This window comes from Symsagittifera roscoffensis, chromosome 3 (assembly GCF_963678635.1).
Source record: "Symsagittifera roscoffensis chromosome 3, txSymRosc1.1, whole genome shotgun sequence".
NCBI classification, from domain to species: domain Eukaryota; kingdom Metazoa; phylum Xenacoelomorpha; order Acoela; family Convolutidae; genus Symsagittifera; species Symsagittifera roscoffensis.
In genome coordinates, this window is record NC_087064.1 from 68103436 (window position 1) to 68175524 (window position 72089).

At 35.6% G+C, this 72089-nt stretch overlaps 4 protein-coding genes across 6 annotated transcripts; 1 reads left to right on the plus strand and 3 right to left on the minus strand.

Annotated features, from left to right (window-relative positions):
* Positions 1-1261: 1261 nt before the first annotated feature.
* On the plus strand, positions 1262-22628 carry LOC134842674 (uncharacterized). The gene is made up of 2 exons (XM_063859123.1): positions 1262-1575; positions 21451-22628. The coding sequence occupies exons 1-2, from the start codon at positions 1549-1551 to the stop codon at positions 22099-22101; spliced, it is 678 nt and encodes a 225-aa protein (XP_063715193.1). The 5' UTR covers positions 1262-1548; the 3' UTR covers positions 22102-22628.
* A 25-nt stretch (positions 22629-22653) lies between these two features.
* Positions 22654-35143, minus strand: LOC134842673 (cyclin-Q-like). Its single transcript, XM_063859122.1, has 4 exons — positions 34926-35143; positions 33889-34088; positions 32732-32882; positions 22654-22934 (listed from the first exon to the last, which is right to left on the minus strand). The coding sequence occupies exons 1-4, from the start codon at positions 35107-35109 to the stop codon at positions 22657-22659; spliced, it is 813 nt and encodes a 270-aa protein (XP_063715192.1). The 5' UTR covers positions 35110-35143; the 3' UTR covers positions 22654-22656.
* A 3725-nt stretch (positions 35144-38868) lies between these two features.
* On the minus strand, positions 38869-49831 carry LOC134842787 (uncharacterized). 3 transcript variants are annotated; one of them, XM_063859278.1, is made up of 4 exons: positions 42200-49831; positions 39921-40139; positions 39400-39678; positions 38869-39187 (listed from the first exon to the last, which is right to left on the minus strand). In XM_063859278.1, the coding sequence occupies exon 1, from the start codon at positions 49814-49816 to the stop codon at positions 43346-43348; it is 6471 nt and encodes a 2156-aa protein (XP_063715348.1). In that variant the 5' UTR covers positions 49817-49831; the 3' UTR covers positions 38869-39187; positions 39400-39678; positions 39921-40139; positions 42200-43345. The 3 variants fall into 3 exon arrangements, with proteins under 3 accessions (XP_063715348.1, XP_063715349.1, XP_063715347.1); XM_063859279.1 differs by having other exon boundaries at positions 39482-39678; positions 39917-40139; XM_063859277.1 differs by having other exon boundaries at positions 39917-40139.
* Positions 38919-39676, minus strand: LOC134841798 (cell cycle checkpoint protein RAD1-like). The gene is made up of 2 exons (XM_063857835.1): positions 39400-39676; positions 38919-39187 (listed from the first exon to the last, which is right to left on the minus strand). Exons 1-2 carry the CDS (start codon positions 39674-39676, stop codon positions 38919-38921), a joined length of 546 nt encoding a protein of 181 aa, XP_063713905.1.
* Positions 49832-72089: the final 22258 nt, after the last annotated feature.

The window sequence follows — 72089 nt, forward strand, 5'->3', positions numbered from 1 at the left end:
CCAAAATGCAAAAACGATTTTTTATTGAATTTTTGTCGCAATTTAATTTTGGGGTAGGGAAATTTTTGCCTCCCCTCCTATATTTACCTCTATAGCATATTTGTTCCCATTTTCTAATGTTTACCCCGTAGGTTAACGTGGATAGCGTGAGCAAACGTTATTGCCGGTTCGCAAAAGTTTTTTTCCAGCTGAATAGGTTTAGAATTATAGAATGCCGTACGACCAGAACCTTTTTGCAAAATTTCTGTTTACGCACGTAGTTTTTATGCTAAATTTTCCTTGGCTAGAAACAAAAATAAATTTTAGAAAAAATGTTTCTAATGGATTTTCGACGGGCCTTAAGTAATTCTAAGTTCGGGAAAATAATGAACCCTAATAATCAATTTCTATCCATTTTCGTTGTCTGAAAGCATCAATTATTTACAAACAAGCATACAAATTGATGCAACAAACAATAACACAGGTTGCGTTTAAAAGTTTTGCCGCTTGTAGTTGGAGTTTGGAGTTATGCCCGATAAATAAGAAGAGCTGAACATGTTTTGCATTTTATGGAGAGGTGATAAAAATCCAAAAAAAACAAATCGAAAATGCTATCAAAAGCTGGAAAGTTCGGATTTCTTTTCTCAGTTTCTTGACTATTTATATAATATACATCCGCTTTTTGATCAAATATCATCACTAAGTGATTTTGGAGAACGTGAGTTGTTTGATGATGCAATCAGACCCAATGGAGCTTGAACACAAAATTTTAAATTAAAAATTCCCGTTTTGTTGATAATTGAATACTATGAATAAAAGCTTTTCACTTTACTTTATTTAAAATGATGATGGATTTCAAATTAGCAGTAGTTCCCCGTTTTCAATGGACTACTTAACGTCATCGGATGTTTTTGGAGACCTGATTTTGTGAGAAAAAAAAACACCTGAATCTGGTTAATTGTGGTTAATTATCCTCCTCTCTCACTTTAATATTCCCTTTTTGAATAAAGAAACGGGGTTGGTCAATCGAATCAAATTTGGAACGAAGTTTGCTCAAGGCTACTCAGGGGTGGGAACAAACTGTTCATTGAAATTGGTTATGCGAGAGCAATTAACAGTTCAAAAAACGGAAAACTTTGGCCCCAAGGCTTATACAAATCGAATAAAAACGCAAGCGAAGCCATTTCCGGGCAAAATAATTTATCCCTTATCATGGCATTTGCTGATAATCAGAAAAATTTAGTCTTAAAATGAGATTTTTTGTTTTCATTTTAAGCCAATAGCAAAGCCCGGAAGTCATTTTTGTGCTTTGACGAATTATATTATTCGAAAAATCTCCATAAAAGCCTCGCGCAGTCTTTGCTCAGTTCAGTAATTTCTTTCTGTCCTGTTTTCTGAGTGATATCTATCAACACTATCAAATATCACTTTTTGCATCATCAATTTTGTCATTTTTTCATCGACCAATTAAAGCTCATCACTGCGTCATTAATTAAACGAGACCATCTACTCTAAACTATCTTCGCTGTATTTGTAACTGCTAAACAATCTACGACGAAACTGCCCAAAATGGAGATCGGACAAACCGCGTCATTGGTAAAGTTTATTTTTAGTCTTAAGTATTTTTTAACGACATGTATTATGTTGCGCTTGGGCTTAAGATAAACTTTAAAAGTTATTAGTCCTAGCTAGCCCAAAGCGATGAAATGACATAAGTGAGCATTTATTGACGGCCACGGTAAAACTGTGTCAGAAAATTTACATGATCCTTTTGGAGTTTTTGAGCTCTCTTGAATCCTAATAATTTTCAAAACTTTTTTCGGTCCTATTTAAGTTAATATGAAAGTTACAAAGCAATTAATTGTCGCTTACATCTCATCATTACTAGTACATTTGACAATTGATTCGCTTTTTGGCGTTGAAAAAACACTTCATTGAAACGTACACACCCCCACAGGCAGACTTTGGAGGCTTTTCTCGAAGAGGTGGGGGGGGGGGGGGGGGGGAGGGGGGGGGGTTTCATTTTTTTTCCAAAATATCATAGAACTTATTTTAGCTTAGCCAAATTTATTTTCCGAGGTGTGTTAAAAATTACAATAAAGAACATTTTTGCCAAAATTAGAAAAACTGGCATTTGCCGGAAAGTTTTAACAAAAATGTTTTCCCCCGTAAACTTAGTATAAATTAACGCGGACCTAATTTAATATTTTAGTTCAACCAAATTGATTTTTAAATTACTATAAACATAAACTTTGACCAAGTTTTCTGCGCCGCAAGCAATTTTTAGAAAATAGCGTTTTTAGATACTGATTTAGAAAATTTTGACCAAAAAACCGCGTTTTTCGACGCGCGCTCTCACCTCAAAATTAGAATATATTCGTGGCATAGGCGCCTTTAGAAAATTTTAGGGTTAGTCAGCCAAAAATGGAGAGCTCAAAATAGTACAAGGGGGAACCCTTTGGGTCGGCAGGTCGAATCCCTGAGGGGAAGGCCCCCCCCCCCCCCCCCTATATCCGCTACTGGTTTAAATGGACGTAAAAATATTATTCTCTACCTCTCCTAAATCAGCTACTGCAATCAGCTGCAATAATTTTTCTTAAAGAAATCTCAAGTTTTATTTTTTGCTCGCCTCTGAAATCTTTTGGAAACTATGGCATGGGGTATTTCGGTGATTCGTCACGAAAAAATATCTAAAGCTGGGCTTATCTAAAATATCTTCTTTCCGCTGCGCTTAGTTTTGACACCAGTGGTATAGTCCGCGTCAGCCAGTGTTTGGTATTTATCCTATCAAAATAAAGCCTAATTCTTGTTTAACCGGGAACTAATTTTGTCAGTTAACCGAGTATGCCGTCATGCGGATAATCACCCGTTGTTTCCAACCATGCAAAATCACATACCTACAAAAAACAAGTCGTACGAAGTTTAAAAAAACATTGGCAAGTCTTTTTAGACGCAATTTGGATTTCAATAATGTATCTGTCTGAGCTTCGATAAAAATAAGCCTGAAACAATAAATTTGCAATCTAAAATAGTGCTAATTTGATTAGATGACTGACAAAAATAGAGTGTGGCTGTTTGTTTTCTCAAACTAATTTTATTTTTTATATCAATGTTCGCTTTCTTTTGAAGTTAATTCTTTCCCATTTTGTATGAAAAAATCTAAAATTTTAAGTCAAAAATTTAGAAAAATGCTTCTATGTCGTTTTTGGTTGTGAAATTTTTAAGCATTTCTGATGCGATCACATAATTATATGCTACTCGTCCAGATACTAGTTTTTCCTGATTATTTGGATGTTCAGTGAAATCGTTACTCAGTGAAAAAAACTTTTTTAACACCATAACCTTATGAAGCTATTATCAAAAACAATTAATTTATAAATCTTACCAAGAATAGACGATTGCAGTCCGAGTAGCGCAGAAAGTTCCAACCACATTCACAGAAAAACTAGGACAAAATTATTTTCAAATTTATGTCGTTTTTGGTTATAAAATTTTGAGACAACTATACAAACGTATAGTTCAGTGGATTAGACTTAGTCGATAAATTTTGTCTTCGAAATAACAAAAAATGGACAAAAATTTAAAAAACTTAAAAACTACAAAAATTTAAAAAACTTAAAAAACTACCTTAATCTCTCGAAATTAGACTATAACCCAAAAACTTCAAACACATTTTTCTCGATTCATGGAAAACTTATTTAATTTCTCCAAATTGCGTTCAAATCACGACTAAAAAGGCTTTAAAACGATATATTATATCACTCAATCCATTTTGTTTTTATTTTTATTTGTGTTGTCTGATTTTGCGTGGAAAAATAATTAAAACTCACCCAAAGACAAAAATTCTTCCCCAATTTCAATTGTCGGAACAAAAAACAAAAAAAAACGAAAGGAAAACATGGACAGCCGGTTACTGTCACGCAGCACAGAATGTTCCGACCATAGTCTTAAAAAAATACAACAGTTTTTTCAAATTATTGTCGTTTTTTCTCGGCGTGGTGGATAATGTATATTAGGTACAAAAAAACTGGGGTAAAAAAACTAGGGATTAGGTATATTTGACAGCCATTTTGAAATAAGCAAATGAAAAACAATTTTTGAAAAAAAATTACAAGAAAAACGAAAAAAAAAGTATAAAAAAATTTCATTTTTTTTTTGCATTTTTTAAACTTTTGAAACTTATGATTCCAAAAAGGCGTTAAAGTACTCAAAGTAAAAAAACGTTGCCCATGTAAAATTAAACTTTTACGTTTTAAATTAAGCTATTATAAACTTTTAAGCCATAATAAGACTGCTCGCTTGCTTTTTTCGCTCGAAAAAAGACGAAAAATCAAAAAATTCAAACCGGGTTTTCTCGACACTGGGCATTTTTTTTGAAATTTTTAAGGGGTTTCGAATCACGACTGTGTGATCTTTAATTTGATTTGTCACTCAACCCAGTCCGATGATTATTTGTGCTATCTGATTTTGCTGCCAGCTTTTAATTACGTCAAGGAAAACTCGAAGGGCCTCAATTGTAGTATCATAATAATCATAATAACGCCAAGCCCTATTGTTCGCAATTTAGGTTTCGAAAAATTTCTTTTCAGTTTCAAAGAGAAAGTGGTCTGAGCGTTTCCGCTTTTCATCCTAATATACACTATGAAAATAATGAGAGAAATGAAACTCATAAACAACTCCATTGCCTTCTTTTCCTGTCATGTTAATATAATTGCCTCATTCTGGCCCATCGTCATAAAATTTAACACTCGTAGTCGCCGAGAAAAAAAAACATGGAAAAACATAAAAAATTGAAAATCATGGAAGAAGTTGAATATTTTTTATCATTTTTTCAGCTGTTTTGTTCAGATATTTGTCGTTGAAACATTCTCCTATGAAAAATTGAAACAACATTTTTTGGTGGCCGCAATTTAACTTCAAATTTTGGTTTTAGTTCTAATAAGAAAACGTTACACTTGATTCAATTAAATTAACGCATAGATCAGACAGTTTTTCAAAATTCACAGACAATCTGCTTTTTGGAGGTTTTGGCGAGATGTGTGTTATATCGATTCAGTTTGAATTGAATCCTAGGTAGTTAAAATTCTTCACGACAAACTGCCAAGTTTTGAAGCATTATGAATTGTCTTCTGCGTACATTCATGCAGTTATTTTGAGTGTCATTGCAGGAATTAAAAATTCCTAAGAAACGTTTGGGTGAATTTTAGTGTTACATACTCCAGCATTTGTATTTGCTTAGAGTCGTTTTTTCCGCCCATTTTGACTTCACCAATGAAAACCCGTTGGGGCCAATTCAGCTTGATATAAGGGCCCAATTGGTTGTAATTCGGATCAAAAGCACACATGCATTTTTAAAAAAATTGTTGCAACCAAATTGAGTTTTATGACATCCAATCTAATTTTACAGCAATTTTGGCTCTTTTACAGTCCCCCCTTTCAAATTTAATTTTAAAAAGCTTATTTAACGTTGTCATAATGCAATGAAATTTGTCGTGGTGAACAAATCGACAACTCTGAACAGATTTGTTCTTCATACTTTACAGCGTAACATCACGCATTTAGCCGTAATAACACGGAAAACAAACATAAAACTCGGAATTTTGAAACGGGGGAAACTAGAAAAGAGCCGCAATTTTTATTTCATTTTTTTTCAATTTTTAATTTATGCAAATGTTCGCAATTTGTGACAGTCAACTTAAATTGATAACCCCTAATTCAAAATTGCTGCTGTTTATATTTCTTTTTAGGAATTAAAAACAATCAAGTTAGCAGTTTTTCATCTAATTTTTATCCCTTTTTTATGTCAAAATCTTGGATTTTATATTCAATTTTTACTGCAACAGTCTTTGACTTTTTTGTTGTTATTATGATTTTCTAGGCTTTTTTCCAGTTTCCCACCCCCTTGTAAAATAACAAAATAAAAGTGTTCAAAAACTGTTCACACGGCACTTTGCATGAAAGAAGTGTTGTAAATATTTGTTCATCTGTTCACGCTGTCACGTTTTGATGCAGTTTATAACATGAAAAGTCAATTAAAATAGACTTTTATCAAATGAAAATTTCAGGGAAAGTCAAAGGGGGGACTGGAAAAGATTCTTTTTTGAATTCAGCTGGAGTATATTTTTCTTAATGGGGTTTGACTTCATATTAGCAATAAATAACTATCACTCCAGCCGTTTTTAAATTTTGTTGGTTTAAGGTTACCAAAAATTTGAGCGGAATATGGTCGTTTAAACAAAAGTTGTGATATATTATAATAGGTGGCAGACTCACATTTAATACCTGGATCGCTCTTTGTTATATTTCAAACAGTATTTATTTCAAAAGCCTCATTTTTGAATGACATTGCATCTGCCAGAGCAATGTATTTTCAAAAATTTTCTTATTAGCGCAATTGGTTGAAAATGAAAACTTTATTATGCATTAAAGTTTTCAAATTGAAAACATGCAATCCACTCAAAATTACCAGCTATTGTAAAATATCACCCTCAAATTTTCAATTACTTTTTTTCATAACCAGCTCAAGTAATGCTAGTTTTTTTGACAGAACTTCGCCGCAGAAAAATTGCAAAATTTCTAGCCTTAAAAACAAATTTTGGGTTGTTACGTATTTTAAGATTGTCCAAAGACAGACTTGGGATTACCACTGATTTGATCCATTCCTGGTTCCAGTTTTTGGATGTTTTTGTTGTTGGAATATCCCCAGGATGTCACAAATGTTCCACAAAATTATTGAAGTTAGCCTCAAAATCCAAAAGTTTTGTATAAAATCAGTAAACTTTTCCAATTATTCTCAAGAAGTAAATTCTTAATCAAAATCTTCTCGTAAACCGGACAAGGTCATGTTTGGTTGGCTAAAATATTTTGACTGAAAAAAATTCTAGCAATAAGTTCTTGCATTTTTTGCAGCTTTGGATTTACAGCTTAGAATCAATTCTTGAACTTTCTATAAACTCGTCAGCAAAAACAGAACTTGCATTCAAAATGTTTCGAAAAAAAACGGTTGATGTTTCAATACCGTAACCGGTTGTTATGGCTTCTGGCATTAATGGGTAACCACCGACGGTGGCGTCCCTCTTGATGGAGAGACCGAATGTTGGAAATTTAATTTCACTTAATTTCAGTCAATCAGAATTGAGTATTCAGAAATCTCAAAGAAATCGCGAAAACCCCGAGAGGAAGAACAAATCCAGGCCAAGAAAAATATTTTGAACGATAAGAAAATAAACAGATACATGAGTTATCAATTACTGCAAAATCGAAATCGGGGTTCGGGAAAACTTTAAACTGATTTTAAACAAAATGATGAATAAAACAAAAACTTAATATTTATTCGCACAAATTGTACAGCAAAACATTGCTGTGCCCCTAAAATTAATTCTCTATTAACAAAGTCTTCGGTTACGTGCAAAACTCGACTAGCCAATCGGAACGTATGACGATTCTGATTGGTTGAAAAGTTTCCATCACGCGGCCTCTCCTCCATGAGAATACTCCCCAGTGACTGTCTTCTAAAAAAATTAATTCATTTGGTTTTTCCCATCAAAACAGCCCAAACCACCCGAAATTTTCAAGTATCAGCCGAAAAGAATATGTCGTAGGGATCTACTTAACAAGCCTCGCCCCCTTTCATGAAGGGGGGATTGTTAAGTACATCAAAATGGTCGATTTTTCGATCAACCAGAATGCAGCAAAATTCGAATTCTCAATAGAAGTTCTAGTGCTATTTTACAGTTTTTATTTGTAGGGTTTGAGATTCTTCAGTAGATACCAAAGGGGAGGGGGAGATTGTTAAGCAGATCCCTGTGTAGTTTCAAAAATAAAGATGGCAGTCTAGGATGTTCCATTGCACAAAATGTTTTCAATTTTTTGAAAAGGAAGTTATCACAAACTAAACATATTTTCTTTTTCTTTTTTCGGTTTATCAAACCAAAAAACCCTTATTTAGTAATAGGGACCTTTCAAAATTTTAATTTTGTTTGACAATTATATCACGAAATTTTTCTTAAACTATTCTTAAAAATTGATCTAATTTAGGACTTTTTCTGCTCTTAGACCTTTCTTCTTATTGAGCGGCCTCCGACTAATGTATTTAACAGCGCTTGAGCATTCTTCCCTTCGTCCACCCATTCACGCAATGTTGAGTGAAAGTGATGGATTTGCGTCAGCTTACTTACCAATAAAATCAACTTGCTGGCCTAAATTCTTATTTGAATGAACTAGTTTGCCCCTTTTTGATTTTGTAGGACGAAATATATTGTATAATAATTATCCTAAATTGGTCAAATTGACATCTGTTAAACATCCATAACTTTAAAAATAATGCTTTCAGGTAAAAAAAAATATATTTTTTCACTTTTGAGCTTAGGGCATTACTAGCTTTCAGATATTACGAGTGAATCCCATCAAAATGGCCAGCTAAAAAGTCAAATTTTGACTGAAAAATAAACAACAGCAAGCACAATTTTTTCGTCACGTTTTTTTGAAAATTGATCCAGCTACAACATGGATGCAAAAAAGAATTAAAACCATCAGGCAACAAACTTCAGTTCGGCTAGGGAAATAAACTGCAAATTGATCAACTTTGAGCATTCATACTCATCTTTATATATATTTTTATAGCGTAATTAGAAAAAGGCATTCTATTTTCTTAAGGACTAGAAATGTGACTTTGATCTTGTGGAACAACAAGCGAAAAGATTAGCAAACTGATGAGTTTTTAATTCAATTTGTGATTTTATTCACTATTCTGCTCTTCAATCAACGTTTCTTGGAACCTACGATAACTTTTTGAATTAAAGAGACAAAACTTGTTTTTATTTGAGGGGCAATTTGAATTTATTTTCATGTTGAATAACAAAGAAAGTCTCAAAGGCGGATTTCAGCGGCAGTTATGTGTTCTCGAAACATGTTTGAAAATTGGCGTTCTCGCAAAAATATGGTTCGGAAATTGCAGAGGCTATTATTTTCCCTGCCGATTCAGTTGAATTGTTCTGTATAACAAATCTCAGGGAAAAAGTGCACAGCGACGTTCTTTTTTGCGTCCAGAATCCTTGTTGGCTGAGTGTTTCAACTATAATTTTCCGAGTTGGCTGAAATAACTCCAATCCACAAAGATGGTGATGTCTCAGAAGCGGGAAATTGTAGATTCATTTCAATACTTCTCTAGCTAAAGTTTTTGAGCGTTTGCTCTATAATCGCATAACTAGTCCTCTTGAAAAAAATCAGCTTACACCAAATCAATTTGGTTTCAGACAAAAATTGAGAACTATTGATGCACTAATCGAGCTATCTCAAAACGTTTGGGACATCTGGGAAACCCTTTTAAAAACGTTGAGGTGATTGTTTTGGATTAAAAAAAAAGCGTACAATACAGTTGAGCATTCTATTTCATTGAAAAAACTACACAGTTTTTGGAATTAGAGGGAGTGTGAATCGCCTAATTAAATCTATTTGAACAAAACGTTTGTTTTTATAGAGCTGTTTACTTCGGAAATTGAAAACATTGAGTTTGGAATTCCCCAAGGCTCCATCCCTGGTCCCCTACTCTTCATCATTTACATGAATGATATTGATATGTGTTGTAATCATCTTCATACAATTCTGTACGCGGACGATACAGCTCTGATAAACCAACTGGACATTGACACGCTGAACGCTGAACTGCATGTCATAAACAATTGGCTAATTGAAAACCAGCTACCCCTTAACACTGATAAAACTAAACTTCAAAAAATCTAAAAATCTAGAAAAACAAAAAACAAAAAAGTTTGAATGACCGGAAAATACTTAGGAATGAACTTAGATCACAAAGTAAACTCTGTTGAGCAGATAGAAGAACTCAAGAAAAAACTAAGACGTTTCTCCGGAATCTTTAACTAACTAAGGAAAACCTTATAAAAACACAAAAAATTAGTGAGAGCATACAAAAGTTTCATTCAGCCAATAATTCAAATTGGTGTGCTGCTTTACGGAACAGCAAGTAAGACTAAGTGAAGTGTGTTAGAAAAAACATGTCGTAGGTTAGTTCGGGTAGTGTTTCGTGGAAAACTTTTCAGTCAATAAAATTAATTTTATTCCACATTAACTATAATCAATACAGAACTTACATCGATATGAAACTCTTAGCTTTCAAGCAAAATATTACGTGACGATAAAATAGAAAATGCAAAAAAAAATCTTTTCTGAAAAAAAAAGATCTGGATAAGATCGCTAGTCGGTCTTGTTAACAAAAGTTAAACTCGAAGAAAAACGCATTGACAAATGGTCATTCGTTAAATTTGCGGATTAGGTCTATTTTCAAACAATTAATTTTCATTTTTGAAAACTAGCCGGATTTTATCAATATTGTTTCAAAGGGAGATTTGGACCATTTTCATCACAAATTTTTTGACAATTATATTCTGAGTTGTTCGGTTTTATTTTCCTGATTAAAAATTGTGGATTTAAACTAGCATTATTAGGCTTATTTTAGTGTTGTTTTCTCGAAGCGTGAGCCATTTTTTTCCAAAATTACCAAAAAATCTAATGTTTTAGTTATAAGAGTTGAGATTTACTTTGAGATTTACTTTGTAAGTTGTTCTGATTTATGAGGCATCGCTCCGCAGATTGCATTTGAAATCTTTAGGATGCCCTCTCAAACCTATATTAATCATAAATTACTGGAACTTAACTTTTTATAAATATTTGATTTGATAACAATTCATTATTATAGTTTTATTTATTCAAATTTAACTAGAATTGAGGTCAGATGTCAAATGAGAGCCAGAGGTCAAATGAGAGATAGCACTGAACAATCACTTGAACTGGCAGTATAAAGCTGAACGCTTGTCCAATCATAAGTTCTAAGTTTGCTTTCTGTTAAATAAAATCAGGAGGTAATGTTCTTCAATAATTTTATATATATCCATAAACTCTAGTCCTTAAACTTTCTATATTCGTACTTAATTTTTCATCAGTTCTGATCTTCTAACGAGTTTAATCTTTGCGAGTAATCTCAAATCAAATCATCAGGGGCGGATCTAGGATTTTCTCCAGGGGTTGGATTAATTTTTAGGTCGACCAAAAAGATTTCATACAATGTTTTTAGGGATAATTTACCCGATCACTTCGATAAGAAAGTATGCAGAACTAATCTAACAGACTTTTGATTTCAAACTTGGGAAAAATCTGACTAAGGGCTGATTATGAATACTTTTTGAACGTTTTAAATGATTACAAAAGCTTTAGGATGTCTCCAGTTGGATTTCGAAGTCAAGTCACAACTATCCATAACTTCTAAATCGTATCAAGGAAAAATTTTTGAATGGAAGCATCTAAACATCTTTTAAAAAATTTGAAAATGCGCTCGAATTGAATCAAACATAAAAAATGTGACCTTCAAAAACGTCAAAACTCCATTATCGAACCACCAGAAAACCTCTACTAAGAGCTTCTTGAAAATCTGACCATCACTGCTGAAAAACCAAATAGACACATTTACTGACGCGTGCCTTAGAACTACCATCTAATGTAAATCATGAGCTCAACTGAGGAAAAATATGAGAACAAAATACAAATTACGTTTTCAGAAGATTTTCAAGTATATTCTTTTTGAAGCCTCTTTTTAAAAACTCTTTGTCTTTGAAGACCTTAGTTTTCCTATCTGAGGATACAATTGTCATTGTTGAAAGCAAATTTGACCGGTTGATCGACCCGCGCCTTAAAATTTGGAGTTAGGAGTCCGAAAGTTTTTTTATTTCCAGCCTTTTTTTCATGTCACTGGTATGAAGGCATTCTTAATTTTTTGAACTATTAATTCGTCAAATTTATTTCACGTTTTGATTTTTAGTTTAATGGTTTTGAGCTTAGCTTAGACCTAAAACAGAGAGACGCCCGAAAAAAAAACAAAATGATCTTTATCAAAGTTTACTTAACTACGATGGTTTAGACTTAAAAATTTACGTGAATAAATTTGCTCGCAACCAACTTGATCTGGAACAGTGAAGACACCAGCAAATATTTACACGCGAAAAAGTTTCTTGAAAAAAAAGAAAGATTTTTAAAGATATTAGACGTTTTTCAATCCCTTTAAATTAATGACGTTGAGGCCAAAACTTTTCAAAGTATGGCCTCAAGAATCGAGCAAAAATCAAAAGAAACTATCTGGAAGAAAAATTTTCAAAAAAAAAAACTTTTTAGCACTGAAATTGATAATTTTTGTTCGAGTTAAATTTATTTTCTTGATAACATTTTTTCGCTCCCTAACACTAATTCTATCAAAAAACCAAGTTCAAAGTTTCATGAGAAAAAAAATAAATAACGAGATTAATTCGAAAAAAAATGTATTTTGATGTTCTATACCAACAAATAAGCCGACAGGTCCCATATAATTCAGATCTATGCAACAAAAATATTATACCAATGCTGCGCAGAAAAAAATAGTTTCTCATAAAAAAACACGTTATGATTCAAAATCGTAATTTTTGATGGTTATTTAGACAATTTTAACGCAATAGAAAATTAAGAAAATAGTAGCCATCAAAAAACACGCACATCAGGACTCAAGATTTTTCTTTGGGTTTTTGCTAAAAACTAGCATATGGTATGTTGGCTGAATGAGAACTAGCTCTAATGAAGTACTAACGTTTGGTGCAGTAATTTTTGGGCAATAAAAAAACTAATTTTGAACAAAATCCTTTTAATGCGTCCGAGTTTGCGTTTAGAAATATAACTTTAACGCAGTTATCGATAGTGATTCAAACCTTTTTGTTGATTTCACTACAAACTATATACCAATTAAGATCACGGTGTTATATTTGCCAGTTAAAATCAAGATGGTTTTTGACCAAAACTTATTGAAAATTTTAAATAATTTCGAAAACAAAGAAAAAATATCATCAATTTTAGCCGGGTTTTGATCGGTTGAGAATATATAGATTGGCCATAGGATTCATGATTTGGAAAATTAACTTTAGGTATTAGTAGATAGATTATCTAATCCAATGAGGTTAAACTATTATATATTTCTTCGTTCGCAAGCTCAAAGTTTATTATAACCCAGAGGTTAAAGTATAGATTCTACAGGCTATAAATCTAGAAATCTACAATTAAAATGAGTAAAACATAAAAAATTTAAGTATTACTTTGTAAGCAAAAAATGACTCGTATGATTTAAGAATTTTTCTTCTACTGGCACTTTGAAGTAAATCTTTTTCTGCCTTTCGAAGAAAAGGACGGAATGATTGTTATTGGGAGTTTTTTCTGCAGACAAAATTTGACTTTTCAACTAACAAATTTTGACAATTTCATATCAGCCAAAAAGTATTGTAGACTTGAGCTCAAGTTCTAAAACAATTTTTTACCTGTTATTTTTTTTGTTAGGTAATGGAGGATTAAAAATTGCCAGTTTGGTCAACTTGGGATAATCAATGCGCGATACATTTCGTGCTAGTAACGCGTGAGCGGAGATTTGATCTGTCTTAAAACTTGTCCCGAATTGAATTGTTTGCTGCTGGTCTATTTGATGCTTTGTTATGTGAAATATATCACTTTGTAATTAACATAGCGTAGAAATATGATGATTTTAAAAAACTATATCAAAAAAATTTTTTTTCTTTTTTTGGAATATTTTGATAAGCGAACAATAATTATAATCCATAGACCTCAAAATATAGTCGGAAACTTCAGGGCTTTGCCCTGATACAAGCAACCTGGTTAAATCTTTTAATTCATTCTTAGTCAAGTTTTTACTTATTTTGATATATTGTTTTAATTAATTTTACGTTTTTCCATAGGACGTAGTAAACAGATCAAAAGTTTTCGACAACTAAAAATTTACATTGATTTTACAGGATTCCAAAAAAAATATTTTGTTTTTTTAGTTTGTTTTATTAGATAAATTATACGTTAATTTAAGGCTTCCCTACATTGATCGAGTTGATTGATATTAAGTTTTTGTTCCTGGGTAACTCGAGCCCGGTTTTTGACGACAGCAAGATTGTGTTTAATCACTTGTCCATTTGTTCATAGAGCTTTTTACACTATACTAACTGCCTTCCATTCTTTCGCGTGTGAGCAGAAAACTCAGTCTTGATTCCAGCTGCAATGGAAAGTTTTTCGATTTTTTGCGTTTTTTCATATTTTTACCACGCGTTTCTGCGGATTGCGTTTGGTGATTTGAAGTAGAAAAAAAAATCGAGCAACTTTTTTTTGTACCCTTTCAATTATTTTAAGTTTTAGAACAGTTGCGAAATCAAATGCTTCCTTCACCGATTTTTTTTTTCGTTTTTGTTGATTAAAATGGTTTAGAATTAGTAAAATAATAACAGCGCTCAGACCCTTCTGTACTGCATTGATTTTTATCGTTAATTTTTACGTGACCATGAAAATGTTAGTCGTCACAGAAATGTCTATAATGTTGCTACTCTTTACAAGACGGTTGATTTATATTCAGATGAATACAATAACTTTTGTTGTTCTAATGGGGAGTTATAAACTAAAGACAACCAATTCATCAGAGAGCCTTTAATAATTCACACGGGTCCAGACTTAATGTAGCCTGTCACATTATAAACTCATATGATGGACAAATAAACAAGGATGTGGCTTTTGCGATGACGTCACGGTTGGTTATAAGGTTGATCAGAGAGGAAGAAGGTTGTAATTTTTAGTAATAATTTCCATTTTTGATGCATGACACTTTAATTGTTTATCAAAGTCAATTGTGTGGCGCCAAATATATGAAATTGACTCATCCTATTTAGATTTTGCAGCCATTTCTTGATGAATCGATTCTATTTGTTAAGACAAGCAATAAATTCTTAAAGAGTGCCCGTATCAGAGCAAAGCCTTGAATGATCCGACTATCTTGTTTTCCGATAATCGCCCGGATTGAAGTCACAGAGAAAATCAGTACTTCTTCAAAAAATGTATTTCTAAAAAATCAGTTCTGTATCAGATTCTGGCAAGTGGCAATTTATCTCTGATCAGAGATAAATCAGTGAGAAAACCGCAGTACTGCAACAGTACTGAATCAGTACTGTTACTGTATTGTTTTTTTTCTGCTATTTTTCTGATCAGAATAAAATCAGAAGTTTTGTTGTGATAATTCTTTGGTCAGAATAAAATGAAAACATTTGTTCTGATACTTCTATGAACTTAATAAAATCAGAAATTTTGTTTTGATAATTCTTTGGTCAGAATAAAATGAAAACATTTTTTCTGATACTTCTATGAACTTAATAAAATCAGAAATTTTGTTTTGATAATTCTCTGGTCAGAATAAAATAAAAGCATTTGTTCTGATACTTCTATGAACTTATTAAAATCAGAAATTTTGTTTTGATAATTCTCTGGTCAGAATAAAATAAAAGCATTTGTTCTGATACTTCTATGAACTTAATAAAATCAGAAATTTTGTTTTGATAATTCTCTGGTCAGAATAAAATAAAAGCATTTGTTCTGATACTTCTATGAACTTATTAAAATCAGAAATTTTATTCTGTTATTTCCATGATCAGAAAAAAATCAGAGATATTGTTCTGTTCTATATATGATCAGAAATCGAATCAGAAAAAATCAAAACTGCACTTTTTTGATTAAAAACTTGAAAAAATCTCAATACATCCAAAATTCCGCGTCTAGGTGAAACGTGACTTCAGTGAAAATACTTGATTGGGCTGATTTCCAAAACCATTTCGGTCTTCTTATTAAATATCGATCAGACATCCGATTTTAAAAAAGGATTATTTTGAATTTTTTTGAATTTGAGTAATATTTTTTGAAAATATTTAACCACCCAATTTTCAGTTTACAGGAACCTACTTTGCTTCTACTCACAAACGACTACTTCCGTCAATTAGCATGCTTCAATGCAAATGGAATTTTTTTCAAAAACAAGGAAATTGGCCACATTTCCTACGCGTTGATAGAAAATTCGCAACTTTGTGCGCTTAAATTATTAAGCTGAATGGCTGAATGGGTAATTCTCAAACTCCCATACTTTCAAATTTCCATTAAGAATAGTCACAGGTAGAATTTAAAAATTGAGCTCAGTGCAGTAACATCTGTTGAGTGTAAAAAAATTCGGTCAGCAACACTTAAGTAAAAATGGTTAAATGGTCTATAGAAAAAAATACTCTTACCATCCCGAACTTTATAATGACTTCTGTAAATTCGTGAATATTACGACACATAAATGCCAATTTTATTTTTTCTTCGATTAAGAACATCGCATGTACAAATACAAGACAAAACTATAAAGAACCAAGGCAGAGGGACCAAGCTGACCAAGCGGTTAGCGGGAAGAAATTAACTCGTTTGCAATTGAATATTTCAGCCAATCACAACCGAGTGTATTTTACAACCAGTAAAAAGCTCGTGAAATAGTTGGTGGAAAATCCAATTTTTGAGAAAAAACGCAACGAAATAGATGTCAACTTTTCCTTTAATTTTGAAATGAGTTCGGTGCCTGATACTATTTAACGCATGCGCGCTGCGTATTATAAGTGAACGAATATTAAAGCGGTATAACTTATTCTAAATTGACTTTTCTTGATTGCAGTTCAAGTGTTTTTCGAATTTGATGTCAGAATTTATCCGTAGATGCGAAGCGGAGCTTCGTATCACTTGCGATACAACACAAACATGAAAAAATTTGGGACAAAAAAATTTTAATGTCGAATAAACTAAGTTAACCAAAATTCACGTATGTCTCGATAAAAAAAAGTAGGGGTCCAGATACAGCTGGAGGTACGTGCTTGATTTTGAATGAATTTGCTATACTGATTCGACACGAAAAAATTTTGAGATAATCAATTTTCTCCACATAACATTTCTGTAACAAAAATTCAGGAGTCCCTTTTCTGCAGGAACAATTATCGCAACCGATTTTTTCATTTGAACTTTTCATCTCAGACTTGATTGTTTAAAATTTAATAAAATTCCTAAAAATTCTAAAACACGGTCAAAAGTTCTAAGAAACGGTCAAAAGTCTTCAAAAATCTATAAGTTTTTTCTGCAAAAACATGTTGTGTTCGCTTAAGCTGAGAAAATTTTCAAAACAGGGTTTCTGGATTGAACACAACGTGAGAATTGGCACGGTAGTTTTCGCGTAACGTCAAAAAGTTTCCAAACAACTGTCGAAGTTTCAAAACTTTGAACTGTTTTTTCTTACAAACACTGGGCATAGTTAGTTATAAACGCCGTTTTAAACAACCTGTTATTTCGTTGAAACCTATGATATCAGATTTGGCAGGATAGTTAGAGAGAAAAGTTAGAAAAATTGTCAACAAATCAAAACTTCCGTGAGTTCCGAGAGTCATAGTTTTTTGTATAAAAAATCAGGCTTGCCACTACTGCTAAAGGAATTCAAACAAATTGTAATTTTAATTGAAAGCAAAATGTCAGATTCGGTAGCGTAATTTTCAAGAAAATGAATAAAATTTAAAAAAAATTCAAAAATCAAAAAAAAAATTCCGAGGGCCATGACTTTTGGTGTCAGAGAAATTTGGGCGTAGACGTATAAACCAATGAGCTTCCCACGGCTCGTTTTTTGAATTGAACCCAAAATCTGAGATATAACAGGCATGGTGTTAGATATAGTTTTCGAGAAAATTCAAATAGTTTAAAAAATGGTCAAAAAATCAAAAATTTGGTTTTTGCAAGGGCGATAACTTTTTTCGTGTAAAAAAGTTCTGGGTTGCAGCTAATGCAGGAGAGCTTTCCACTGCTATTATTTTCCTTGATCCCATATTATCAGATTTGAGAAGATGCTTTTCGAAAAAAGACAAAGGTTCACAAAACGGTCAAAATCAAAAGCTTGACTATTCCAAGGGCCATAAATGTATCTGTAAAAAATGGGCGTGGCCGCATATACCGGGAGCTTTTCGGAACCGTTCTTTTCAATAAAATCAAAAATCAGACTTTAGAAGTGTAGTTTCCGAAAAAAAAACCGAAAAAAATCCAGAATATGGGTCAAATATTCCTCGAGAAAAATATGGGTCAAATATTCCCCCACAGAACTTTTCGAAGGCTGTAGACAGTTAGTTCGAGCAAAATGACTCTGGAGGAGTATGCACGCTCACAGGCGCTAATGCGAGTAGGCGGCTTTTCAATTGATGCTCTTTTTTTGAAAATCATTTCAAGTTTCTGAAAAAAATTGAAAAGTTTCCGATAAATTTGGAAATATTTTATCGTAATGAAAAAAAGAGAAATTTCAACAAACCAATTGGTAAATATACAACCAACTTAAAGTGCGGAGGGGAGTGTTAAGATTGTGTTTACTTTGATACAACACATAATGATGTCATTCAGTCGATAAAAAATGGGCAGAAATAATTTGGGCAGAAGAATTTTTTAGCAAAACAAAAAACGAAGGTAATACGAAGTCAAGATAAGTTAAATTACATATTGTATGAGTAAATGAAACTTTAAAGCAACATTTAAACAACATGAGCGCAGCAAAAAAAAAACAATTCCAAGATGAGACAGTTAAAACGACAATATATAAGCAGACAAATAAATAAGGCTCAATATAAGGCTCCACTGGTTGATGCGAGCCAGAGTCGCACAGGCACACCGAGTTGAAACTTTTTTTATTTTCAACAATTTTTTGCAAGTTTGCAGGACTAGTAAAAGTTAGTTATACTTTTTTAATCTTCATAACCTATAAGCTCTTTAAAATCATTCAAAAACACTTTCCGATAATATAATGAAAAAAGATTACTCGTATCAAAGCAAAGCCCTAAATGTTCGGCCTGTCTTTCAAGCTATATGGAAAAGTATTCGTTTTTAAAAAATATTTAAAAAAAGTTAGCGTTTTTTTCGAAAACCATCCCCATAGGCTATGTAAAGTTCATTGTGAAATATTTTTCAAATATCAATATTTTCCATAGAACAAATAGCATGCCACAAATCAATTGAACACTTCATAAGGAAAAGTAAATATCTGCTAACGCGTTAAGAAGCACGAAATATTTCGCGTGTTAATTTTGCAGATTTGGCCAAATTGGCAATCTTAACACCCACGTAATTTATCGAAAAAACAATCAAAGATGAAATACCTTTTTAATATTGAGCTCAGAAAAAAATATATTCAAGATAATATAAAAAATTACGTCAAAATATGCTAGTTAAAACTTATCTGGAGAAAAAAATGAACTCATAGATTGGTGGGCACAATATAAACAAGATTTTGTCAATACGGTTTCACAATCTCAAAAAGATTTTGTCATAGCTTAACTGAACTCATGATGCCCTCCAAGCCATATTGATTCATTTTTTTTTCGCAAGATTCAGTTGCTACTTTGAGCAAAGGAAATTACTTTAACACCTAGTTATCTCGGCCCCTGTATGTAGCTGTGTATTAATTGTATACATAACGGCGAAGCTGTGCTTCGCACCACTTGCGATACAAAAGAAGAAAGCCGCTAAATCGGAATAAAAAAATTGAAAATTTGATAAAATAGATCTATCGTCAGCCCTCAAAAACACACAAAACACAAAATTTTATATTCTCGTCAATTAAAACAAGACCAGGCTACTAAGCCGATATCACATAGGCCGAATGCTATTAAGCTATAAAAAAGAATATTTAAGAAAAAGCCGAAAATATTCAAAAAGTTTAAGACTAATGACAAATTGTTAAGTTTTTCTCAGCCTAAAAACACACTAACACACAATTTTTATGCTCATCGAAAGACGCAACATGACGTAATTAAGCCAAAAGAATATTGACAGAGGAAACCCATCAATTGGCAGAGGAAACCCAGAGGAATATTGACAGAGGAAAAAAGGAAAGGAAAAAAAACAAAAAAGCCGAAAAAAGTAATTGTCAAGAAAAACTTGAACTGTGTTTTCTCATAAAAATTAGGTAGTTTGTGGGATCAAAAGGTGAGCATAAAAACTACGTTCTATGTGAAACGACTCAATATTGGGTCACGAAGTCAATAAAAATCAAGTGGGAATCATTTTCGCATAAAAAAGTTTTAAGTGGAAAAAAAACAAATCAAGAAAGTACAAAAAACCGAAGTAAATCAAATACAGAGGCAAAACTACGCTTTGCAAAGAAAAGCGAGAACGCGGCAAAAATAGGCTTTATAAAATGAAATGAAAAAAGTAAAACGAAGCCTCCAATTACTATAAAGTTTGGCTACGTCTCGGATTCGATGTGCGACCTAGAGATCGAGTCTCACGCAGTAAGCAATCAGCCAACGACCCCTAAGAGATCTCAAATGCCAGCCACAATTAAAGCAGAGAACAGATGCTATGAAATTTCCGATGATAAAGATCGCGATTATAGTAAAAGTGCCACCAAATAAAGAACATTTTCATTCGCGAGTTAGGTTAGAAAAAAAAAGAAGGTTTGTACTGATACACTAAAGCTCTCATACCAACTTGTGTACATATTGAGAGAAACTACAAGGTAAAATTGCGTATAAAAAGGCATTTCTACGATTTTGTAACTATGCCGACAAAACTTAAGCAGACATCTATAAAGCAGACTACTCTTTTTTCTGAAGCGGAATATTTCTTATTTGAAAAAAGGTCCTGTCAGATTCGAATCTAGGACACAGGACTGTGAATCGGAAACGCAAGCAAGTGTGCCGGAGACGGAAAAAAAATTGAAATTTATTATGAATTGGACCTAATTCTTACCATTTCTATTTTAACTCATTCTGTGAACAGAGTTACTTACGGGAAAAACTGTACTACCCGATTGCAATACCCTTGCTTATCGCAAGGGTAATTAAAAATTCAGAGACACTTTCATTTACAATAAAATCAGCGTGCAGCACAAGAAAGATAAATGTGGAAACTTAGGCGGCAAAAGATAAGCAGACAACTGATAGAAAGCTGATTTTGTTAATACTAAATATTTTGGGTTAAAAAAAAACAGGTACTGACAGGATTCGAGCCTAGGCCCTAAGCCGTCGAATAGTTTTTGTAACCAGTTGTTAAATTTTAATTTTCAAGACAATGAGCATGTTTGCTGCAGAATTGAATGCTGCCAAATGATTCAGAGATTTTGTTAGGCTAGTTGCTAACACGAAAAAGTCATTCCGATTTGATAACGCTTGCTAATCGCAAACCTAAATAACATTCCAGCCTTGAAATTTCGACACTTTATCTTTTAGAAGGATCTAACTGGATCAAAAACTGAAGAAATTTGTTTGAAGGCTTAATCTTCTGCAATTTTTTTGTGGTGACTTTCTAGAAAGCCATGCTCTTTAGCTTCCCTGAAAAGCTTTGAACTGTTGTTAACGAACGTGTTTCACCAACAAAAACACTTGGTTCAGTACTATCTCAAGCTGCAGATAAATTAACAATTCATTTGCATGTTCATTTGCTTTGGTCAAAACACAAGGTTGCAACTTCTTTGTTAGGTGATTGAGCCTCAAATTCGATTTCACGCTACCCCATTTTCGATTATTATTACACTTTGCATTTTACGTTGCCTCAAACTAATTATAACTTCTGTTTTGGTTTCAGCTTCCTCTTTTCATCTGCCTGTGTGCTTTGTTTCTGATCCCCAGCTCATCTATGCCGCTGAGTCGAGAGGACATTTTCAAGTACAACACAATGGCACAAATGATGGACAGTCAGCCGCGCCTCGATTACTACCACTATATTTACAAACCAACCCTATACACTCCGATGGGCTTCAGTAGTAACGCTATGAACTACAAGAGGTCGTCATGGCTCCCCGAACTGCCCTACGAACCCACACCTTACTCCTACCTTCAGAGCATAGCCGAACGAAATGCAGACATAGGTAGTTTCTCAAATTTCGGCCAACTCTCTAAGAGGTCTTCGCGGCCATTTGACATCGATTTCGGCGGGATCTCTAAGAGGTCTTCGCGGCCATTTGACATAGATTTCGGCGGTATCACTAAGAAGTCTTCGCGGCCATTTGACATCGATTTCGGCGGAATCACTAAGAAGTCTTCGCGGCCATTTGACATCGATTTCGGAGGGATCTCTAAGAGGGCGTCTTCGCGGCCATTTGACTTCGACTCTCTCAGCTCCCTATTCGGCAACAAGTTCACGGGATTGGCCGACGAGAAGCGATCATGGCCAGACGCAGAGTACATCGGTGACAACTACCTGAACGGGGGGTACTTTGGCTTCTGGGAACAATAACATCACTGTCGTTTAAATCCATGATGACTAAAGCCAGCGCTTTGAAGCTCGTCCTTAATTTTCTCAAGATTCTAAAATTCACGAACGCAATAGCTTTGAAACGTTGAATGTGCCTGAAGATTAAAGAGATCAAGATAGCGGAAACGAAAATAATTTTTGAGTCAACAGGAAAGGTTTTAGTCATTTTTTGTGTCTGCTATAGGTGACGTTTCATATAGTATACATGTCATTCAGTAGAAAACCATTGAGTATAATTTTCGGTTTTTTAACGAACAAATTTTCTCCAATTTGCTGATTTTCAGTAATCTGAACGGATTTCCGTTCTGAAAACAGAGCTCGACCGAAATGAAAACTCTAAAATTGCGTAACGCTAAAAGTTATGATAAGTATACGCAATGTTACGTCACCCTGCTATCCTTTGCATCTGCATGATCGCCGAGTTCGCACTTCAATCGCTTCCCATTTGAAATTATATTTAACACCCGATTTTACACTTTGTAAAATTGAAAATTTAATTCTTGGAGCCATCTAGAATTAATGGACTAGTTCAAGGGCTTAGAGAGTTTCAGATGAAAGATCGTTTGAACTGCTGTTCAAGCTTTCATTCTTTTTAACTAGCAATTGCATAAACTCGTTGCAAAATGTTTCTAGTGTTTGTTTCGCAGCATCTGGGTAGAATACTTGGAACCAATCTTTTTTCGGCGCTTTTCCAGACATATAGGCAGAACTTGAATGTAAGTTTTGATGTTCTGTAGGACTTTGTTTGCTGCTGGCTTCGAAGCCGACCAGTTCGTAGTCTAGCAGCGCCATTGCAAGGTAGATTGCTGCCAACGCTGAAATAAACAATTAAGATAATTATTAAGGTAACATGGACAACAGACAGTTAGAAAATAGTCAATGAATGCAAGGAAACAGAAAAAAAATACTGACATATTTTAAATGAAAAAATCTCAACTTACGAATTTATAAGTATAAAATGGGTGACCTTAAAGCTCTTTTCTAGAACAATTTCCGATTGACACTTTTTTGGGAAACTGGATCGATTGGCCATTTTTTTCCGCTGTGAATTCAGAAAACTTAAGTACATTTTGGAAACAAGTCGATCACGTTTTCGTGACCTTTACAATTTCGCTGTTCGATAGTGGAGTTTGCCTTCCTTTCAACAAAGGGAATGAACTAAACTTAAAAAGAAATCATAAGTCGAACCTCGAAAAAGTAAATTTGAGCCTGAACAAACCTCAAGACTTTTCCTGAAAAAAATCATCGCGCCTTATCTTTGAGTCTTCACAATTGACTCTTAATAAAAAACAAACTTAAGTACAGTTCTCGGAAAGCATTCCATTACCTTTCAGCTAGTTCTTGTGTCATCCACTGCGCTACTAATTTAAGACATCCATTTTCGGCCATCGCCCTGAATAGTTTTATAATGCGCTTTTCCCATCAAAAGAACGCAAGTTTTTCGACAAACGCAAATTTTTCGACAACTCATGAAAAACTGCATATATTGCAAACAAAATCTGCAACCTTTAAGTGTACTCTGACTGCACCCAATTACAGGGTTGGTAATTTCAAATTTTACAAAAAAAAAACAGAGCCTCTGGAGAAATTTGGAGGCCAGATTTGCAACCACTGAGATTCCCTGAAGGCTGCACCCTACTATAAGGTTGGGAATTTCAAATTTAGTGAGTTTTTTAAAGCTAAGTTTCCCGAAAAAAAATTGAAAAAATCATAAAAAACGTCATATCTCGAAAACTAATAAGATTTGAGCATTCATATTTAGAGGCGAGATTGGCGACACCTGGGTGTAAGCTGACAAAACGGTTGTCTCTTCATCAAGCTAGTAGTTTCAAATTTTGTGTTTTTTCTAAGAACGTCATATCTCAAAAACACGTCATATCTCAAAAACACAAAAATTTGAGCAGTCATAATAGGAGGCAAGATTCGCAACCTCTGAAATTACACTGACAGCCCCCACTACAAAAATGGACATAACAAACTTTGAAGAAAAAAGATGGATTTGTTTTCTTGGAATTTTTTTGAAAAAATCACAAAAAACGTCATATTTCGAAAGTAGAAGGATTTAAGCAATCATATTTAAAGGCAAAAAAATCGCAATTCCTGGGAGAACCATAACAGAGCCTCACTATAGAGATCAAAACTTCAAATTTGTGAAATTTTTTATATCTAAGTTCTTTGCAAAACTTTGAAAACATCCTAAAAAACGTCATATTTGAAAAACTACAAAAATTTGAGCAGTTAAAATCAGAGGTAAGCTTTGCAACCCCTGAAGATACCATCAAAGTTTCCAACAAAGGAAGTTCTTGAAAAAAAATTATAACAAACGTCTCGTAAAAAAATCATCAAAAAATCTCGAAAACTACAAGAATTTGAGAAGTGTGATTTGGAGGCAAGATTAGCAATCCCAGAGAGTTCCTCGACAGCACCCAACTGCAGGGTTGAGAACTTCAAATTTTGTGAAACTTTTCAAATTCAAGTTTTACAGATATTTTTGAAAAAAAAACTCCTGGGGAATCCTTATAGCATCCCACCATTGGGTTGCTAAATTCAAAAATGAAATAATCCTTGACATAAAAATGGAAAATCGAAAAAAAATTCTTAACCATTGCAATGTACGATATAGCTTAAACGTGAAAAAATTCTTTCTTTTAACATGCAAAAATAATACGTTGAAAAAGCTTAAACATAGCGAGATAGTGAAGCCCGCATTTAAAAATAGTATAGATAGATTTGCCCGCGGTGCACAAAATTCTACTATAAATAGAAAACGGGTATTATAGTTTTTGGAAAAAACTTCGAAAATCAATTTGGTTGACTAGAAAAATTCGAATGTTGTTTCGAACAAAAAAAATCACACATCGGGCAAATTATGGAGAAAGAAACCTTAACAAAACAAGCGCCAATTGCTGGCCGTTCTCAGACTTTTTCACAAAGTCTCGCTTCAATTCATTTGATATTATCATTGACAACGAGAACTATTTTCAAGATGAAGCACCCTGCTAGCCCATCAAATTGTTGCCATCTTTCTAATCACTTCTCAAAATCCAATAACAAATTAACTCTTCAACCCTACTCAAAACCTACTTTGATGTTGCTCTTGGATACCTAATTCTGATAGACCATCAAACCTAAAATTAATCTGACCTAGTCAATTTAGCAATACAGTTCAGCACGGTAAAAGCAATGAAAACACCTTGCCCCCCCCCCCCCCCTGAAAGTTTAAAAAGTTACACAAAAAAGACAATAGAACTTCGCAAAACTTCAAACGTTGACAATAAAACTTCAGGGTGACAATTTTGGTTTCCAGGATTGCCCCCACTGCATGAGCGAAAAAAATTAAACCAGTACTTCGATTTGGGAAAAAAACTGAAGAGGAATGGCCGGAAAAAAAGCCAGTCGCACAGCAAAAAAAAGCATGTACTATTTTCAACACTTTGGAATTACAGTATTATAATTTTCAGTCCATGACTTAACTCCGGTGCATTCAAAACTATTTTTCTCGAAATTCTGAACATCATATTTTAAAAGCTAACAAGCCTATCTCATATGATTAATCAGCTCGCAAAAAGTTAAATGTTGTTCTGCGCAAGCTATGAACCTTTAAAACAATTCAAGTTACTTCATGAATCAAATCGGAGGGCGCAAAGTTAAAAATTTTTCTAAGCAATCTAATCCAGAAACTCTGAGATATTCTCTAAGTTATTTCATGTGGTGATTCAGATGACAAAAAACTTTATTTTTATTGAAGCTATTTAAGCGATGAAACTTCAAATATTTCAAGTTATTTCAAGGCCGAATCAGTTTGCGAAAAGTTCAAAAATTTTTAGGCCAGCTATGAAACTTTGAAATATTTCAAAGTCATATCAAGAAGCGAACCAGTTTCTGTTAGTTTTTCAAGCAAACTATTCATTGGATAAAACTTTGAAACATTTTAAGTAATTTCATGTAGCGATTCAGATGACAAAAAACTTAATTATTTCTATTTAAGCTATTGAAGCGATGAAACTTCAAATATTTCAAGTTATTTCAAGGCCGAGTCAGTTTGCACTAAGTTGAAAAAAATTTAAGCCAGCATTGAAACTTTGAAATATTTCAAGTCATATCATGAAGCGAACCAGTTTCTGTTACTTTTTCAAGCACGCTATTCATTGGATGAAACTTTGAAACATTTTAAAATATTTCATGAAGCGAATCGGATAACGAAACGATTAAGTTTTCCTCAGCAAGCTATTTACGCTATGAAACTTTGAAACAATTTAAGGTATGATATAAAGGGAATCGGATAGCAAAAAGAAAAATTATAGTTTTTCTAAACTAAATATTCAATTTAAGAAATTTTGAAGCGAATTGAATGGGATAGAAAACGCTTACGCTTTCATATTGAAGCTAATCAAGCAATGAAATTCAGAAACATTTCAAGTTTTTCATAGAGCAAGTCATTCCGCAAAACATCAATTGTTTAGGAAGCTGCTCAAACTAGAAATACGCAAGGTAGTTTCAGACAAAATCGGTTCACAAAAACTTTTCTGAGCCAGCTATTTAAGTTGTGAAATTTGGCTATACTTCAAGGTATTTCATGAAAGGAATCGGATTGCGAATAGTTTAAGTTTTCCTATTGGAGCCAAATTAAATTTTTCTAAGCGAAATAATCAAACAATGAACCTTTGAAAAACTTCGAATTGTTTGATAGAGAAAATCAGTACGCAAGTTGTTTTAAGCACGCTATTGAAGCTCTGAAAATTTGAAATACTTAGACCTAAACGTTTCGTGAAAATTTAGTTTTTATGAATGAAGCTATTCAAGCTATTAACTTAAGCATATCTAAACAAGCTATTTAAGCTATGAAACTTCTAAACATTTCAAGTTAATTCTTTCTTGAAATTCAAGAACTTGAACAGACTTTTTTACATCGGCCGCGAGCAAATATCAGAGCAGTACTATGAAAAAAAAATTGGGTTCGATGACTTATCAGTTTATTAAGGGCATGAAAATGCCATTTTCTCTAACTGCTGCAATTTTTCTCGGACACTTCAAGTAAAGAATGTTGTTTATGTTATGTGAAACGTTCTCAGCCAAAAATCTATTCAATGTGACCACTTCCCTTATCTGAAATGGCTCTGAAAGTTTCTGAAATATACTGCTGATAGTAAATAGCTTTTTGATTTCCGGAAATCATTGACAAGTCTTTCTAACATGAAAAAACGTTCAATGAGATTTATCGAAGTTCAAGTCGAAGGTTTCTGGAATTAAAGAATTAAAAACGCAACGAGACTCGGAGTCTAGTTCAAATTTCAAAATACCTTAACCTTCAGACCCTACTACTTGAGAATTTTTTTAAATGAGCGAATAGGTATGCCTTGAGCTGTTTTAAGAGGGTTTCGACTTCTCTCTTTATGCTCTAGCGGGTCTGTTTGAGAATGATATAACTATTAAGTGGTCAATTTCAATAGTTTTTTATCTAATTTCAAGATCAAATTAGCGCAGATTTTTAACACCATCAATGGAACGACAGAGGCTCAAAGTCTAGATGTGAGGCTTCAAGTTCCAATCTTAAAATTGGTTTCAAGTGCTTTTAACTTTTTCAAACTGAGGAAAGGATTTTCAAAAACGTTTTATGAGCTGCTCAAACTTTCAGCAATCCTTAAGTTCACAAAATCAATAACATTTGCATATGGAGGAAAAATTAATTAGTGAACTTCGGAAACAACGCGCTCGGACTTTGCAGTGTTTGCTTAAAATAATGGATATAAACGCTCCCCCCTCCCCCACCACCACCACCACCCTTATTTGACCCAGTAGAGAATAGTCCAGAAATTTGGGAAATCATTCAACGGTTAAATATATGCGAATTTGTACCCAGTAACGACTTCCCCTTTTTCAAGAGGAAGAGGAATAAAAAGATATCTGCTGGCTGCAGAAATTAAGTTAAGAGAAAATACCTAGTAACGTTGGCGCTTTTCTCCAAAATGTCATCAATGATGCTAAATACCCATTAATCAAGACAGATTAAAAATGGTGGCGTGGGACCTCTTGTTTTCCGACTATTTCTGGCAGAGAATTGGATTGAAAACACAATCAGTTTGTTTTCCTCGTGGGAATCTAAATTTGATTTACAACCTAATCTTATTTGTGACTGTGTCCGTAGGTGTCAGTTTTGATCCACAGAAACTAATTCGTAGACCAAAATTTATCAATATGCACGAAAACAGCTTCTACTTGATTAAACATGTAAATGCCACCAAAGCAATGAAAGCTCAAATATTTCAAGAAACATTAAATCATGATAAGAAATTGGGACAAAAACAAAAAAAAAGTTTCAATTCTTACAAAATTTAAGAAACTTAGATAGAAATGGCTACGGATATCTTATACCAGCATAACACACTGGACGAAAAATCACAGGCGTTATAATCAGGGGCGGATTTGCGTGTCGTGAGATATCCATTTTTGGCGTCTTTTGTTTTTTTTCGCCTGTTTCTTTTCAAAAATTTGCCTTCGGCGCAGAAAATCTCAGAATATCAATTGGGTCGACCTAAAAAAAGTCGACAAAGTTTTTGAAAATTTTTGAGACTAACCCCCCCCCCCCCCCTCTTCTGCTCGTATTATTTTCGGACGACTCAAATTTTCACACATCATGTTTGATTTTGCCCAAAACTTTTAGTTTTTCAAACTTTTCTGTACAAAAACTATTGGATATAAACTAAGGGACAGTCGGAACATTCGGGGCTTTGCCCTGACATACTAGCTGCCTTCTTACCCTCAGTCTAAAAGAAGCACATAACAATTTCATGAAAGCTTCAATTACCCTTCGTCTGAACGAGATTTGTCATCAATTAAGCTGCTTTGATTGAACGCTTTCAATTCCTTACGAAAACAGCAACTCAAATGCTGCTATTGCTCGCACTTTAGAAAAAGTAGGAAGCAGTGGCTTGAGGCGGTTTTACAAAAGTATCATCCAGAGCTATCAAATCAAGACGACATTAAAACTACTTCGAAGATACTATCACAGGAGACTAAAAGTGAAAATTTTCAAAAAGCCAGGTTAGACAAAGACATGCGGAATGTCTGTTTCCCAGCAATTAACAAACTGCCAAAACAGACAACAACGCTCTCGAAAGATTTAACCGACGATTTGAGTCGATCTTGTATATGTCATACACAGATTTCTGGAAAACCATCAAAGCCATTCAAAGATCAACAATTATTAAAGTCACTTAGGTTTTCGCAGCTGCAGTTGTACCCGCAAAAAAGAGGACAACTTAGTATCTAGAGTATAGTATATTTAATCTCAATTCTATTTATGGTTTCCAAGCTAAATATAACATAGCCAACTGCCAGTTGGAAAATGTAAGGAACGCAAGGAAATTGAAAAAAAACTGATTTGTGTTTTCAAAAACCTTCAACTTTTGAATTTCGAAAAAAAAACAAATAGATGGCTTTAAAGCTGTTTGAATTTGTATAACAATTTAATATGGACACTTTTGGTTAAAATTAAACCAATTTGAGAAAACTGGATCAATAGACAAAACTTTTATTACGCTGGTAAATCTGGTAACTGATTTCCGTTTTCGAAATTGGGAAGTCGATCACTTTTTCGTGACCTTCACACTCTTTCTGTTCGATAGTAGAGTTTGCCTTTCTTTTAACAATGGAAACACACTCAATTTGAAAAGAAATCACCGAGTCAAACTGCGAAAAAACAAAATTGAGCGTGAACCAACTTCAGGTTTTTTCCCGAAAAAAAAACAAAAAAAATCAGCAAGACATACATAAGAGTACTCACTACGTTCAGATTCAGATTAACCTTCTTGGCTAACTATTCAGATTAACCTTTTTGGCTAACTACAATATATATAATTTTTATTTTTAATTTTTTCGTTAAACATGTTAAAAGAATGCGTTGAAAAAGCTTAAAGATGGCAAAAAAGTGAAGCCATCATTTAAATATAATAGATAGAAATTGGTGGACTTTAGCCTCAGTGATAATATCCGTTGAGAATATAATACATTCTGGGAAGTTTTTTCCTCGGAGTTTTAGTCAGCGCGCGAAGTCGATCGGTTGTAGATTGACATTTGCAATTCTTCAATTGGTGCAAACTCTTTTGCCAAAGATTGTTATTTTCAAACCATGCAGTTCGAAGGATTTCTTCTCGAAAAATAAATAATTTTTTTTTACACAGGCGAAGCTTCACTTCGCAAACCGAGCAAGAAAACGACAGGAAAAAAAACCCTCAACAAGACTGCTAGTATATCAGGGCAAAGGCCTGAATGTTCCGACTGCCACTTAATCCATATAGATTTTCGGAAAAAGTACAAGATTTGGACAATATCAAAGATCAAGTGTGAAAATTTGAGTCGTACGAAATTAATACGACCGATTAGCCAGCCTCAATTCATATTGGAACGATCTTGTAGTGTGGGATAATTCACTGCGCATAAATAATTCGCGTTACTTAATAATTGCGCATTAATAATTCGCGATAAAATCTTCAAACTGCGCATAAATTTGTGAAATTGGCAATTTTCAAACTCCCAAAACTTTGCAAAAAATGATCGGATGTAAAAATGTTTTCAAATTTGATTTCAAGTAGTCAATATTTTCAACGGGGCATAACTTTTTTTAAGTTAAAAACTATTATGTAGATCGCCAAAAATTGATTGAATAAAAAAACAAACCAAGCATAAATTTTCCGTTTTCGTCGGCTTTCGGGTTAGAACTTAACCTATGTGACAGATTCGAACCTCCGACCTCGGATTTGAGCCTCACGTACGTGCTCTCATCTGCGCCCTTGACAGTTTGCTAACACAAGCCACGAAAAACCAAAGTGATTATAGCAAAATGTGCCACCAAATGGGCACTTTTATTTGCAAGTTTGGTTTATTTGCAAGTTTGGTTGAAAAAAAGTAGATTTAAGTATTTGAGTTCTTTTCACTGGATTGTTAAACCCAACAATCAAATTTCATCCCTATGATTAAAACAGTGGGATATTTAATTTGACATTGATTATAATAGCTTGTACCACTTTAATTTGTGGATATTAAGAATTGGGATTTACGTGCATAGTTAAATGTTAACTTGGTAATTTGTCATTTAGCCAAAGGAAATTTATTCGCAGCCAAAATGCGACAGACGCAACTTTACTTTTGATACCGAATTTCTGACTTCCTACAATTCATATTTGATACGCTTTTATGCTAGTCGGAACAATTGGGTAGAAAAAAAACTTTATACTTTGAGAGCTTTATGCTTATCTATACTGTGTATTTTTTTCTATTTATGGGACACTGACGCAAATGTTCCAATGACGCAAATGATCCGCTTGATGTCTCCTACGAGTGAATTAACCTCAAGGTGACCAATAACTCTTGAAAGAAAAAAAAACAGTTGGTACAGTTAACTCGTTTGACCAGTTAATCAGTTCATTTAAGGAATAGATTAACTGGATTTCAATTAGAAAACAAAAGCCACTCACCAAAACAAGCAAACAACAAAGAGCCAAAAACGATTTAAGCTCATTGCAGCTTTTAATCAACTCTCCTCAGATCAAGGCTTTCTGATTTAAGTTGACATGGCAAAATCACTGAAAATCAAAACTAGCTCAGCGATGAAACATCGAAAAAATGCAGTCGTTTTTACGAATAAAACCTTTAAATTTAATTTCTAACTTTTGAAATTGTTGAAGATGATTCTTGGTTCTATTTCAAAAGTTAGAAATTAAATTTAAAGGTCATCTTCAACAAAGAAAAACAAAGCGTTTCAGAAAATGATATCACCTTGAACATGAATGTTCCTGTAAAAAAAAAGATATCTATCTGTTCACGTTTCTAGCTCACAAATCACGTTTTTATATCTGCAATTTTTCTTATGTTTAGTTCACAAATCATAAATCAGTAAGTCAGGGGCAGAGCTATAAGTCAAGGAAAAGTTATTTCATAAAATTAAATTCTACCAGATACAAACGATCACAAAAATGGCAGCCACCAAAACAAAATCAAAAGCCTGCAGCATATGGAGAGCAGATAAAATCTCAAAATCAAACGAAAAACAGTAGCCTGTACAGATAGATATTCAAACCTATTTTGTAAACAGAGGTAAATCAGAGCTTTGCATAAATTGGGACGACGGATGTTCAACAAACCGCCATATCTACAAACTGCCATATCTTGGAGCCGAAATTACATTAGAACGTAAATTGAATCAGAATTACGTAACAATTGCATAGCAACCATGCCTATCACCATTGGGACATACCAAAACCATTGTATGGGAACTGACTCGACAGAAAATGAGTCAAAACTAATTTTAAAAAATGAAGAAAAAAAAACAATCTTCCAAATTTGAATTTGTTTGTCTCAATTTGTCTCGAGTGAAGTACATTTTGAGGACACCATTTTGTGAAGACATCTGCATCTGCACTATGGTCGCTTAACAACCGACAAACCATAGCCACCAATAAACCAGTTACAAAGATATGTTAATGCATCAAGTAAATCAGATATAATGCTACAACCGCAAAATTGTCACTAAATGAGCCTTTTTATTTGAGACTTGGGTTTAAAAAGTGAACTTCGTAATATAACACTACTCTGCGCTTGTGTAATTACAGCTTACCAATAATCTGAGGTGGGTATTTTAGCACAGCGGGACACAGGTGGATGTCGCGGTGAATCGTGAGTGCAGTGGGGAGGAGGAGTGAGCCTGAGTGATACTCGGATGCAGGCGGCATCCATTTCTTCACAGACAGCAGATAGTGGCACAGATACTAAACACAAAATATCGGTGGTATATAATTCAGCCGAAGTATCAACCATCCGATAATGTAAGTGTTATGTAATAGTTATCTAACAATTATGTAGCACTAACGAAAGTTATCCAAATTCATTCATATGATGTAATTTTTCGGTTGGTCTGTACTTCGGCTGGTTTATTTATTCAACTTTATAAGTTACACGGCCCAAAACTGATCTTTTTGTTATTTCGAAAATTACATAATTGCTTGAATCGGATTGGTTGAAATTAATTCCCGCAAAAGATATGTGGATTTTCATAAGTCATAGATGCTCAACTCACTCTTTGGTAATTTTGGGCCGTAAAATATAAAACACCTCTATTCGGTTCACAGTCACCCCCTAAATTTTGATTCGAGGCTGACCTGCAGTTTACTTCTAATTATAGTTTCAAAATTAATTCAACTATTTTACCTCTCATTCTTGCATTTTTAAGCCTAATTCATTCACCCTTTGCAAAAAAGTACACAAGCCAAGCTGCACTTAGCAGGCACAAGCGAGAAAAAAGCGAAAAGTAGCGCAGAAAAGGCATTTAAGTAAATTAAGGGAAAAAAAGCCTTGCAAAAAAAAACTTTTACTTTGTACTGGAATCGACATTCCTACCGAGACATTAAGATTCACACGTCCTTGCATCTACGCCATGGTCTCCCGACATTCGTTAAAACCGAGCCTCGAATAAAGCAGATACTAATAAATTGTCAATACCAAGCAGTAAAAACACCATCAAATGCGCATATTTATCAGCGAATTTGGTAAGAAAAATGTTAATTCGTAATATAACTCAACGCTCGCTATCTCTCTGCGTAAACAGAATATTTGAAACTATTTTTGAATTTAATTTAAAGTTTAGAAACTAGTTTTGATTTTAATTTAAAATTTTGCAAATAAATTTGAATTTAATTAGTGTGGTCTACTCGCTTGTTATTTAAGTCACAGATACCCCAACCCTACCTAATGCACACAGCCAAACCTAATTACTACCTTGTGTGAGTTGGCGAAGTCTGTATTAAATTGGAGCACTCTGAGAAGGTGTAGTTCCATACTGGACAGGGAGTCCCTCAGGTCATAGAACTGTTCCTCCAATTGCAGAGGGGGTTCGTTAGGGTGCAGATTACGATAGGAAACATTGATTATGTCTCTTAAAGATGAGGATGCGGGAGGATCGTCACACACTTTGCTCGCTAGAAAGAACATCATCAATAGTTTTAAATTCAAATTAGGCTTTTTTATAAGTACTCCGCCAGTTTAAAATAAACTGATCGAACTAAAAATACAGCAAAAAACAGACAATGGGTTGAGAAAGAAATCAAACAAATTGCTTACTGAGTTTCTTCAAAAAATGGTTCAAACATTTTCTCTTATGGCTGCTCATTGTTCCGACCATTGAAAATGGGGATGAACTTTGTAAACGGGTGCGTTTTAGTTTTTTTGTTTTCCAGGCAAAATCAGCTACCACAAATAATCATCGGAATCGGCCGATTGATATATTTTTCATTTTTCGTCTAGTATCGAACGAGTGAGCCTTGAAAATTTAATTTTACTCAAATGAAGTTAGTTTTTGGAGTTTTTTTAATCAAAAACTTCAAAAATTTGTGGAAAAAATTTGAAAAACCAAAAACCAAAATTTTGTTCCAATTTGCATTTTTTACATTGAGTGACGAAAAGGCCTAATCTCTACCTTTTCGCTCAGATTCATTTATCACACCACGCCGAAAAAACGACACTAATTTGAAAAATACTTTTGTTGTAATTTTTTAAGACTGGTCGGAACATTCTGTGCTACTTGCACAGTAATCGGCAATCCTTGTTTTCATATTTCATTTGAGCACTGTTCAAAGGCCGATGAAAATATACCGTTCAAATACTCAAAAGAGTCAATTAATATGCCAAAAAAGTTATGGTCATAAAAAAGTTTATGATAAAACGCTCAATGCATCCACTCATTGATTGAAATAAATGAACGATTTATTTACAATTTCTTTTAAATCTTTGAAAAAATATAAGAATTTGCAATTGACCTAAACTGAGACATGCAGCTGCGACTGAGTAGAGATCATATAGATTCACTGCTTCCTTCTCCTCCTCACAGAACTTGTGGAAGAAGCAGCAGGCCTTGCAGATTGTGACGTCATCCAGTGGAATGCGGGATCCCACTTGGAACACAAAGTACAGTTGGTTCAGTCTGGACAGCGGAGAGGCCATAGGCTGTATCTGAATCAACCACCACAACGGACAAAAACAGACGTCAAAAACTGAGAGGCTGAAAAAGTCGTCTCAAAAATAAGACACAAAGATTAATAGTAACTGCAAAGCAATAGAAATTGCTTTTATAAAATTCTTTATCAACTGACAAAAATTTGGGCAAACTGGACAAAAAATCGGAATTTACCCTTTAGATTTGATATATAATTGCACCGCGAACGAACGAAGGGTGAGAAGTTTGGGACCAGCCTGTTAGCATGAGCGTCGATTAGCAAGCCTATATAAAAATGCCGTTGTTTCCCTCGCTAATTCAAGTTTTCTCAAACTCAAAAAATCATTCTAAATAAAACACACTTGGTGAAACATTTGGTAGGGTTAAGTGAAATTAAGTTTTCCTTTAAATATCGAATGACTCCCATTTTTTGAAAATTTACGCTAATTTAAATTTCGGTTGAAAACTTTTTTTTTATCATTGCGTGCAACTTGTTTGTGTTACTCAGGTGCAACGTCTATTTGGTTGCAATTTGGTTTTCAATTTAAAAAGCAAGAATTAACTTTAGAAATTTTTTGTAATTTCAATAATTGAAAAATTTGTCACAATTTCATTATCATATCAAACAATTGTCTCCAAACCGAAAAAATTTATATTTTACACAGATTCAAAGCTGCGCTTCGCAAATACTAGCGAGAACACGACAAAAAGCAGCTTTATCAGCGACAAAAAGCAAAAATTCTAAGTCTAGGTCTCGAATTCGAGCTGCGATCTAGAGATTATGAGTCTCATGCACCAACCACCCAGTCACTGATGCTTAATATATCACAAACACGAGCCACAAATACAGCAGAGAACAGATGTTACACAGTCGAAGATGCGCTTTGCAAACACTTGCGAGAACGCGACCAAAAAGCAGCTCTGTCAAGTGAAATAAAAAAGTAGAAAAAAGACTTCAAGTAACAAAAACTCGGCTACGTGACGGATTCGAATCTGCGACCTCGCAAATTTGAGTTTCACGCATCAGCCACGGATGCTTAAAATCCTAGAAAACTAGCCACCAATACTGCAGCTACACATGCTAATAAATTGCCAATTCGATGCAGCAAAAGTAGCACCAAACACAAAAAGACACAATTTCGTATGTAATAAGGTGGAAAGCATAAAGCCAAATTATGTATAAATAATGCATTTCAAAAAAATTGTGAGATACATTGATTTGCAAATTTTCTGAAATCGATCTCTTTATCATTGTACTGCTGTTTACAACAAATAATTTTTTTTCGGTTCATTTGATGAATTAACAATGCATCAGCTGTGTTAACTTTTTTCTAATCAAATGTCAAAGCTGCTATCAAAAAGCAGTGAGCGTGCCCCAAAAGTGGCACCAACATTTGCAACTTAGGTTGGAAAAAAAGAAAGTTTCTCCTAGTACACTTTGCTTTGAATTTTCCAATGCTTCAGATCGTGGTTATAGCAAAAGTGCCACCAAATAAGTGAACACTTATAATGAACACTTTTATTTGCAAGTTAAATTAGAAAAAAAAGAAGAAGGCTCGTACTAATACACTAACGCTCGCAAGCTGGCAGTGTAAAAACCTTTAAATAAAAACCTTTAAGCAAACCTCAGTCAAACACTTACAGTACAGCAAACTTGTCCTCTTCAAGAGCAATTTTCAGTCAAATCTAAATCAAGTCGACGATGTGGTGCATTATCAAAAATTCGAGACTTTGCTCCTGGAAATATTTAGCTTCAGACTTAAGTACTATAACAACAATCAATTCAGGATGGATTGCTTGTTTGTGTGCTAACGAAAATACGATAGCATCACAGACCAGTTTTACTAAAGCGGAAGATTAATCGTGCACAAGCTATGTCATCGACTGTCTGAAACTTTATTTTTTGCTCTCTCACAATGCACTAATCTTCACAAAAAAAACAATTCAGCGTACAAACTTTTACTTTCGTCGAAAAAACTTTTTGAGGTCCAGTCGCTTAGAAACAGATGGCTAGACTATTTTGAAAATAACATAACAAATTAAAATTCTGCTTGCAAAATCAGAAATTATGATTAAAATTACTTTTTATACCTAATATGGATTTTGTAAACATTGTTTTCGATTATTAATGAAAAATATGACTGTATTGCTGAAATCTGAAGCCACGCCAGCACATTCTTTAATGCATGGTGAATTGATTTCTTTTCCATCGCTTGTACATGTTTGATATTCTGGACATTTTTTGGAAACGAACACCCCACGGCTCATTGCCAAATTCATAGGCATTTCTAAGGTCGGTTTCGTAATCTAGGAAAAACTTGGTATTTAAATTTTTCAATCACAATAACATGATTAGAAAGAAATTTAATCCCTTCTTTCTCTCGAAGTTAATTGTTTATGCGATTAATTGTAGAAAATACCTCAACTGATCACACTGCTTGCTTCGCCCGTTCTTTCCACCAGAGCTTTTATAGTCTGTTTACAAACTGATTTTTTATGTTACTTGCATAATGTTTTGTTGGCACGGTTAGATGAAAAAATTATTCAATTCAATGCTTCTTAAGTTTTTTTAAAAAGATCAATTCTGCGGCCCTTAAACCTGCTGATAAAGATGCTTTTTCAAACGCAGAGGTGAATAGGGGCTTTGCACCACTTGCGATACAACATAAAAATAGCACTGCAAGCTAGCGGACAGGAAAAGAAGGCCACCAACTCCAAAAAAAAATAGAGAAAAAAACCACTTCAAAAAACCACAACTTAAAAAATTCAAAAATATTGCCTGGAATCAAAATCTATGTGCTGAAAGCACGTCCAGAAACACAATTGACGGCATAAAACTTTTTCGGAATGAAGCATGAAACTTATTCTTCCTTTGAAAGGACACCAATTTAGGTCACTAAGCCAATAAAATATACGCCGTTATCATTTAAGCCGAATCAAGTTTTTGAATGAAAAAAAAAACAGCAAAACATACGAAGTCAAGGCTTGTAAAAATAAAAAGTTCAGGAGTAATTCAACACACTAAATGCAACTAAACTGGAAAAGGAATACAAAAAATCAATACGATGTGGCAACAAAGCCGACAAAACATAAACAGACAACTAAAGGCTGACATTTTTTTGAAAGGAATAATTCTGTAAAAATGTCATTAAGTTTGAAAAAAAAATCCTGGTCGGATTCAAAACCACGACCTTTGCCGTCCCAGGCGTATTCTTCACCTCCGGACACACATAGAAATTTGAACTCATTATGAACCAAGATACAAAGGATTCAAGTGATTCTGTTAAACAAGTTGCTAACACGAAAAAAGTCTCTAATCCGGTTTGATAACGCTTGCTAATCGTTTGATAAAGTTTGCTAAATAACTCATTTATGTATAAAGAGAGATATGGAGTTTAGCGTAGAAATAAAGTACTTTCGCTTAATTAAGCGATCTTCACAATAAAGTACTTTCGCTTAATTAAGCGATCTTCACTAAATTTGTATTTAAATAACCAACAATTCTGACCCGCTTTTCGGACAGAGCCGAAAACATACAAATTTTCATTTTTTTTGGAAACTCAAATCCAGGGCAATACTACCAGCGCAAAAATCGGGCAAAATAGTACAGCTAATATCTTAGCTCTTTCCAGTCGCTTCGTGACGTGGTTGGAATAATAAACATGAATTTCAACTTTCAGATCTGATACATCTCAAAAATATATGAGTGCGATTTCATTTTTTCTTTCTCGATTTCTGGGATAAATATAAGCTCATAAAAATAGATATCAAAATAAAACTCAATTGAATAAAAAATCAAAACAATTATTCAAACAAATTACAAGTCAATTTCAATTTGTTCAGCAGGAGCGAAAAAGAATTCAACGAAACATATCTTGGGACAGTTGTCAAATCTAACCATGAACTGCAGACAAATAAATCCATCTTCATTGGTGCGAATGCTCACTTTGCTACAGCATTGGAGAGTTTTGTGGATGAGTTTGAAGATGTTTGTCCTGTATGAGAGGCGCTGGTATTTCTTCACTTCGAATGACAGTATTTGAGTGCTGTCCTGGTCAACTTTATCCGTCACCTTCACCAAATTACCTGAAAAGGAAATGACTTCTTTTAATGAAAAAAAAACTTCACTGCTTTTTCCTTCAAAGCTGTAGATATTGCAACTAATAGCATAATTATACTAAATTCCCATTAGCATAATTTTATTCAATTCTCATGTAAAGACACTTTTTTATAATTTAAAACCAAACTTCTAATGATCTGCGTAGGATTTTCTGTGGATGACTTGTTAATAATCTAACCTTTAGTGGAAAGTGAAAAGTATGGATCGAGTGGTGACAATTCAACCTGCACAAAGTCGCTACTCATATCCAGTTCACTCACTCGATCAAACAGCACCTGTGGATTCATGATCACTTTGTTGACTACGTCCTCAGCGGGAAAGTGCAGATCCAGAGGTCCATCGTCCGTGTCCAAAGTCCGGATGTGACAGTCAGTGATGACTGCGCCTGGTCCACACAGTCCCGAACTTTCTTCTATGATCAAAGTTAGAGGATCTCCACAGTTGCGATAGTACATCACTGAAAAGAGAAGTTACAGCTAACCACATAGCTGACCCGGCTCTTTTCAAATCACCCCATGTTTCAAAATTTCCATCTTCAAAGTACTTCTGTGGCGTATACTTTTACTCTTTATAGCTACCAATGTGAAAAACAAACTCAAGTATAATTATCGACAAAAATAACTCTGTATTGTTTCAGTGGGAATGGATCGGATCAAATCGTGCAATCTTACTCTCAAAAAATCATACAACCGCACCTACACTGTTGCCGATTATGAAGTTCGATAGAGTTGTTTGATGCAATCCAACCCCCAGCTGCGATTGATTTCCTGTAACTGATTGATTGGCACTTGTGAACCTGGAGATAGAAGAAGAGTTGTTGGAGTAGATGTTAAGACACTCAATTAGTACTTCGACATTGAGAGAGAAATCCACTTCGGCTTCCGATTCGTGGATGGAAAATTCATCGAATATCTCCTTCTAAACGAAAAAGCTATCGATATAAACTTAAGTAATTGTGTGGGAGTCTGCATGTGGACAGCCCAGTACGCAGACAGGCCATTACGCAGACAAATATGCAAATAATCGACTGATTAGCCTGAAAATTAGAAGGAATTGTGGATTTGAACCCCGCACAAAATAACCCAAAATTTCGGACCAAGAGAACAACCTACCCCCTACTTCAACTTAGGAGGGAAATTGCTCACTTGCTTAAATATTTTTCAGCCAATCAATTTTCAGCAGTTTACATGCAGGCCTTATGGTTTGAAGTTGCCATTAAATATTAAGAGGGAGATTGTTCAGTTGGTCTTTTAAGGGTGGACAGTGTCCAAAAGGGCCAAAAATCACTTCTACACCCTAATTACTTTTGCAGATATTTTTAATGAAGAATGAACTTTCCAAAAAAAATTGCTAGGAAGCAATATGATGTCTTTTGTTTTTTACCATTTGCTTAGAATATATTGTCCGAAAATTTTCTTCTAACTGGTCTGTATGCTTACACAGAGCCAAAGGAATTCATCGCAAAATTTTACAAATAGCTAAGACCAAAATTTCACGAGACAAAAAACACATGAAAAACCACAAAAGGAAACAAATTAAGCACGGAAATTTGTGATACCACAAGAGCGGTTGATTGTCAGGTAGTCTTAACGTTGTAAAAATGGACAAAAGTCAATGAAAGCTTCGCCGTGAAATTTTTACTCAAAACTAAGTAATGTCTTATACCAGACCAACTTTTTAACAGGCCGCAAAACAATATGTTAAATAAAACGCTATAAAAACAAACGCTCCGCTTGCATTCGGTACGATAGGTATAATTCACGAAAATCAGGTTTTGTCGCTTAATTCGATTTCGCGCTGATAAGATGAGACGAATTTTTGTTAGTTTTTGAAATTTCTTAGCTTTAATCGTTGAGATAGGAACACTGCAAATTAAATAGCAACAGACTATCCTTGTTGCCGAAATTTTTTGTCAAATGTAGTTTTTATCAACAAAATTGTTAGGCCAAGCGGAGCTTTACGCCAATTGGGATAAAACACAAAAATAGGATGACAAACTATCCGACAGACTATGTCGCAATCATTCGATCTACCAATAGTTGATTTTTTCTTGAGTAGTTTATTTGAATGAAAACATTCCGAGCAAGACAATTGAATAGTAAATCAGCCTCGAAACAAAAATTAAAAAGCGGTAACAACGCCGACAAACAATTCTTGAGAAGACACTAGTTGAGCCATTAAAAATTGTTTTCAAAGGAATAGTATTTAAGTCCCCTTTCGAAAGATTTTTTTTGCTGATCATAGGACGCAATATGTCACTGACTCACCCGATATAAAATCATCCAAAGCCTTTTAAGCTGAAGAAAAAAATGAAATAAAAACTAAATCGGAGTATTAGATTTACAACCAACATAAAAAACGAAGATCGAATACAATGAGCATTCAAAATCCGGAAATTCTCAAAAAATGTCAATTATTAGACAAAAGTAAAGATACCACCAACTGTGAACAAATATATTTATGTGAAAAAAGGCTGGTGCCAGGTTACAATACCCTTGCTTCTGGGAAACGTACAATTTTAGACTCAATGACAACTCAAATGAATGTCGATGGGTGTTTTCAAAGTCGCAATAGCAATGGGCGATACTTCTTCAGCGCCTTATGAAATGAAAAAAAAATCATATGCGTTTTTGAATTTTTCAATACCGGTCGATACTTCATGTCATTTTTCTGAGTTCTCGAGTTGTTTCGACCATTGAAAATGGAGAGGAAATTTTTATTCGAGTGTTTTAGTTTTTCTTTTTTGTTTCCAAGCAACATCAGGTACTAAAAATTATCGGAATGGGTCGAGTGTCATATCATATTCAAACTACCATAATAAAACAACATATCAAAGCTAGTTTTGGTAGCTTTATTTAGCGTTTTTTTGGCAAAAAGTCAATAAAATAAAAAGATTATTCTGATAAAAACAAGAAAAAACTTTCGAGAAAATTTTTTTAAATATGTTGTTTGCTATTTGTCGATTCTAATTCACTAACGTTATATGGGTTCGTATAGTTCTCATCTCACCGCACACAAAAAATAATACTAATTTGAAGAAAAACTTTCTCGTCGGAACATTCTGTGCTTCCTGTGCAGCAACCTGCTATCCTTGTTGAGGTACTTTGTATTAGGGCGTTTCAGTTTTTTGTTTTCCACACAAAACCAGCAGCCACAAATAACCATCGGAGAGAGTTGAGTGATATAGCATATTTAAGCGCTTTCAGTCGTCATTCGAGCGACATTAAAAAATAAACCCAGTGTCAAGAAAACCGGTTTGAAATTTTTGATTTTTCGTCTTAATTCGAGCGAATAAAGCAAGCGAGCAGGCTTACAGCAGCTTAATTTTGCCTAAGTTAGGTGCTAAAGTCAGAGTTTTAAGCAAGTAAAACTAGTTTTTGAAGCTCCATTTTCTGAACCAAAATCTTGAAAAATTTCTCCCAAAACAATTTCGAATTTTTCCAAAAATTTTCGTTTTCTAGTCATTTTTCTCCTATTTGCCTACATAACTACGACATTCGAATGTTCCTGAATTATAGTTTTATGTCAAATGTTTTTTCTCACAGCACGCAGCAAAAACTACACCAATTTAAAAATATATATTTTTATTTTTTGTAGATTTTCAAAGACTATGGCAGGAACATTTTTTGTAGATTTTCAAAGACTATGGTCGGAACATTCTGTGCTACTTGCACAGTAGCCGGCTATCCTTGTTTGGCAATTGTCTTTTATTTCGAGTTGCTTTTACTGTGAGTTTTCTTTTGTTTCGAGTTGTTTTCTTCTCGAGTAGTTTAATCCGAGTTCCGTAGCTTTTGAAAAATTGGTGTTTTGAGCCAAAAACATTTTGAAAATATAAGGTCCTTGGATCCAAACTTTTTCGTCAAACGTTATTTCAGATTAAATTAAACTATTTTTCACATCAGTGATGTAAATATATTAGCTACAAATCGAAATAGGATTTAGGGTCAGAATCTAATACAAGTTTATGGAAATTAATTTATACATCACTCAAACTTAGAAAGAACATCGTATGAAATTGACGCAATTCCTCGAAAACCGAGACATCAAAAAATTTAGTGCCAAAAAAACTATTTCTGTTGAAGGTCGAAATAGTGTTTCGGAATAGATTAAAAATTTTAAAAAAGTTACTTCATGAGATTTCTCAGAGTTTGGGACACCAGCAAAGATTCCTGAATGAGAATATCTGAGAGACGATAAATCTCTGTTTTATTCAATCTTCTCTTTTCATTTTTCATTATTCCCTTTAAATAATCCACGTCAAATTGAAGGTATAATTCACAAAATTTCCTTTTCATTTCGAAATTATTTCCTCCGTGTTCTATTCCGCAAGATACCTCTCCAATTATAGTCTTGACGACGCTGTTTTTATTAGCCGAAATGTCTTTCTTCATATAAAAGTGTTTGTCGATCACTCTCACATGGGATATTCGTTCGTCTATTCGCTCCTGTTTGAAGTGATCGGCCACTTGCACTGAATTTGGATCCTTCCTCGTAACAATCACCGGCGAAATGAGTTCTCCGGTCGGAAATAGATAATCGAACAATTCCGTGCCTCTTTTGATCCTCTTCGTACTTTGTACTCTCAGTCTTAAATCGTGGTTGCGAATAAACTGCTGACCCGGCTTCAGATTCTCATTGTTGCCGTCTAAGATAGTCACGTGCACCCAATTCAACATTCTCTCTTCAACTACCAACACCTCAAGATTCTCGCTAAGAGTGATATTAGCCGTATAAGATGTCGACGGAACTATGGTAATCTTCGCATAATGCTTCTTCCTTTCCAGTGGAGTATACCCAGTATTGCTCAGAGTCGTCTGGTATATCTCGAATGCCTGCTGCACGTTTCTTGCATCCGCGAAGTTGTTCACAAACATTCCTGTGCCAAATGAGTTCGCGAGTCCTTTCTTGTACAACCTCTTTTGTTGCTTTCGTTTTTCTGCCCTCTCATCGAATTTCATCTCGCTTCCAATACCCATCAATCGAGTATTAGAGGGTCCTAATGTTGTCATTTCGAATCGTTTTTGGTCACTTTTTGAAGAAATTGGCAGACAATCCTTTTTTGGCTGCCAGTGTCGTTTAAAGTCTATGCGATCAATTTTCTTGCGGTTGCGTCTCGCCTTTTCTATGCTCGCTTTCAGTTCGTCAAGAGCCAATGTCTGTTGCGTGGGAGGCAACACAAAGCTTGTGTTTACAGTGTAAAAACATCCGAAGCCTAGCCCAATTTCTAGGGTTTCTAAAGCTTCCGGGTTGTCGTAAGGAAAAGCTTTAAGTTGTTGACAACAGTGCTGAGCCAGAGCCTCGATAGCGTTTTTCTTCCATTCATGAAGAGGAATCCTGTTGCTGCTCAAAATAGGGAGGCTCCTTTCATGGACTTCATGGTACATTTGGTAGGGTCCACAACTCGGCTTGAAAGACACCCGACTAGTATGCGCTGGTGCCTGTTGAACCAGGAGCAACGTCGAACCCTCAATAAAGTATCTATCCACTTTAAATGGTATAAAGCCATGCAAAGCCTGAGATCTTTTAAGTCTCAAGAAGTCATCTTGGAACCTTTGCAAAGCTATGGCGTTTCCAGATGCTTCAACAAAGATGACATGCCTCGAGTCCTCGACAAATCGGACGTTAGCTCCAGTTCTAGCTGACATTGTCAGAGCATGGAAATCGAGGGTATCCGCAATTTTCACAGCCAGGAGTCGCGGAAGTCTTTTCTTGAATAGACATTCAGTAGAATTATTTTTTGCCAACGATGACTGGATTAAAACATTAGCATCTCCAGTAACAGCCAGGCAATGCTTCGCTGCGAGCGCTTTTTGAGCTAGGAGCTTGACCTGTTCCTCGGAGTATTCAACCCAGTAACTCCCATTAATTGGCCATTGGAGCTTGAACTCTTCTGATTTTTCACCAATTTTATCCAGAAATTCAAAAATGAACTTGTGCGCACTATTCAAAACTTCTTTTGTATTTGAATTTATCTTCTCTACTACTTCAGAGATTTGAAAACTGTTTTCAAGTTCTTCAGGATAATTCTGAAAGCTATGCATTAGAATCAGCAAATAGAATTCAGCGGATGCCATGAAATTATTGTCATCATTTGCTGTTTGTTTAATGATTTGAGAAGCACGCGCCCACCTGACAAGGAGCCAAAATGCCAAAAAGAAGCCGGCATCCTTAGAAAATATGTTTTGGATCAGACTCGTTTTTCGGAAGCCAGCGTCATCAGCACTTATGTCACAATCAGTGACTGAATCGGCGGTTCGGATTGACAATTTTATAATAGGAGTCTTAGCTGAATTTACATATTCGCATCGTTCTAGCTCGATGCTTTGTAGAAATGGCAAAACGCGCTCCAACATAGAACACTGACTAAACTTGTCTTCATCAGACTTCAGTTTCATTTGACTAGACGCTCTTGTTAAACATATATCTACGTCAGAATCATTCGCATGTACACATAAGGGCACTGACCCGTACGGAGACACCTGGAATCTATCGTCGACTTTCGATTCTCGAAGACACTTTTCAATCAGTTTGACCACCGATAACTTTTCTTTTTGATCATCAAGAAGGTTATCCTTGAACTGCATGAACAGCTTTTGGGCACTTTCTCCATACTTGGTGTCTACCTTAGTTCCAGCACTTGAGCTTACTGGATTTATTTCATTTGCTTCCTTCTTGATTGAGCTCAAGACATCTCTTAGAACTAGCCAGGGGAAACTTAAACAGGGCTTCGATTTTGAATCGCTGTATGCTACATAGTACCATGCAGATGCTTTCCGTTTGACGTCTTCACTTTTAGCATTCGTCATATGTCTGTAAAACACGTCTCTGAATCTTTCATAGAGTCCACTTTTAGCAGCCTGGATTGTCTTAGCACTAAGATCTCCGTCGACATTCATTGCTTCTGACCAAGTCACCGCACGGCCGATCATCAACTCAGCTTCAGATCTCAAGCTGTAGGCCACCAAGATCTCTCTTAAAAACAATTTGTAGGACCTGTATACTGATTCCGCCTCTTCCGCATATAATTGGTAGCCATCCACTAACAAGTCATTATCAAGATTAGACGGTGGTTTCGATTTTAGTTCAGTAATTTTTGGATCGTACGCAGTTCCGATGCAACGACGGTATAATTCGCCGAGAACTTTTTGGGAGGCATAACTGACGTTCAAAGCCTTTCCCATGAAGTCAGGGAACTCGGTAACTGATTCTCTGGCCTCTCTTGGAACTAAAGGCAGAATTCCAGTTTTTGGGAAATCCACAGCTAGCGATTGAGATTTGGCCAACTCGATAGCTAATTTATCGCACGCTCCTTTCGGTTTCAGGTCACACAAAGCCAAGTGCATGTTAGCTACACGACCTAAAGCGTCGTTGGAGAGAACACGTTTGAAGAATTTTGCCATTTCCTTAGTCGATTTTTGAGGTATATTATCATCATCATAGCAATCGTCGTCACTGTAATAATCATAGCTATAAATATCATCATAATCATCATCGTCAGAATCATCGTCTTCAGCTTCAATGCTAGCGCTTGGCTGCGGATTATTGACTTGCAGATTGTCATAATCCAATGGCTCGTGGCTGCTTCTGATAAGTGAAACTAATTCCGGCTCCCAAATAACCGGAAACTTATCACCGTCTAGATCTCCGCCGCTACATTGAGCTGACAGAGAAAAGGTAGCCAAAGCCGCTGGCATCACAATTACGTCCTTCCATTGCTTTAGTTCCGGTTTGTTCACGGCAGAAACCTTCCGGATGTCTCCGGGGTGCAAGCCAGGGTTCCGAAATATCAAGACATCCCCAAAGATAACTCCCTGTTTCTGGGTACCACGGTCTGCACTCAGGCATACGAACACCTCGTTGTCTCTCAGAACTCCGAGAGGGTCCGGTATTCCGATTAACAGCGCTGCATTCTCCAGCTCGATTCTGGTCTTCGTCTTGACGAGACGAGTGTGGATTTTATACGTAGCTCTGAGCATACTAATCCAAAGCGGCTCTTCTAAAATGTTCACCCCTGATTTCGTAACTAATTCAATGTCGGACTTCTTCATGAATTGACTTAAGGCGTCAATAGCAGCAATAGTACTTTTGAACCGTTCTGTAAAAGATTCCAAAGCTTTAGTTTGACATCTCAGGAGAAAAGCACGAAACTTGTAATCTGCGACCGGTTTCAAAGCATCCATCAATGTGATGAACTCTCTATTCAGACTGAAAGGCAGGAACTTCGAATAACTTCCAACAGTTAGCATTCGATCTGGTGTTTCGAATTTGTTCATAGAGTCACGAAACAATACTTTCAAATAACTTCCAATTTTGAACTCATTGCATTTTTCTGCAAAATCAACCGCGAGTACTCCTTTCATGCCCGCAAATCGAACCTGAAATGCAGCCGGAACGTGGTCTGTGTCGAAGTCCAGATGACTCTTTGAAATTTCCTGGGCTAGTTCTTTGCTGATGAACCCGGAACCATCCGTCACAACCGTCCCTGACAAAGTTTTGATATCCGGAATGACTTGGAACTCGGAGTCGCGCACTGTTCGAATCTCTTTGTCGGCGCTGCAAAACAATCCCAATCTTGCGGTATACTTTGCAATGTTGAGGTCTTCTCCATTCGAAATTATATAATTTCTTACCATTGACACAGCTTTTGAAGGATACACAAAATATGCTCTCTGGGATCTGAGTTGACTTCCGCTTGCACAAAGATAATCATATTGACGACCTTTTATTACAAGTCCAGATTTCATCGTTTGTTGGACAAACTTGAACGTACATGCATCGGTTAAGCTTTGCATCTGTTCGTCTGCAAAAACTACCGATATTATATCAATTTCCGGCCACTTTCGTTTCCAAAGTCTCAGCAATCGGTTATTAGCAGATACAAAAGGTAGTCTGTAAATTACTCGATTCGGGGTCAGAACGACCCTCTTTACCAACGTGCAATCTCCTGGAACCGGATTTCGAGACTCACTTAACTGCAACACATCTGCAGGTATTGACATGTAATACTCCCATTTGGTCAAGATGTCCACAGGAGTTTGGGATTGGAGAACTTTGCCACATATGAGTTTTAAAATGAGACTCTTCGCTTCAAAGCTCAGATCTATCACTATATTGACTTCTGCGTTCAAATCCTCGATAGCAGAAGGACTTAGCCAGTGTTTTCTTGCAGATCGAAGAACCAAAAAATTCCACCACATGTCAAACTCTTCGTTTTCCATTGGCATATTGTGAGCAGTGTTATCGGGCATTAGTGTATCTTTTACCACTGTTTCGATATGAGAGTCGAAAATCGGAATAATAAAATTTTTGTATTTCGAACACAATTTTGCGAACTTATCGGCTTCATTTTTGTCCATTGTGAAACGCAACACCGGATTTTCCGCCACATTCTGCAGAAAATATGTGGTAGCTGTTCGACAATAGACTTCAGTAACTACCGAAAATGTTTGTGGGACAGAGTTTGTGAACATAAAAAACTGAACTGTGTTGTCTGTAGAATAGTTTCTAATCAAAAAGCGTCCATACACCTCAGGTTTAATTCGGCACGTTTCCATTTGATCTGCTAGATTCAAAATTAGATCAGGAATATAACTCGAGTCTAATGACAGATCTCCGCTGAAACTTGCACCACATACGATTAAGAACTGATATCCATTGAGGAAATGCCCAAAATTGATTTGGGAAACTTTAACATGATATTCAGCCTTATTCGGGAAGTTTTCGAGCTGCTTGTTTTCTAAAAGAAGACGCGAGAAGACGTTCAGAGTTCGGTTTTCAGCCGAAAGGCGAATGAAGAACTTCCAAACTCTGCAGAAGTCCTTGTAGTTTTCAGCTACTTTGCCGTATTTTTGGCGTTTGCTCAAATAAACATAAGCAGTCGTATGAATGTCGAAAAAGAGGGGTAAACTTTCGGACGGCTCTTTATGCTCCATAACTATTCTCTTTGGCTTGAAAACATTACAGTTTCGAATTTCATTGTTTATGAAGTTCTGAACGTCATCGTGTTGACTTCCAGTCGAGTTGTCCAACACACCGCTCAAATAGAGTTCAAGAGTCGCCATGCCCGAAACTTCAGTCTGTGGGATTTTCAGCTTTTCTATCATTGCCAATTCGTTCTCTTGGACATCTTTTCTGGACTCCAGATGAGATTTGATTCTTTCTACTTCCAAAGTGGGAACTTTGTTGTACACAGATTCCGATTTCAAGATACTTTCCATGATTTTTTCCTCGTCTCTCACTCCGAACATGAATTTCTTTTCGTCTTCGCTGAGAAGCACAACAAACCGACTTGACCCTTTTTTGCGAGCCCGTCCTCGGCTCTGAACGAACTGAATTAGAGATCTAACTCCACAAAAGCGAATGACTAAGTCACATGCTTCCACGTCCAAACCCTCCTCAAGTACAGAAGTACAGACAATGAGACGACTTTGACCCGAGTTGAACTTGGAAATGACATCTTCCTGTTCATCCTCCCAGCCCATTCCATCGTAGCCGCCATGGCCTACCAACTTCAATGGGTTCATATCTGAGAATCTTTCTTCCAGTTTATTACATACAATTCTTGCTTCGGCGCGAGTGTCAACGAACACGATCATTCGCGAACTCTCCGAAGCATTTCTGAGTTCAGAGAATAATTTGTTTACTCTATCAGACGAGCGTCTTTCGTCCATGAACTCGCGTAGAATCGGACTTAAGTCGGGTAAATCTAGGCTTAACTGGGTTGCTGACACAGTTACGTCGATGTTTCTCGCGGTAAAAATACTTTCGTAGACAGCCGCAATTCTTCTGATCACTTTCTTTGCTTCTCTGTCGCCTCCATGATAAACAGTTAGTCCTTTCAACTGACCACGAATAGAAGGTACAAACTTCCGTTGAAGAAAGTCGGTCCTATCTCGTTTGGTCAGATCATTAGACCCTACTAACATCTGCAACTTGGCTCTTAGACTTTGAATCACGTCCAACATAAGATCGGAAAATTGCTCGAACCTCGAATCTTCAGCAACAATTACCCAGTGTTCGTCTTGCTCACTCGAAGGTAATTCAATAGGCCTGTACACCAACGCATTTTGGAACTTCGCCCTAATCTCCTTCATCGCGTCTCGCCCTTTTTCGATACTTTCCGACCTGAAAGGCGACGCAGAAAGACCCAGCAGTCTGGGTTTGACTGGCAAAGAATTGAACATATCCAGTAGTTCGCAGTAAACGTTTGCACCCCTTGCGTGGTGACATTCGTCGAAAACGATACAGGAAAAAAGCGACTTCTCGATTTCGTTTTGACGAAATAGCTCCGCTAGCAGACCAGCAGTCGCCACTAAGCAGTTGTACGTCCCGTCATTTAAAGACCGAATCGCCGATTGGGTTTTGTTTTCACTGCACAATGGCATGCAGATAAGTCCGGTGTCTGATCGAATAGCTTCGGCTTGTTGAAACACCAGGGGTATTTTGTTCACAACCATAGCAGATAGATGTCCTGGGTTCAACTCACGCATCCTGCACATGAGCATAGCTGCTATAAGAGTCTTACCCGAACCTGTAGGTAAGGCCACTATCAAGTTCGAATGCAGGGACTGGACAAAAGATTTAATCTGGTATGCTCGTGCTTTCTTGTCCCTCAGAATATCGTCCCAACGATAGTGTTCAAATTCAGAAGCAAAAGTCAGCTCACGAGGCACACTTTCATTGTTCGGCTCAGTCTCCTCGAGTGCTACTTTTGAATCGTCTTGACATAGCTTATCCTCTTTACTTTTTCCGAAAAACTCGTTCAAGTCTCGTTTCTCAATCACATCAAATGGTGCTGTGTCGAGTACTTGACGCCATTTTTCCTTTTTGCTCAGTTGTCGTCCCAAAAGCTTTACTTTCTCGTTTCCGAACGCAACACCCGGTACGCCTCCGGGCCCAATGGGGAATAATTTGCCCACCTCATGATCACAATTTTTGCACACAAGCTTCGTGTCTTTACCAATTTGGGTACGTTTAAGAGATCGGCTTTCAACTATGTCACGTAATTCGGGACGCAGAGCTAGGTGGATTTCTTTTTGGCTTTTGACCAAGAAAAATATTTCAGTCACAGCAGCAATTTCAGAAGAGCAACTAGCGCAGTTCATTATATAAATCCGATGGATAACCAAATATTAAAAAGTAATCATAAAACTATAAAAATCAATCAATCTGCGATGTCTAAAACAGCTTGCTAGTGAACGCAATTAATCTATATCAATCAAGAAAAAGAATTAAACAACCTAAAAGTTGATTTACAAATGTGTTGGTGTTGTACTGTGATGGTAATTTGGTAATGGTATGTACAGTTCTCAGTTCAGTATGTTATAAAATGTTATACACGGCAAAATACGATAAATTAATTTCTCAGAAATGCGATCAGCGATTGTTCAAAGCGCTGCTAGGTAGATAGGACGACAGAACATTAAGACGACATGGCATTACGAAGACAAATGAGCGTTACGGCCTTTAAAACGAACTATTTGAGTTTAGCGGCTTAGAGTTCTCATATAAAACGAGGACATTTGCGTGTAGTGTCGTCTTGTAAAGTCTCATCAAAAAGTCTGCCATTTTAACAGATGTCTTATTTGCCGGACACCAATTAATTAATCTATATCAACAACAAAAAAGAAAGAAAGTTAGAAGTTGCTTTGAAAATGTCTTGGTATGATTAAAATGGTTTGTGATTGTAATGGTATGTACGGTTCAGTATGTTGCATTCGATCCACTATTTACGATTATATATTTTATTACTGTGGTATAAAAATCAGCCGAAGTATCAACCAGCCGACAATACGTAAGTTATATGTAATAATTATGTAACAATTATATAAGTTACGAAAATTATGCAAATTCATTCAAATGATTTAAATTTTCGACTGGCTTAAATACTGCGCGCATTTACGGATGGTTTATACTTCGGCTGGTTTGTTTACTCTATGTTATACACGTTGAGCTTTCTGTTAAATACGACAAATTAATTTCTCAGAAATGCTATCAGTATTTGTTCAATACGGCGGCGGAGCAATAAGCAGAATGGTCCAAGTGCATTATGGGTCCAAGAGCAGAAAAACAGAAAAATATTGACTTATATTGGTTTATACGGGCTAACTGATAAAACAATTATTAGAATCTTCAAAAATACCAAGAAAACGATTAAATTAGGCATGAATTGACTAATTTCTTTACGTTTTTTGATTAAATTTTTTTGAAAAATTCTTGATTAAATTGCTCAAATTATGCATAAAATGTTCGTTGCTTTGCTAATATTGACGTTTCTGATAATTAATTTACCGATTCGCGGATAGAAGTTGATCTTGTGCTATTTTTCTGCTCTTGGACCTGTGAAACATGTATGTTCAATATCGTAAATTCACTGAATTTAGATTGACTGATTTTAGTCTTAACGGTTAGCAACAATAACTCAAAACACACACAGACTTAACTAAGATTGGCAGGTACTAATTAATTGTTAGCCGCACCAAACACATGGCCAAAACCAATGGCGCCAAACAATGTAATATATATAGTTAGATACTAGGAATAATATATATATGACATTCCCTCAACGATCATTTTTTTAAAAAGCGTTTTAAAAATTATCCGAGGGATAAATGTTTGAGTTTTAGACCCGCAGTGGTCCACCCTCTCCCTGGGCATAAGTTTTCAGTTTAAATAGTTTTCTTTCATTTCCGTTCACTCCATCTTTCAAGTTTATCTTCCTGCTTAATTCGTGTCCCGCTCTCTGTCTTCCTCTCCTTTGGTTGTTCTCGTTTTGAATATGCTGTCTATCATAGCCCCGCCGAATTTGGATACCGCCGTCCGCTTTCTGGTACTTTTCCTTGATCCTGTCCCATCTTGATCTTCTGATTCCTGGCTAGAATATGATACGAGACGTAGACGTCGCCCTCGCTCCCCTTTCTTCTTGGTTTGTTTTTCCCCCTGTCCTTCGTTGCTCAAATTCGGGGCACTTCCCCCTTGTTCGGTACTCATGGTTTGAACTTCCGTGTCCACTCCCTTGGATGTTGGAATGCCGCTTCCTTCGGATGAGTTGGGTTTTTCCGCTACGCCCTCTGCATCTTTAAACACCTTTGGTGCATTCACTTCCACGCCCCGATCGGATGCAGCTGTTGGTTTCCCTGCGTATCGTGAAATCGTTATTGGCTCGTACTCCGAATCCGAGTCTGCCTCCTCCGCTGGTGAAATTTCTCGCGTTCTATTCTCGGCTGTACTCTGTGGGCTTGTCCCCGCCGCCTGCTCGTTTAGTGCTCGTTTCAATTCCGCCCGACGTTTCAGCGCACTCATAGCTGGGGGTGGTAGTGTTAGTTTGCTCGCAATTTTCGGCGCGTTGGGCTTGAGGACTTTCTCAGCAACTCCACTTTTCCTTTTATTGCTGTCCTTAAGTCGTTGGAACAAGAGCTCCGTCCGTTTGCTCGGCTGTTTGGACTTGCCCCCCAAGGCCTGTTTCACGCCAACCATTGATGTTCCATCCGCCGCCGAAACTAGTTGCTCTTCTGCCAGTCGTCTAGGGTGGTTCATGTGTTCAACGTCATACTCAACGTCAGACCGTTCCTCCCAATCAGTTGCCATAGATTGGGGAATCTTCTATTTCGTTGGTCAGTAGAATCTGCATCCGTGCATTCCTTGCACCCATCCGCAGCTGCAACTAAACTCCGGTGGAGATAGAGGAACCAGACATCCCTCGCTGCATCGAACATATTCGAGCGCCCGTGGTGAAAACAATGTAATCGATTCACCACTGCTTTCCTGAGTGGTATGGGAATGACGAGTCGTTCGTCCATCCACAGGCAATTCTCCCGCACATGGAAATCATGTGTGTGCTGTCCGAGGTAGGCACCCATTGCTCTGACCTTCTTCTCCAATTCCGGGTCCTTACTTTCCACCAGTTCTTTTATCGCACGCATCTGAGGGTCCCCTTTATAATTTGCCTCGACTATCTTAAGGTTGAATAGTTCTGGCAGTGCACTGTTTTTCCGGACGATCTTACAGTGATTAAATTTCCTCCCGCTGGGTATGCCGCCGGAAATAGTTCGCCTCCGAATGCCGAAGGAATGGAAATTACCGTGTTGCATCGGATGTCCCTAGTGAGATTTGTCTCCGCCTCCAGTCGTGCATCTACTATCTCCACCTCGCTGCTACTGCCGCTCGTGATCTCTAGGTGTTTTAACAATAATTTATTTAATTTCTTCAAATTTAGTGATGTCATTGTAGAAGTATTTGTTTTGATAAAAAGAGAACTTGTTTTGGTAAAAGGAGGACTACTGTTTACAGTGGAATTAATATCAGACTCACGTAGTTTACATTCAGTAATTGACTTAACGATTTTCGCGCCTTCACGGTCATTGCACTCAGCTATGCGTTTTACTGGCTTCTGATTGGTTGGCCGACGGTCACGCGTTTTGACGCCCTCTTCCGATTGAGAGTTAATTCTATCGTTTCCAACTTGTATATCTTTAGCTGAAACAACTGATTCCCTTGATGCTTTGATAATCCCTTTATTGGTATCAATATAACCGAGTGAATTGGTAATTGACTGCAATTTAGCAACCGTGAAAGTGTTATCATAGAGACTAACTCTTGTTGCTTCCCCCACCGGATGCCTTGATAGATAATCCGCCAGGCCAATTTAAGCCCCAGGCATATGTTCAATGACAAAATCAAAGGGAATAATTCGATCGATCCAACGAGTCAACCGACTGAACATAGTTTTGTTTTTCTTGTTGTTTCCATTCAATAATGATACCAAAGCCTTGTGATCTGTCACTACAGTAAATTGCCGCCCGAAAATGTAATTTCTAAAATACTCGGAACCCCAAACTACGGCCAGCATTTCTAGCTCATTTGTCGAATATTTCTTTTCGGCCGCATTCAGAAAACGAGATGCAAATGATATAGGGCGACAACCCTCGGCGCCTAATTGTTCGAGTACAGCCCCCAAACCATTATGACTTGCGTCGCACACGATACGTATGTCTTTATGCACATCAAAATGCTTAAGTTCGACTATGTTCGCAACTTGCTTTTTAAGCGATTCGAACGCTGTTTGGCAGTCAGTTGTCCATACGAATTCGTTTTTCTTACTAAGCAGTGGACGTAAGGGCGCCGAAGTTTCTGCCAACGCAGGTAAAAATTTGTTAAGACTATGGATTGACCCCATGAACGACTTCAATTGTGAGAGCGTTCTCGGGCAGCTAATTTGTCAATCGGATCTGTTTTCCGCACCATTGGTGTAATCCCTGATTTTGTAATCCGGTGGCCTAACCATTCGCAAGTATTTTTCGCAAATTGACTTTTTTCTAGTTTCAAAGCCATATTTTCTCTATCTAATTTCGCTAAAATCTTCTCCACAAGGGCAATATGTTCAATTTTGGTACCTTTTGAAATTACTAAGATATCATCAATGAAAGCATGCGCACACGGAAATTCAGCCAAAATAGCATCCATGACACGTTGAAATTCCGCCGGCATGGTTGTCAATCCATAGAATCCTGTCTTGAAGCGATATGTACCGGTGGAGCGGCCTCCCGCCAACGAAAAATTACAATGTTTGCTAGTATTTTCATTTAAAGGAAGTTGTCCGTATGCGTACGTGAGATCCATCGTTGTAAAAAAAAACATCCCCCTGCTTACGTTCGCTGATCGTTTGCCCTACAATGTCCATTAGTTCTTCAATATTGGGCATTTGATATTTATTTTTATGTACTTGCTTGTTCAACTCTCTGGATTCCAGTGCAAGTTTTACCGAACCATCCTTTTTCACTGTGATGACGATAGGTGAAACAAAATATTTATCTGAACATTCTTCCAATTTTTGAATGTGATCTACTAAAGAATCTCCCCCCTCCCCCTATTGTATCTACTAAAGAATCTCCCCCCTTTCTTGAAAGGGGGGATGGTTAAGTAGATCCTTGTTTACAATCCCCCCCCCTACGTTACCTTGAAACGAATCTCCCCCTATAAAGAGAGAATTGATCAGTTAAGCATATACGAATTTGGTACATTGTTACGAATCTCCCCCTATTGCAATAGGGGGGATTGCTAACAAGATCCATTGATTCTTTTCAATCTGTCTGTTGGCTGAGTTTTAAACGTAACAATGATTGTTCCTCATTTGTCTAAATAATTTGTCACCTTATTGTCCCGTCGTCTTATTTATCCAACCACCAAAGCATTTGTATTGAACGGTGGCCAGTCAATAAGCAGAATGGTCTAAGAGCAGAATAGGTCTGTCATATATATATTATTCCTAGTATCTAACTATATATATTACGGTTTTGGCCATGTGTTTGGTGCGGCTAACAATTAATTAGTACCTGCCAATCTTAGTTAAGTCTGTGTGTGTTTTGAGTTATTGTTGCTAACCGTTAAGACTATAATCAGTCAATCTAAATCAGTGAATTTACGATATTGAACATACATTTTTCACATGGCGCAGCAAGCAGGACAAAGCGCGGGATCAGGAAAAAATCCACTGTGAATTACGGCATTTTGGCCGAGTAAATGCACGGAAGCACCAATGTGGGAGCATTGGATTACACGTTTTACCTGGGGTGTAATAGCAAAACACTCATTCAATCCGACGGCATTCTATTTTGATCGGACGCTAACCGCGGCGCAAATTACAGACCTGCCAGAGGAGGTGAATGGGAAAAATCGTTTGGAAGCGGAGCAGACATAAATTTCTAATCTCTACTTGTGCTTGGCGGAACGCGGACAGGACGAACTACATAACCGAAAACCCCATTTGGACCTGGCGACTACCCGATATCCTCGGGTTTTGGATGAATTTGAGAGTGTCTTTAGGAAGGAAAAAAACGAAACGTTCGAGACGTACCAGCTACTATCTCGAAAACAACGTGACGGGGAAACGTTGGAAGAGTTTCACTCCGTATTGAGTGGACTAGCCGCTAGATGCTCCTTGGGAGCACTGGAACGACGCGTGTTGCGTGACGTATTTATAATTAATATGTCCAATAAGGAGGCTCAAACGGAACTATGTCGTTCAACTAAGACACCAGATGAGGTCTAGCGAATTGCTTTGTCATACGAGCGGGGTGACAAGTACGCCAAGTTGTATAAAGTATGCGGTGGGGGACTTACCGCAGCACCAGCGGGCTCACTACAAATCAAAGCGGAGCCAATAAGCGCAATCAGAGGAGGTTATCGTCGACCATTTCAAAGAGGCGGACGTGGATTTGGCAGAGGAGGCCCAAGGGGCCGCGATGGAGCAGATCGCAAGTGCTATAATTGTGACCAGAGTGGTTTTACCCCGGATCACATTCCAAAGTGTCCAGCAAGAAACGCAACCTGCAACTTTTGCAAGAAAACTGGGCATTACGAGCGAACTTGTAGAGGACGTCGATCGGCGAATAGGGGTCGTGTAGGCATGATAAATGACGACGGCATCGATGGCGGGATTGTACAAGATTATCCGGAGGAGAGTGCATCCAACTACGGAAGTTCCGTTGGATGGGTAACTGATTCAAAGGCACCGGCACATGGATGGGATTCGGATAGTTCAATGGAGTACGTAGTTATGTCAATCCGGCGGAAGAAGGAGGAAGAATTGAGAGTCGCGGGGGCGAAGCTAGCCTTAAAGATCAATGGTAAAGCAACTCAAGCCTGGATTGATAGTGGCTCGCCAATATCCATCTTTACCAATGGGGAACTAAAACGTACCCTGGAAACAGCTAACGTACATTTGAAACCGCTGGATCCGAAAGACGACCAATTCCGCGACTACGGCAACAATCCGTTGAAATTTCTGGGGAAAATGCAAGTCACGCTTCATTCCAACGGATGGACTAGCTCGGCGGATATCAACGTCATCGGAGGGTGCAGACCGTCTATTATTGGCAGGGATTTAATGCCAGCACTAGGACTGATGTTGGTACAAGCACCACCGACGGAAGGGGTGAACAGCATACATTCACAGGAAGGAACTGTGGAGACGGACAATGACTTGGATGATTAGCAGAAACATTTCAGTAAGCAATTTCACCATCTTTTTCGCAGTGTAGGGCGTATCCGTAATTATAAAGTGCAGGCCGAATTCTTCAAGAATTCAACTCCAATTCAACAAAAGGGTAGGCGAGTGCCCATAACATTATAGGAAAAAGTCGATAAGGAGATTGACAAACTTTTGGAACAAGGTTACAATAGGTGGGGGGGGGGGAGATTCTTTAGTAGATACAATAGGTTGGGGGGGGGAAGAGATTGTTAAGTAGATCCGTTAACAAGATCGAATCAATGAACGCAAGAAAACAGAAAAAAAACTAAGGACTTACATGTTGAAACAATCTCAACTTTCAAATTTCAAAAAATTTCTAGCACAATTTCTGATTGACACTGTGATTACCCCAAATTGAGAAAAAAAAACTGGATCAATAGGTTTTTTTATTTCTCGCTGGGAAATTCGATAATTAAATTTCACACTTTCGAAACAAGAATTCGATCAAGTTTTTCGTGTCTTTTACACTTTCGCTGCTCGATAGTAGAGTTTCTTTTCCTTTTAACAAGGAGAAGAAATGAACTTAAAAAAGTCAAAAGTCAACCAGCGTAAACTTATTTTTGAGCCTGAACAAATTTTAAGAATTTCCTTATAAAAAAAACGAAAAAAATCATCGCGACCTATACAAAGGAGTCTGAATCGATTCTTAAAACACCGATGTTGCTCATGACTGATTTTTCTAAATAAGAAACCATTTATTATTAACATTTATTTCTGGAAGGAATAAAGTTAAGTTGAATGAGCAAATCAGCAAATGCAATGGCTGCTGCATAGAAAGCATTGGTTAATGCATTTTACGGTTACATAGGGATCTTTTTCCTTTCCCCCCACCTCAGTCAAACATGAATTTTATGGTCTAACGAGTGGTTTTACAAGGTTAATTATGAGGGCCATATATGCTTGTTATGGCCTAATTAGTCTGCATGTCAATTTTCACGACAATCGGACAAAATGAACAGTATTTTCAAATGTAAAAATTTGCAGGTGGGGGGGGGGGGATTAGCAGTGTTTAGACAACCGCGTATTCAGAGTCGTCAGTATTTAGACAAAAACTGTGGCAACCAATCAGAATCGAGACAAAGAAGAAATTAATAAATAATTATTTTTTATTTTGGATTATTTATGTCTTTTTTCGATTTTGATTGTATTTGTCTAAAAACTGACGAGTATGAATACGCGTGAGTGCAGCCAGTATTTAGACAGCCGCGTATTCATACTCGTCAGTATTTAGACAAAGTAAATACTCAATTCTGATTGGTCGAAACGAATCAAAATCTGAACGCCAAAATAAACAAGAAATTGAAAACTAACGAATTAATATCTCATTTGGCCGAAAGTTGGCAATAAATTATCGCAAAATAATGGAGTTTTCTTTTGTGAAAGCCCCGTTCAGAGGGGAAAACTTACTTTTTGATGGTTATTTATATAAGAAAATACTCAATACTATAAATGCGTTATCGATAGTTGCCCGTCCCGATTAACTCTCGAAATTTCAAATAACAAAATTATTTATAAACCTACAACTCACCCTCACTTGCCCCCAGAAGATCGCGTTTCGGAGCAAAAGTTTAAGAAAAATATCACCGAAAAAACTGAAAAAAAAACCCAGTTATCCCCCTGAAAACAATTTACGAAAAACAAGTGCAGGAAACAGATGATAATTATTCAGCCAAGTACGAAAATCAATGAGACGAACCCGCGAAAAAAAATTGCCCCCATACCCAAAAGTTTTGAGGAAATAAATCTCAACGACCAATGAACGAAAACCTCTAACAACAAGGATTTTCTACTGCACCAAGGCGATGATATGCTAATATTTGCAACAATTCAAGGACTCGAATTTTTGGTAAGATCAAAAAATATGTTGGGGGATGGAACGTTCGAAACGGCCCCCAACCGTTCTTACAGATTTATACAATTTTTGGATCGAGTGAAAATTGGAAAGTACCGGTCGTCTGGGAATTTCTCATGCGAAAAAGTGAAGAAACACCAGAAATTTTTCGAGATTTTGACCCAAAAATGCCAATTTTTTTAATTGGCCGTTAATGCCCGAAATTTTTTTGACTGATTTCGAAACTGGGATCTTGCCGGCAATCAAAAAAGTGTTTTACGTCACGAGCCATCTCGGATGTTGGTTTCACTATACCCAGTGTATTTTCCGAAAATTTCAGGAACTCGGATTTTCGAGAGAATAAAAAAATGATCCGACCTGCACTTGATAGCTTCTAGACTATTCAGCTTGCCTTTTTTACCCGTTGATGAGCTGATTGTATGTTTCCAAAGTTATCAGTTATCAAATATCGGAAATTTTTTCTCGACACCAAAATCTTTCAGTACATTACTGAATTTTGGATAAGTGGTTACGTCCCCCTTGTTATGTGGATTGTTTTTGATAGGGATGTTACCCTGAGAACTACCAACAAATGCGAAAATTGGAATATGAGATGGAACAAAGAAGTTGGGGTCGTTCGGCCAAATTTTTGGAATTTGCTGAAAAAATTAAGTTCCCAAGAAATCGAGTCTCGCATGCAATTACGAAGAATTTCGTGTGGCGAACAAGCCCCGAAAAAACGACGAAAATATCAGTTAATGGACGAAAAAATAATTCGCCTGAAAAGTTCTTATCTTGTGGGTCTTTTGTCATCGAAAATGTATTGGGAGGGAGTTGCAGTCATTTGTCAAAACCTTTGAAAAACTATTAACTTTCTGTCGGCTTAAATTTATTCTGCCTAAAATATCGTTTTAAGTTTTGTCCAATAACATTTCTTTGTTTTTGAGTGATTTTTATTTTTGCTTTCTCTATTCTGATTGGTCAATTCAATTTTTGTCTAAATACTGACGAGTCTGAATACGCGGTTGTCTAAATACTGATATGTAACAGAATACGCGGTTGTCTAAATACAGGCTGCACTCAGCATTTCACGTGCTTGCATTTAAGCGGTTTCTACTATTTCACAGGAAGACATTTGAAGAAATGTGTGCAGCACCATCAGCGGATTTAGAGGGGCACCCCCCCCCCCCCCCCTCAGGGATTGGACCCCCTGCCGATTCAATGGGTACCCCTTTGTACTAATTTGAGATATCCATTTTTGGCTGACGGACCCTTAAAATTTTCTAAAGGCGCCTTTGCAGCGCAGAAAGTTTGGGCAAAACAGGTTCTTTTTAGTGCTTTGGGAGAGCTTGGAAAATCAATTTAGTCAACCTAAAACAAAAAAAAGTAGACAACATTTTCTTGAAAATCCGACCACCCTCTCAAGAAAATCCTAGATCCGCCCCTGTGCAGAGCCGTTTTAACGTTCAATCAAATATGGACTCAAGGACAAAAAGATGGACTCATGGACGAAAAGCGAAAGACCATGGACTCAAAACCCGAAAACATTCCTGCTTTAAATATCTTTTTCATCATTTTTTTTAGAAAATAGGGGATGTTTTGAAGTAAATATAAAACATCAATTAAAAGTATCTTTCATTTTGGAAATTACTTCAAAAACCGATCCATTTGACGCGCTGAAAAACTCCTGGTCAGATTTTGGTGACAAACAGCTACTTAAAAGAACCAATCGTCCAAAAACAGTAAAATCTGGTCATATTAGCAACATTTTCATATACTTGAGAAATTTAAAATTCAGCCTGCAGTTCTGTTGCCTTAGGCCTAAATATTTAACACAGCGGCAAAACTGAACTTAGCAAAAAAGCGAGATAGCAAAAAAGGAAAACGTCAAAAAGTAGGCTTTGAATAATTTTAAATTGTAACTTCGAGTTTAACTTCGTCCTATCTTCCCATGTTTGCTAGGAAAAACTAAACACTAGCCACCAATCAACTGTATCGAACTGCCAATGCAATGCAGCAAAAATTTTTAACAAAAAGAACACTACTTTATGTACGTTTGGCTATAAAAAAAATTGGATTCGTACCATGACACAAATCTCGCTAGCTGATTTGTCCAACAAAACATAAATGTTGTTTACCGACAACAGCTCTAAAGACAATCCGAATAATAAAAAGACATTTTAATCTGTAAAATAGCTTTAATTGCGTAAGTTTTGAATTTTAAGATTCAAGGGAAGCTGATATGCCAGCTTAGATAACGGTACTAGCAAAAAAAAATCAGCCAAAAAGTTAGAAAAAAACGTCAAGCAAATCAAAAAAACCAAAAAAATGATTGACGTTTTTCAGCGTATAAATTTCAAAAAAAAATACATTGCGTTACAGCTCTTTGAATTTCAATGTCTTTTATGATACAAAATTCTGTAACAAAACTATTCTGCTGATAACTCTGAAAAAAAAGTCAGAACGTTATTTTCGAAATCGGAGAGCGTAATTTCCGTCCTTTAAGCAGATGAATTTAACACACCGTGATAAATCACTTTGAGCGAAATTTTTTACCTGAGCAAAAAAAAACACAAAACCTGAGTGATTAATCTTTGCTTCGTTCATTGACACTTAAAAATCAATTCTGGATAACTCATACCTTGTATCTACTCGAAAAATTTATATTGATCTGGATAAATTTAATTATCATCAAAAGCTCTGAACTGATTTTTGGTCAACTAGCATGTTTTTATCAAAAAAATTTCTTCAGAACATTTTCTTTCTTGGCATTATGCACCTTTTTTAACTGCTATTAAAATTTATCGTCAGAAGCAGCCAGCTGCTGTGCAAGTAGCCAGATGTAGATTTTGATGGACGCTAAGCACTCCTCTTCCTCTTCGATTCAAGCCGCTGACCAGTCCACCAACTCAAAAATTTCTATGCGCTCCTTTAACGCAAATATATACTAAATTTGAGAAACTTTGAAAAAAGCCCTAATATAGCTTATTCGGCCTGGTTTATAAACAATTCGATTGCTTTTTTTAATTTCTACAATTTCCACTCCCAATGATTTCCAGTGAAATAAACGCAATACGTGCGTAATCGGTCAGAATAGCAGCTTTCTGGACGAAATGGCGGCAAACTGCGCCTCTGCTGCTGCATAATGACTTTGACTTGATTACAAGATGTCATATCTATGCCGCTTGTCTCCGGTCAAATACGAGGTACTGTTCTGAAACCTGGTCGCAGACCAACCAAAGCTATATCCAGATCTCTTAAGAGTGCTGATATGAAAGCTGTCTTTATAAGTGACTTCTGTTTTCCTACGCAGAGTTACCAGCGAAACGGGAAATAAAACGACAGGTCTTGTTGATCTGGACAAGCTACAAAAGTGGTCACGACTACGATAATTTGGCCATGTTCACTGAAGAGAAAATTACAATGCGCTATAATCAACAGACCGTGTTTCTGTCCCTGGGAAAATATCAGCAGGAAGACCTAAAAAACGGGAACTGAATACTTTAAGACTCAGACACACCAACTTCGTTGATCGAATGACATGGAAAAACGTATTATCTTCCAATAAAAAGCTTAAATGCTATTCAGAATGCCCTCATCTAAATGCTGGAGTTTAACAAGCTATCCAGGTATGCCATTGCTTACGCACTTTCCAAGTTTCCAACCCCGCCACAATGGGAAAACGGACAATGAACACATTAGTAGTAGTAGCAGTCCACTCCCAATCTATTTTAAAAAACTAGATACACGCCTGCAATTAGTATCAAAAGGTTTGGCAATAATAACCGCAAATAATTTCTCAGAGTACATTTGAAAATACTACTCTTTAGAAAGCATTTCAATTATATCGGCAAATGCTTATCAGAAAAAAGAATCTAAATTTCCATTTTGTGAACAGATAGCCTGTTCACTGCCAAGAACAAGGGCACCGAGCTTACACACATTAGATCCTTAGATGTGACGGCAAGAAAAGAGGGAGCTTGAAAAAACTTTGCCGTGTAGTCGATGGGTCTTGAATGCAGATCGACTGGAATTCTATCCGAATAGGCTATAATTCGACTTGGCAACTTTGAAGCTTACAATAAGTTTACAAAATAATCAGTCGTTCAATTTAAAAAAAAAAACAAAACGTGAAGGAAGAGCTGTAGTATTGCGAAATACTACACACACAAAAGACCATTGTCTTAATTGTTTATTTAACGTCCCAATTCTAAATTGGAGCGTGCCATTTAAATTAAAGCCTCTTTTCACTAAATCAAATATTGACTGATTTACTCTTATTAGGACTATAAAATCTTGTTTTGAAAATCCACTCCTTTTTAAATACTTGTCCAATTTTTCTCATTTTTTCATGCTAAATATTTTAAAAGGGCGGCGATTATTAATACGTCCCTTTTAACTTAACTTGAAACAAACTGGATAAATATTTAGCAGTCTTGCCGGCTGCACTGAAATTCTCCTTGCTTTGATTAAGCAGAGGTGCACCTGCAATATGATGCATCAGAGAGAGTAATATGAATTTTTAATAAGACAAACTGAAGGCTGCGGTTTTTATCAAAGGGGACTAATAAGTTAAAGATAATTGATTTGAAAAAATCAAATAAAAACTAGTTGAAAATTCCCTTATAAGAAAGGGAGAACAAAGGAGCAGGTGAAACCTGAATAATTAAAGATTGAATCAGCCGCCGGTTTATGCTTACGAGCAAAAGGACTGGCCTGAAATCTTCAGTGTTTCATTTTGCTCAGTAAGCAGCAAGTTAGATCTCTTCAGTCAGACCTTTTCACAATAAATAACTTTTCTTTTCTGCCTTTACAATAAAATTAAACTAGCCTTTTTTCACAAATAAAATAGAGAATAAATTCTCATTTAAAGTTCGATAAAATTATAAATCGAGATACTCGAGAGACCCACACCTGAGGAAGTCTGGACTACAAGTACCCAAAGGACTACGGCAAGACGAAACTGACAACCAAACCAGAATTGCCAAGTGGACAAAATCAAGGGCAACCCAAGAAATACTACTCAGTCATCGACCTTAGTAAGAAGATAAAATATTGATGAACAAAATAAGATTAACTCAACCTCCCCTCATAGGTATATTTCTTTAAGCTGTTCGATTCGTTTATATAATCTAATTACCCAGTGCTTTGTATTTAACCAACTAATTAATTCATACCTTTTCTAACTATTGTTTCTAGTCTACTTTTTGTCAAGACAATTTGACGATTTAAGGTGAGACTTATAACTTAGGATAAAATTACTAAGCATTCAACCAGCAATGAGCGTTTAGTAAAACTGGTGCGACCGCAGCAGAGAACTACTCCTTAAGAAATTCCTTTTCCAACAAACTCGAAACAGCTTTTAAAATTCAAAAAATATATCATTATTAGGATCTGTGAGTATTTGTCAGATTAGTTTCCAACCTCAAAAAGCCAGAGACAATGGGTATCTTTCGATAGAAACACAATTTCATTGTCTTCTACTTGACAGATATTCCTAGTAGGGTTCTTGCGAAAGCATCCCCTGCGCTAGCAGTCGCCCACGATATTCCTCCATCTCGAGGTCTATTAGACGGCTTTCTAACTGACATTAGCTCATGAACTTAACTATTATCTATTATTATAGTAATATATAAAATTTCTGAAAGAATCGTTCTCTGCCTAAGTCCGCTAGTAAGATATACCCGTTTTGTCCAGTAATCCACTAAATTTTCGCCTAAACTTCAGTTTAAAGTTATCATCACTAAAATTAACGAAATTCTGTATTAAACTAAAGTGCTCAAAAACTTATTAAATATCTTCAATTGTTTTTTCGAGGGGGTTAAGTGGTCATATGTGCGATATAAGAGTACCCTAAATTGTATGATAAATTGAATTCTTCATCACATTATGTCAAACCATCCACGCTTGTTGCTATTTATTCTAATCCTTCATCATTTCTCGAGGCTTATCCTCATTTTTTCTTTAACTAATTTTAATTCTATCCACCTTAATATAACTTAAACCTAAGTCATCCATCAGTAAAACTACCAATTACTGAAACTAAGGAAAAAAATAACAAAAACCACGAAGGAAGGAACGGATTTGGGTGTTTTTTTAATAAATCATTAGTTTTTTTAACACAGTTTAAATATACACCTAATAAACAATAAGATTACGCACTAAAACCAATCTTAAACGTTAACCACATAACACCAAACACCAAGTTTTAGTTTCAGCACAAAAATATCAGGTTTCACAACAAAAACTAAGTTTAAAACACTGACACATCCACTTTATAATGATAAACTAGGTTTCATATGATAGCATAAGCACTAAAAAATTGATTTTTACCAGCCAAAATTTTTGGTTTCAGTCTAGGTTTCAGTTATAGGGTCAAACATTTCAGTTAAAATAAGTATAGTTTCCGGTCAAAATTTTAAGTTTCTGTAAACGTATTCGGGTAAAACAGCAAAAGTTGAACTAGTCAAACCCAAATTTGGATACCATAAGTCAAAAACCTGGTCTTAAACGGTACGTTTTTGTTAGTTTCAGGTTTCAGAACACAAAAATTGAGTTTTTGGTCTCAAAATTGAGCTCCGAACGCCGAATTTTGACTTTCTAGAGAAAACTAACGATGTTAAAACCCACCAAACCAATTTTAAAATTTAATTCCTAAGGCTCAAACGTACGTTTCAGAATTGGTGTTTTTGGTTTCAGAACCAAAAATCCTGCTTCCCAAGTGAAATTTTTGTGAAATATTGAAAGATAATAGGAATCCTTAATGCACTAACCAATTTTTGAACTCAAAAAACTTCTAGAAGGTGTTAGTTTGAGCCCTCAAACTTATAGTTTCAGAAAACTAAAATCGTCGTTTTAGGCTAAATTTCTCATCTTTTTGGCAATTTTATTGCTGGAATAGAAATATATTAGAGAGACCAACCTAAATTTTCAATCTCAAAACTCTAAAACCAAGTGGTCAAACCATAGTTTCAGTTCTAGAAATCTTAGTTTCAGCCCCAAAAACTTAGGTTTCCGTACACAAATTTTTGATTTTAAAGTTGCAAACCTGTTCCAAATTCTAATTTACACTAGACCAGCCATCAAAAACAAACTTTTTATTTTCATGCATCGAGTTTGAGAGAGTTTAAGAGTTTTAGGTTTGAGATTTCAAAAACTAACTTTAAGATATCAAAAGATTCGGTTTTCTCGAATTTTTTTGCAAGATAAAGCATAAACTAGGTATACTAAAGCTTCTAGACAATTTTAAGAATAAAAAAACTCAACTTCAGCTACCATAGTTTCAGGTTTCAGATTATCATTTCAGTCAAAAATTTTTGTAAAAATTTTAACAAAAAAATTAAGTAGTGAGCCAATAATAGCCCAAAAAGGCATATAGTTATATTGTTAATCATATCAAAAGCATCAATTAAACTTATCTTGAAGAAAGTTTCAGGTTTCAGATAAGGTTTCAGAATTTTTTTTTATTTTCTTATTTTATTATTAATAACCTTTGTTAATATTCTATAATTCCTAGGAGGTTTTCATTACTCTAAAACATACTAACCAAATAGTACAACTTAGCTTAAGAAAAAGAAAATAAACCTCGTAAAAATTAATGTCAACACATTTTAAAATTGACGTCAGCACAATAAATTTAAAACTCAAATTAGGAAATAAAGTCTCTAACATCTTATGGTATATCACTAACACTAAAAAAGATCATATTAGTATACTAGCAAAACACCCTAACGAAGATAAACATGAATTATACGTCTTTTTTCGACGATACACTCCAGAAATTGACACAATTCTTCAGCAAATAAAAATACCAAATAATATAATTTATATACCGCAAGAACGATTAATTGCTTCACTCCCGATTGCTTTTTGATATCATAATATACCTAAGCACAAAACTATTTTTCTATTAAAAACACAAATTTTTCCTTAACAAAAATTAAAAACATAACAAGTTCATTCCAAATTCATTAAAAAATTTAAATTTTCTTTATATTGTTTATCATTCCCTAAATAAATATTTATGTCCCTAAAATGTATAAAATGCTATGACCAACTTTTATCAAGTAAATATAACAGCATTTAATTTAAAACTAAAATTAAAGAATAAATCCACAAAAATTATTTGGTATATCATCAATATCCAAAAAGATCAAATCACAATTTTGTCCAAACACCCACACAAAAATATTCACGAATTAACCATTCTCTCCAGCAGCAAAACCCCAGAGATAACTTCTATCTTAAAAAAGCTTAAACAGCCCCATAGCACTATTGATCTATCTAACAAAAATTCGTATTCATTGAACCCAGCAAACTTCATTGTAACTTAAATACAATTATTTCAGTCCGTACAATTGATCAGTACACAACACATCCAAACCCTTTATATATTGTTAACAAAACATTGAGTGAATTAAACAAAGATGGCAAACGTAGTAGCATACCCTGATTTAGCTCTCGAAAAGTTTACCGGCTTAGATCCGAATGAAGATGCAAGAGATTTTCTTGATATAGTAGAGAAAAAGATAGCATTTTCCCTAGGCACTAGACCAGGAGATGCAGGTGACGAACAAGACGCATATGATAACAGACAAAGAGCCTTATTTGGTTCAATATTAAGAGGTCCAGCCGCTCAATGGTATCAGGGATTAGCAGCAAACTTACCTTGAAATGAGATAAGAGATCAATTCATAGATAGATTCACTGATGATAAGGATAAGTATAGGAGACGAATAGAAGCAGAAAACATAAAAAGACAACCTGATGAATTCATTAAAAGCTACATACATAGATTAAGCACCGCAGTAGACCGTGGATGGCCTAATACAACTTTTAATGATGATCAAAGAACAGCAAAGAAAATGGAATTTTTTGTACGCGGCTTAAGCCCGCCAGGCTTAAAACAAAGGGCGCATCAATTCCTAATTCAGAATCCACCCGCAACTTGGCAACAATTAAAAGATCATATTGCTACAAAAGACTTAAGTTTTGCAATAAGTAGTGAGTTTATCGGAACAGCATCCAGTAGCATAGATAATAAGTTGGAAATAGAGGGAATAAAGGATCAAATTAAAGAGTTAACAGGACTAATGAAGGATCATAAAATAAACGCAGCTTATAATCCACATGAGCATAGAAACAAACAAAACAACCCAATGTTTTGCAACTGGTGTTGCATGTCAGGCCATACGATAAGCCATTGCTTGAAATATAACGATCAACAGGAGCAAAATTATGACTCGCTTCAATTAAGAGAGAATTCAAACAGAAGTTACCATAACTATAGCAAGAGTAGGTCAAGAGTAGACAAAAATTTCAATGACATAAATCCCCAACAAGAATTCAGGCATTTGTCAAATATCACGGAAAGTTCTCAATCGCGTGACAGGTCGAACAGTAAAAATCCCTTCAACAAAAATAACGATTATCATTCACCTTACCAGATCCACAACTTTAGTTTTGATGACATTCCAGGAGACTATACCGATAATGAGTGTGAACTTGTTAATTTAAACTAGATCAGTCTCCGTTTTAATCAAAAATACAATTATATATTAATTTATACCAACATCCCGTGGGAGACAAAAATAAAAATAACGGTCTGGAAACCCAATTTCTAATAGACACTGGAGCAACATGTTCGCTTATTAATTTTGACAGTTATGAACAATATTGTAAAATACAGCCTCTACCGCTGAATAAATCTAGATCAAACACAGTTGCTGTTAATGGAGAAAAACTTAAACTTATAGGTTATACTAATTTTGACTCAACTTTTGGGACAAACACTGATAATCCGGTAAAAATTAAAGCATGGATTTCAGCCAAGGATGGATGCGATCTAAATATATTCGGAATATATTTCATTTCTCACAACATTAAATCAATAAATTTTCCAAATTTAAACTTAGTTAAAAAAATACCCAGATATAACAGTTCCCATCAGTTTTATAAGAAGCAAAAGTTCTCCATATCTAAGCTTTTATCAAAATGTACTTCTTGATAAAAACATAACTATTGCACCAAAATCATCCCGCGTAATTTCAATTTCTCCAGCAGGCATAGTTTTTAAAGTAGGAACATCGTTTAGAATTGATAAGTCCTTAGAACAAAAAGGCATTAATGCAAAAAGCATTTAATGCAGAAAAGAAATTAGGTCAATGCCTATCGTACTAAAAATTTCCAGAGAATCAAAAGTAGATATAAACAAAGGTGTAATAAGCCAAACGTTTGAAAACATAAAAATAACATAAACCCATTTCTTCCTGCTCTAAAATATTTATAAATGTGAAGTTTTCATTAAAGCTTTTATAACGCTTTAAGTTTGTGAAATTTACCTAAAGTTTTATATACTGAGCAGTAAATCTAATTTATTCTTACAAAAAAATAACGAGTATTATCCTACAAATATACTACAATGAATAGCGATTCTGTATGACACCCAAAAGGATATGCCAAAATGCATGAACACGGATTTAATTCTTAACCGAGATCGAAAACAGTCAAGTACGCTAACAATTTTGGACCATCCTCAAAATCAACTAAAGATAGAGGGATCGGAACCCAATGGCTCAGACAAAAAAAGTTTTTCGACTTCAACATATTTGCAAAAAAATTGCAAAAGGCCAGGAGTTTAAAACATTACAATTTTACGAGTCTATAATAATTTCATTTTCAGGCGGTTTTATTAACTAAAAATTCAGTATTACACTTAAGGGAATGTCAAATTACCCTACGTACAATAACGAGAACTAATAGAGTGAAACCTTTGATGAAAGAACTAGCCAATGTAAAATTGTAACAAACTCATTCTGCGAAGTTAATTTGCACCATCGGTTTCATCTTAGGGCCCAAGTAGGGACCGATGACATTAATTATTATCTTTGTAGTTTTCAAGTTACAAAATGCAAACTAGAAGAAATTCATTAAAAAGGGAAATATCACCTCCTTTCTTCTCAACACATTGAGTAAAATTTTCATCAATGTTCTTTATCATAAAATGGGCGAACAAACATTTTTCGACCCGAGCCGCCGCAGATTTATGCCAGCATTTGTTGGTGGCTTCATGTAGCCTTTTTAAAATTATGGTACCATATTCTTTCAACAACGCAAGTGCTTGTTGGTGGCTGTATGCAGCCTTTGAGACTCTTATGATTCACTCCTCACAATTTGGCCAAAATAACAATTCGGTAGTTCAAAATCCACAACATGCAGGCATTTAAACCCTTAAAAACAACAAATTTTCAGAAGCAACACTTTGAAAATTGGACCGCATCATCCTTAAGATTGTTTACGTTAAATTTTTGCATCATAAAGTTCAGGATGACTTTCTGTACTAAAGATGTGAACATGGATTGATGCAGAGGATTAAAACCAAAGAGAAACTAATAAACTTATCTTTTTGAATATTATACAGTTTGCAAACTGTCTGTTTAATTTTCATTTTGATTTCAATTTGATTTGATTCTAATTCAAATCTTTTCTATTTTGTATCAAAAAATGTAACAAAAATTGCTGGTTATGACAACCAGGTGGACATACATTTAAGATAAGGGGCTAATTAATGCCCAAATTTCCATTTTTGCTTTAAGTACATAAGTTTAATATCTGAGCTTAACTCAGTGTTGTAAAGTGCTTTATTCCTGTGGTTAATAAACACCATGATCGTTTTTCTTCATTTGTTTTCCGTGGTGGGTTTGTGTGAAACCACAAGATTATATGTTCCACCTTATATATATATATACAATTTTACACTTTGTCCTTCATTGTTCAAAACAGTTGATAATTAGCCTGAATATCCGAATGTAATTCGGGATTTTGAATATTTGGTCATTTTATATTGATGTTTAGCAAAATGGAATATGACCCAATTTTAAACTGGAACTGCAGAAATGCAGACCCAGCACCAGAGGAGTTTAAAAGAAAGCTCACTCTCAGGACGAAACTACGGAAACCTGTAGCAGTTCAATCTTTGTCAATGGACGACGGGTTAAATAAGAACCCTAGC

What these genes read in the sequence shown, in the direction of transcription:
- LOC134842673 (XM_063859122.1), bottom strand. Translation starts at nt 35,109, where the DNA reads ATGGCCTCTCCGCTGTCCAGACTGAACCAACTGTACTTTGTGTTCCAA. An exon ending in AGCTGCATGTCTCAGTTTAG is followed by an intron (nt 34,089 to 34,925) that starts GTCAATTGCAAA and finishes TGTTCTTTCTAG; the next exon opens with CGAGCAAAGTGTGTGACGAT. An exon ending in ACTTCGCCAACTCACACAAG is followed by an intron (nt 32,883 to 33,888) that starts GTAGTAATTAGG and finishes TTTTGTGTTTAG; the next exon opens with TATCTGTGCCACTATCTGCT.
- LOC134842787 (XM_063859278.1), bottom strand. Translation starts at nt 49,816, where the DNA reads ATGATCGTGTTCGTTGACACTCGCGCCGAAGCAAGAATTGTATGTAAT.
- LOC134842674 (XM_063859123.1), top strand. Translation starts at nt 1,549, where the DNA reads ATGGAGATCGGACAAACCGCGTCATTG. An exon ending in TCGGACAAACCGCGTCATTG is followed by an intron (nt 1,576 to 21,450) that starts GTAAAGTTTATT and finishes TTTTGGTTTCAG; the next exon opens with CTTCCTCTTTTCATCTGCCT.
- LOC134841798 (XM_063857835.1), bottom strand. Translation starts at nt 39,676, where the DNA reads ATGTACTATCGCAACTGTGGAGATCCTCTAACTTTGATCATAGAAGAA. An exon ending in CTTTTCACTTTCCACTAAAG is followed by an intron (nt 39,188 to 39,399) that starts GTTAGATTATTA and finishes TTTCCTTTTCAG; the next exon opens with GTAATTTGGTGAAGGTGACG.